General features: G+C 42.3%; 4 protein-coding genes across 12 annotated transcripts; 1 reads left to right on the top strand and 3 right to left on the bottom strand.

Moving 5' to 3' along the window:
* Positions 1-1953: 1953 nt before the first annotated feature.
* LOC125302502 (angiotensin II receptor-associated protein) lies at positions 1954-12907 on the bottom strand. 2 transcript variants are annotated; one of them, XM_048255718.1, is made up of 5 exons: positions 12670-12896; positions 12167-12201; positions 11757-11865; positions 11224-11434; positions 1954-4252 (listed from the first exon to the last, which is right to left on the bottom strand). In XM_048255718.1, the coding sequence occupies exons 1-5, from the start codon at positions 12694-12696 to the stop codon at positions 4128-4130; spliced, it is 507 nt and encodes a 168-aa protein (XP_048111675.1). In that variant the 5' UTR covers positions 12697-12896; the 3' UTR covers positions 1954-4127. The 2 variants fall into 2 exon arrangements, with proteins under 2 accessions (XP_048111675.1, XP_048111676.1); XM_048255719.1 differs by lacking the exon at positions 1954-4252 and adding an exon at positions 8237-8334 and having other exon boundaries at positions 12670-12907.
* Positions 12908-19258: 6351 nt separating this feature from the next.
* On the bottom strand, positions 19259-34618 carry draxina (dorsal inhibitory axon guidance protein a). Of its 4 annotated transcripts, none has more exons than XM_048253856.1 (7): positions 34485-34618; positions 26215-26820; positions 25024-25199; positions 21705-21825; positions 21163-21255; positions 20953-21042; positions 19259-20280 (listed from the first exon to the last, which is right to left on the bottom strand). In XM_048253856.1, the coding sequence occupies exons 2-7, from the start codon at positions 26789-26791 to the stop codon at positions 20168-20170; spliced, it is 1170 nt and encodes a 389-aa protein (XP_048109813.1). In that variant the 5' UTR covers positions 26792-26820; positions 34485-34618; the 3' UTR covers positions 19259-20167. The 4 variants fall into 4 exon arrangements, with proteins under 4 accessions (XP_048109813.1, XP_048109816.1, XP_048109815.1 ...); XM_048253859.1 differs by having other exon boundaries at positions 26236-26820; XM_048253858.1 differs by having other exon boundaries at positions 26215-26817; positions 34485-34584.
* A 5247-nt stretch (positions 34619-39865) lies between these two features.
* pank4 (pantothenate kinase 4 (inactive)) lies at positions 39866-55300 on the bottom strand. Of its 5 annotated transcripts, none has more exons than XM_048254615.1 (20): positions 55156-55299; positions 54296-54378; positions 53450-53658; positions 52856-53039; positions 52641-52733; positions 51014-51167; positions 49164-49345; positions 48839-48944; positions 48422-48522; positions 48053-48058; positions 46793-46948; positions 46371-46483; positions 45812-45899; positions 44941-45092; positions 44595-44650; positions 44441-44490; positions 41113-41217; positions 40839-40939; positions 40661-40729; positions 39866-40234 (listed from the first exon to the last, which is right to left on the bottom strand). In XM_048254615.1, exons 1-20 carry the CDS (start codon positions 55274-55276, stop codon positions 40006-40008), a joined length of 2358 nt encoding a protein of 785 aa, XP_048110572.1. In that variant the 5' UTR covers positions 55277-55299; the 3' UTR covers positions 39866-40005. The 5 variants fall into 5 exon arrangements, 4 of the variants coding, with proteins under 4 accessions (XP_048110572.1, XP_048110574.1, XP_048110573.1 ...); XM_048254617.1 differs by having other exon boundaries at positions 48863-48944; XM_048254616.1 differs by lacking the exon at positions 48053-48058.
* Positions 55301-62637: 7337 nt separating this feature from the next.
* On the top strand, positions 62638-64126 carry LOC125302273 (transcription factor HES-5-like). Its single transcript, XM_048255384.1, has 2 exons — positions 62638-62718; positions 62830-64126. Exons 1-2 carry the CDS (start codon positions 62656-62658, stop codon positions 63232-63234), a joined length of 468 nt encoding a protein of 155 aa, XP_048111341.1. The 5' UTR covers positions 62638-62655; the 3' UTR covers positions 63235-64126.
* The last annotated feature ends 7551 nt before the right edge of the window (positions 64127-71677 follow it).

Raw genomic sequence — 71677 nt, 5'->3', positions numbered from 1 at the left:
GGCTACCTTTAAAATGTTAATATTAGCATGTTTAAGGTGGTTCAACAGTCTTTGGAGAGGCACATTGCTTTGCTGTGGTTATGGCTGCGGCCTCGGGATCATAATGAATCCGAGGTTTAATGCTGATTCATGGACCACATTGGCCTGAAGCTATAGTGAATTAGCAATAACTTTAGGCCCCAGGGGGAATTAACTAGTACAGGGTGTGTGACTGTACAATGACTGAATAATTGAGCACAGCAGATACCATGCTTTAGACTACCTCATTGGGTTGTTAACCATGTGAAAACTTAAGCTATATGTTACAGGCAGGAGAATATTCTTGTTCAAAGTTCATTTCATAATTTGTGAATCAGAAATTTGACTACAGTACTTCTCCCTTAAAACTGCACTGTCCCAATAGCAGTCTAAAAAGGCAGAATCAGACAGTTTAAATGCCACAAATCTAAGGAACCAATATTGTCAGTGAGTGTTGTTGGAAGGTAATAAACTCTGTAAGGACTGGAGGCCTTCTTCAGTGAGGTACACAGGTGTATTACAGCCATTTCATTGTTTTTCATGATCATAGGCTGGGATTTCTATCAATCTTTAGATTTAAGACTGACAAGAGGATCTAACTGTTGTAATATAATTGCACTTTATAAAAAGTAATGCAGCTTCGGCCAGCTTCATGCAAACAACAAAAAACATTGTTGGAAGTGAACTGGAAGTTAGTTCGAAAAATATCACACGTATGGGCTCCCACCGGACATTGATTTGATGCAGCGAGAAGCCTGACAAATTGAGTTGCTGTTTCTATGCGGGGAAACAAAGGCAACGCTGATGTCCTTGACACACGGAAAGTCACAGGTGCGCCCCCGAAAACCTGTCAGCCTGGTGTGACGGAGAGGGAGCCCCGCAGCCGAGAATTAATCAACAGCTCGTTCGGCTGCCAGCCTCCTCCAACTCCCCCCTCCCCAGACCTCCACGTGCCGTGCTGGTTAAGGGCTCTGCGGGAACGAATCATTAACAGATTGGTTACTCGTTAATTAAGACCTCTTCTCGGTGCTCTCTCGCTGGGAGAAGAGGAAGATGAGGGCTGAATAAAAATGGAGTGGATACACCTCTGGTAGGGTAGGTCTACAAAGCTGAACCTGTCGTTCTGTTGTGCATCTGAGAGTCCAGTAGCCTATTGTAAATAATAACTGTTTGTTTGGAAGTTCAGATCTTTCTTAAATATCTTTATGAAACATGTGCTCACCTCTGGCTTCATTTTCACAAACAAGCCAATTAGGTGCTTCATTTCCGATGACCACAAATCATTTGTGTGGTGACCAGTCCGCATCTGAGATAGCCTACTAAAATGTGACACCTAATTGGCTTATTGTAGATGATGCCAGAAATGAAATAGTGAAAGACATTTTGGAAAATATGGTTGTGGTGTGTTTCAAACTATTTTGGCTTAAGTTGCTCAAACACAGTCTAACATTTGCCCCATAGCATAGCTTTGTAACTGCCTGGCTGGCTGCACTAGCTAAGCAGGATAACTGGAGTTATGTAACCTCAATTGTTTTCCAACCAACAGTACTCAGTGACCTCAAACAACAGGGCCATATATTGAAAAAAGCCTTAGTTTTCCTCTAACCATACAAATAAAAAGTTACTAAAACACATTTTAGGAACTTAGATTGGCTCAATTCTCAAGTCTTCATGAAACAGCCCTCCTCTCTGGTTGACTTTGCATGGCTGAGGCTTGAGAAGCATGAGGTATTCATTCAACCATACACCCAAGTACAATAAGGCCATTGTCCTGAGGTTTCCCCTCAGCCATGTATACCACAGTAAGGCCACAGTCTGAGACGTCTAGAGAAAATCGCATCACCCTGTTTGTACATTGGGAAACTGTGCCTCAACTGTCTAGTCTTTTCAGAGAACTGAGTGCTCAGAGAAATCAAAGTAACCAATACAGCATAATACCATGTTATCAGTCTGTTTATTCAGAGTGACTGGCCGACGCTTGTGGATGGAGCATGATAGATAAAAAGCAATCAAGCCTTTTCAGTTTGAGTTGCAGACTCTAGGTGCTTTTACATCACTCAATGCAAGCAGTAAAAAGGCAAGTTAGGATTGAAATTACATAAAAAAAACTACCCTACATCCATAATAAACCTTCAAGTGCTTCATTCACTCATTCAACCTTTGCACAAAGTCTGCTATCCGGTTGTCAAGTGGTTATGGGATCTACCCAATCCAAGGTAGCACAACAAATATGAAATAACACTCATAATAATCACTTCAGGAATGACTAAAGAAAAAAAAAAACTAAATCAGAAACTAAAAATCAGCTTAGGCATAATACATAAGGCTTGGTGTGTTTTGGTATTTGCCGCTTTCTCACAGGTTTACACAAACAATCAGCAATACAAGGCATTGAGGTGACAGCTCAATCATGGGTGGTGGTACTGACATTTGGCTACATCACAGGTCTTGCATCAAGATGATGTTGCATCATGCTGTTCATGTTCTGACTTGTACCTGATTCATCACTGTTGATGAAGAGGAGTGCAAGCGTTCTTCATAGAGTGACGACAGCTCGCATCACAACGCTGACATGAAAGGCAGTGTGAAAAACCAACACAGACTCTAAATTCAGACGTGCTTTCTCTGAAGCCCAAATAAAGCTTGTTCGTCTTCACCTTTACAAAACAACAAACAAATATGACCTTTCTCGGAAATGATGCTGCAACCTATCTTAAAGCGGAAGAAGGGAAAACACACAGGGGAGTGGGTACTTGGTAAGTCTAAAGCAATATATATGCTGGTGAAGAAAGAACAAATGAAGAGTTCAGATATTTGTCTGCTCACCCTCTTATATGTTCCTATGGTAACATGTTACATGGCACGTAAAACAGACATAACAGCAGGGAGATCTACATTTAACAGTGGACTGTATCTGAGGTAGACCCATGCATCACTACACCCAAATGCTAATTAAGCTTAAGTAGGCCTACGAAATAAAACGAGTGATAGTGGCAGCGACAGAAGTAACAGTCCATTAAAAGAAATTGAGAATAGACGTGTCACACTGCTGGTAACCTGCATTACTGTAGCTGCTCGTATGATTTCAATGGACATAGTGCCTGGTCACACACACTGTGCCCTTCTTCACTGGCACAAATGCAATACAGTATTCAGGTACCCTTGTAAGCTCAGGTCCTAATATAAAACATATTTTGATTTTGATTGTTCTCTTTCTTACATGCTTAATCCAAATTGACAAAAATGAAGTTGAAAATGTAGCTGAATATTTCTAGAGTACTGATACAGATGTGCTGGCTACAAGGTCCAGGCATATTATATTGACCAATGTAAACAAACTCATCAAATAATATACATTTTGTTCAATCTGAACTTTGAAAAGCCTTTTGCCATTTCAGAACATTAGGTTGCAAAGAACTGTCCAGAGAGCTGAAAATACCAAACAGACGAACACATCTAATGATCGACATTAGGAGGCAGGAAATGTCTTTCATGATGACACACACGCCATGGATATTATAAATTAATGGCCACTATAAAAGTAAATGTATCTTGCTGAACTGAAAAGCCCTTTGAATGTGACCAGACTTGTTTTTTTAGAAGACAATTTCAATTTTGTGACTTTTTATGTTATCGGCTCTAACATACTGTATAAAGCCCACCACAGCAAATTACACATTTAACATGTACCACAGACATTCTTACCACATGCTCCTTTATATATCAAGAGGGACATATAGAAAAGAGCTAGAGTAATGACACTAAGCCTTAAAACTGTCTAGCTATGGTGCTAGAGGTATACACTTTTCTGTGTGGACATACAAATGCTTATCTGACCATTCATGAGCAAGATCGGAAATACAAAAATACAGTGTTTGACCTACATGCTGACATTGAATCACATTTTCTCTGCATAATACCACACAGAGTTTGAAGGCACTAAAGCTATTTGCCCATATTATCATTGTAACAAAACACTTTCCTTTAAGTGCTGATAGTAACGCGTGTACCACATATCACATATTATGAACAATTCACAAGTTGCTCATCAGAGTAAAAAAAAAACAGCATCATGGTTCTGGGTTTGGCTCGTTGGCCTTGTCAGGGTGTCAGTAGGACCGTGCTGGCTTGCTGCCCTCAGCCTGGTTGAAGGGGTTTGCTGGAGCACTGGACGACTGGTCTTGCTGGTCGATGGACTGGTAGGCGTCTCGGTTGCGCGTGACTGTGGGGAACCCTGAGTGATTGGAAACAAAGATTGTGTGAGGGAAGCATTTCCAGAAATGACCTCATCATTATCACTTCAAATCAAGATGCACATTCATTGACACCTGGAAAAACCACAGCCAAGGGGGCAGTGGGAACACTTACACTATTCATTTCTAAACCAATACAAGCACATCCTCAATGTAGAACTAGAAGTGCAGAAATAAACACCTTGTTAGTGTTAGTAGTAGGTGTGAAACTACTGCTGACAGGCTAGAAGCTAGCTCTGGGAAGCATACCACAGAAGCATACCACATACCACCTTTATGGAATATAACAATAACACAGGCAGAATTATATGCCCCCCCCCCTTCTTTCTGTATCTGTCTTGCTCTCTCCTTCCCTCCCTCTGTCTGCCTCCTCATTGCACATTATCATAACCAGCGCACACAAAAAAAGACCTTCAGAATCAATCAGAACCCCCCCCCCCCCGACACACACACACACACACACACACACACACACACACAGGAACACGCACGCATGCACGCAAACACTGAAGACAACTGTGTCTTGGAACAATGGTGTAACAATTAGCAATAACTTTCAGTCTCATCAAGAAAGAGCTGTACAGTTAGGAAAAATGTACTACTATAAATAGTTTATTCGGTTTACTCTCACCTGTACCCTTGGCACATTTTTGATTTTTTATAACCTTTTGACATTAAAAGTTGTGAAATCCTAAAGGATACTAGAAGCTATTTTTACTTGCAGTTGTATTGGGGTTATTTATGTTAAAATCTGTGGTGCAATCCCATCTCAAATCGATCAGTGTACATTTTGTTTACAAGATGAGCCACCTAGTAAGACTTCCATGGCAGTAAACTGCAGTCCACAGCTCTCAAATCAGCAACTCGGCAACAAAGTTAGAGGCCATGGATAATTAATTTACCTGCTCAGAGGACTCCCAACTCCGAACCATGGTACTGTTAGGGTCCCGCAATAGCGGAGCAGAAACTTCCTCACCCATTCAATCTGCCAATATATTTATAATCTTCTTCCCCTGACTTCACCATGTGTCAGTCCCCCTGGGCCACAATGGGAGATGTGCCACCAAATAGGATTTACACACCTCTTCCTTCCGCAATATACAGTTATAATCTTATTTAGACAGCCTGGAGAGGTGTCGCTAAGACCAAGCTTATTGGACACATATCCTTTCAGGAAGAATGTCGGAATACAAATTATTCACCTAGGCTCTACCGCAGGTGGTGATTCTCTTTGTCTCTGAAAGGACGTGAGCTGAATGGATTACACAATTTCTTTTACTGACCTTCAACTATATGATGTTCAATCATTCAAGGAAGTGTCATTTTTTTTATTTAAGTTAGAAACAGAAAATGCAATCATGATGACAGAAGCAAACTGGAGTGCTAATTGCATAATTTTCTTGGTCACAATTTATTTAAAAATATTATTTATAAAACCTACTTAAGAATAAATTACTACTGGGTAAACACAGAAGAAAATGGTCACACTCTTTTGAGAATAGGTGAAGGCAATTACAGAAACTTCCCCAAATATATAAATAAACTAATGCACTGTTTGAAACAAACACATAAGCCACCTTGCATAGTATCTGCTTCTTTCCTCAGAAAATAAGAATATTTCTTATTTGCATGTGTTGCCTGCAAAAATGCATGTCCAGAGTCTATGCTAAATGAAAAAAATTCCAAATAAGACATTATAAATAAATAAATACATAATTTAACAATAAGACATTACACTGTTTTGGAGTGGCGAAATGAAATACTACAGTAATCACGTGTGTGACTGTATTGGAGATGACTATGCAAACATGCCGGTTCTACAAGCTACTCCCATCTCCTTTTAACCTATATACAGCGGGGAAAATAAGTATTGAACACGTCAACATTTTTTTCAGTAAGTATACTTCCAATGAGGCTATTTGCATGAAATTTTCACCAGACATTAGTATTAACTCAGATAATCCACCTATATAAAAAAATCCAAACATTAAAGTCCATAGGTAGAGTTATGTGCAATAAAGTGGAATGACACAGGAAAAAAGTATTGAACACGCCTGCTGAAATTTCTTAAATACTTTGTGGAAAAGCCTTTATTCGTAATGATGGCTTCAAGGCATTTCCTGTATGATGAAACTAATCAGTCACAGTATTCTGGTGTAAGTTCGGCCCATTCTTTTAAACAGATAGTCCTTTAATATTGAAGATTTCAGGGGTCCCTGTTGTGAATCCTGATCTTTAGCTAACTTCCAAAACTGCCTCCTCATTGCACATTGTCTTCAATTGAATTGAAGTCAGGGCCTTGACTTTCTTTCTCTGAAACCAGTTGAGAGTTTAATTTTCTGAATGCTTTGGATCATTGTCCTGCTGGAAAGTCTAGCCATGTCTCATCCTCATCATCCTGGTGGATGTAAAGATTCTCCCAGAACAAAATGACTCCATTCATCATTCCTTCAATTGTATGAAGTCTGCTAGTACCATGAGATGAAAAACAGCCCACACTATGATGCCACCACCTCCAAACCTCACTGTTGGTAAGGTATTTTTAGGGTGATGCACAGTGCCATTTCTCCTCCAAATATGGTGTGTAGTATGACATCCGAAAAGTTACATTTTAACCAGAATACATTCTCTCAGTATTTCATAGGATTGTTCAAATGTCGTGTAGCAAACTTTCAATGAGCTTTGACATGATTTTCTTCAGCAATAGAGTCATGCGGGATGAGCGTGCATAGAGGCCATGGCGGTGGAGTGCATTACCTCTGATTTTCTCTGTAACAATTGTACCTGCTGCCTCCAAATCTTTCTGGAGCTTTCTCAGAGTGGTCCTTGGCTCTTGGGCTACTCTTCTGACTTCCTGGTCAGAAATCTTGCAAGGAGATCCTGTGCATGGCCAGTTGATGATGTAGTGATGTTCCTTCCACTTGCAAATAATGGCTCCAATACTGCTTGCTGGATGATTCTGAAGTTTTGAAGTGCATCTGTAACCAGTTCCATTAATATGTTTTGCAACAATAAGGTTGCAAAGATCTTGGGAGGGCTCTTTGCTTTTACCCATTATGAAATGTTTCTTGTGTGACACCTTGCTAACAAAAAACCTTTTTATAGCCCACCAGTATGTACTAACCCAGCTTATATCAATTTGTACAGATAGGAGGGATAATTTCTCTAACTACTTATAGATTCCAGTTTGTTCCTTGCCATTCTTTGCGTTTGTGTACTGCTTTTTCTTAGCGTGTTCAATACTTTTTCCCTGTGCCATTCCATTTTTTTACTCATAACACTACTTTTAGACATTAATGTTTGGATTTTTTATATATGTGTGGATTACCTAAGTTAATACTAATGTCCGGTGAAAATTTAACTGGAAGAATACTTACGTATTGACGTGACGTGTTCAATACTTATTTTCCCCGCTGTAAGTCTTTATAACTTTATAAACCCTTAAAGGACCTTTAGTTTAGCTGTTAAGGACTTGTTGGAATGCAATGGCAACTGGATGAACAAATTTGATTTTACATCATCTAAATGATACGACAATGCCAAAATGTATACACATGTTTGATCATTTGGCTACTTTATCTGATTATGTTACTCAAACGGCTAAAAAAGAAGAAACACACAACTAGAATGTAACGCACAAAACAACATCAGCTACCACCTATGTGTGACAAATCACAGACCAGAATCACTTGAAAATTGGAACATGTATACACATGTTTAGATTTGGACTGAAGCAGGGCTATAGACATAGTCACATACAACACAGGGGCACAGAGAATACATTTTCAGACAGCCAAAGGAGGACAAAAGGATACCCACAGCCATAACTGCTCCCTTCTGTCATTGCATTTCCACATAGACAATGGCATGAGAGACAGACAGAGTGCAAGCAAGAGGGGGAGACAGAGAGAGAGAGGGGGGCAGAGCAGAAGAGCAAAATAAGAAAAAGGGGGGTTGGGAGAGGGGGGAGTGGAAAGAGAGAGAGCAAATGGCATCTAATAGCGACGAAAATTACTGTCTGCACTGTCCGTGGTGCAGTGACTGTCCACGGAGGTCTCCAGATCTGAGGACCAAGGGACATGGATGAGGAGGACGGGAACAGAGGAGACAGCAGTGTGAAGACAAGCACGGGGCAGAAACAGAAACAACAGTCATATAAGTACAGAACAGCGAGGATGGGAAGGCACAATGACAAACAGACAGTGAGGATGGGAGCACATGATAAGAAATAAAGGGTAGTATCCCAAACACACAAAAATGGCCAAATATCTGCGCTCGCTCACTCACTCACTCAAACACACTCACACTCTCACATGCACACACACACACATACACACACACACAGCTATCTTAGTTTGAAGAACATGTACAGTTGCCCCCAGAATTATTGGCACCTCTGTTAAAGCTGACTAAAAAGAGGAATATAAAATCATCATGCTCAATGCAAATCAAACCAGCTAATAGGCTGGAATAACTGAAATAAAACCATGCCAATCTCTAGGTATGGTGAAGGGTATGGGATGATGTGGGGTTATTTTAATTCCAAAGGCCAAGGGAACTTTATCAGGATGCATAGTATCTTGGATCCATGAAATAACTGGCCTTTAAAAATAAAAATCCACCTGCCTTTATTGGAATTTAACATAGGGGTGCCAATACTTACGACCCCTGTATTTTAAAGGAACCGTATGTAAGAAATGTATTTCAATTAATCATAAAATGGCCCTGATATGTAACTAGACATTAAGAAATCATGTTAATTTTAAATACTTATATCACTGACAACAGTAGTACGGCCAGGATATTGTCATTTAAAAAGTGAAGTTGCATCCCTCAACTGATGTTGATGTTGTGTTTTGTCATGTTGTGTTTTGGCCTGATGCGCCACCCTCCACCTATCTACTAATCATGAAGTCAGTAGTGTTTCGGCATCCGGGTTGGCAACCTTGAGTCGGGGAGGGGATACACCGTTCTAGTAATTTGAAAGTGATTGCAGTACCACTTCCAATCTTACATATGGTTCCTTTAAGGAAGAACATTTATTTATTTATGATACATTATTCATTCACAAAGAAAACTGGTGTCCTTAAAGGTTGGATATTTCCTCATTTTGTACTTAAGGCATTAAGATCAATTTCAAAAAGATGATTTTATATTCCTCTTTTTACTCAACTTTAGCAGAGGTGCCAATAATTCTGGGGGTAACTGTACCTGTTACTTGCAAATGCGTGTGCAAGTAACTTCCTCGTGTATGTCTAATGTAGCCTACAGCAGGACTTGCCTTATTGATTGGATCATTTCTGACTGTCCACAAGAATAAATAGTGACTTAGGGCTACACACACATTGGAGTCCATAATGAAAAGGACATTTGGGGATTTGTAAGAGTGACCCATTTTACACTTAGCCTCTAAATCATCCCAGCATGATGATTAAATACACAACAGGTTGATGCATGGCTGCCATCTGTGAGCTCTTGCAGAAGCAATCAAATAAAAAAACAGATCCACAAGTGCGAACACACGCACGCACGCACGCACGCACGCACGCACGCACGCACGCACACACACACACACACACACACACACAAACTTGCAATAGAAGTTTGAAAAAAACAGGAGGGTGTCTTGAGTAATGCCTGACAGAAATACCCACAGTTGCTAAATCTTGTGATTTTGTAACAGCTAGTCTTTTACAGTCAGACGCTTGCCGTTGATTCACTCAGACTGTGAGATACTCGTCATGAATGTGAGATCCCAAAGATTCACCATGCCATAATCCCACACCGTACCATCACAGTGCATAATTTACCATCTTTTATCAACACAGCATCCATTGAGCCTGCTTTATGACAGCCGATGCTTCGGCTAAAGCTAAAGGGAATGGCTACAGAGGTGAGAAGTTCACCACAGAAATACAGTCTTCAAATTAATCATGACGCGCTCCATGTTTCATCAATTCTAACACTAGCAGGTACTCCATTACGTGCTTACTGCCGCCCAGACGGGGGCCTGAAGGGTTTAGGCCTTTTTTCCCTTTTTCTATTTCTACACCTTCAGTTTCCATCACTCACAGTCTTCTCTCTCTCTCTCTCTCTCTCTCTCAAGTACCTTGTTTTTTGACTCACAGTGCTCACAAAAACATAAGGATTGTCGACTCTGGGAAGTCTCAGTCTCCAACACCGATGTGTGTAATACAAAAAATATATTTATATGATCACTTATAATTGGTCATTAGCCTGTTCTATTTTTACCCATAGATTTGTTTGGCTTGCGCTGTGTCCTGAATTGTCAGACAAATACAGCTATGTGAGCTGATATCAACAGAAATCAGGAGTCTTTCTGCAGCTACATGGTTCATTGGCTACTTAGGTCAATTTAAGACATTTCTTTCATTTCCTTTGTTTTTTTTTGCAAACTCACATAACAGTATAATAAGACACAACATGCAGGCCTCATACACAGCTAATGGATTCTATAATTATAGCTCCATCACACCCATACACACTGGCACTCAAGTTTGTTTAGAGTGCATTGGCATTGGAGGCACATCAATTAACTTACCCGCTGAGTGCAGCTCTTATGTGGTCCGTGCTTTACATTAGAGAAGCCGGGTATATCAGGCGTATTCGTCTTGTGACCGACCGTTCCGCTAACTTAATTAGCCTGAGCCTCTAGTTCTCTCTGCCCCCACTCTCCTCTCTGGAGAGCTTCAAACACAGCACTTTTATCAGTATTACATAGAGGAAAAGCAAGGCATTGGTTTACACAGGAAAATATTTTATAAAATATTTTTCCTGTTTATCCTAGAGGCATAGAAAGGTGAGATGTTTACAAAGAAATCCTAGGGCACATGCATCACACACTTGTGTAGAAACCAAATCTGGACCACCAAACCTATGAATCCCTCTGTATCCAATCAGCCAAGCCCCTCTCTATGTGTAGTCCACTTACCGAAGTTGACGTTGTAGTCACCTCCCCTCTCCCGGTACATTTGGTAGACAAAGAAGCAGGAGACAGGCTTGAGGAGCAGGCTGAGGATGGACATGCCCACGCTGAAGCGAAACGTGTCCCTGTTCCTCTCCGTCAGGCCCTCGAACACCGGGTAATAGATTCCAAAGTGGATAATGTCTGTCAGAATGGTCAAAACCATCCCCAGAAGGAACTGTTGGGAAAATGGGTAGGTGGAGTGGTGGAACAAATGCAGAATCAAATAAGTTTGGTGATTCACAATTTAGATGAACATAACAACCTTCGAGATGCTAAGTGAAAAGAATTCAATTTGCTTTCCATTTGTGAGTACAGAGAAACATTATTATGGTCAGATATTATTCGGGGTGCAGAGCTGCCTTCTCAGTTCTGCGCTGAACAAATATTTCTGGGTCAAACAGTGTGTTATATCTGTTATAATCTAGTTTTCAAGAGTTTTCTCTCTGGGTTTTCAGAGAGAGTGTGGGTGAATGAGGAAGCATACTTGGGGGACCCACCATTAGCACAGCATCAATGGAGTCTCTGTGAGCAACCGCCCATACACCAATAGCCAGCATGGTAAAGTTTCCCCAAGCATAGGATGGTGGAAGCCAGGCCATGCAGCCCCTGTTGACCAATATACACTCATTAAACATAAGACATACATCACTGCTATGACTGAGGAGATGGAAATTAACATCAGAGGTTTTTTTTCCCCCACACATATTCCATATGATTCATTACAACAAAGTTGGATACAGTTTGTATAAGGAGTTGCAGGTTCATGATTGGTGCTTCAGTAAGCAGCCATCCATCTGACCAGTAAACCTGAACAGCATCTTCAGCTGGTGCTAGCCTGGCAAGGCCTACTAGAGAAATTCCTCAGGCGAGTGGAAAAAAGCTCCGTGGAGCCTTGAGATGCACTTACCAGACTGTCAGCAACCAGTGAACCAGTACGATGGCCTGTAGGGATAAACAGTGCAGTGTCACCGCAAGCAAGTATAGTCGTGCTTACTAAGTAATCCCCTAAAGTTTCACGCCTAAATGTGGAACGTGAGTCGCACATTTCAATGGATTGCGTAGTCTTCACATATACTTTTAAGTAAAAGGCCTTATTCCACACATAACGGCCAATTGAGACTCACTTTCTGCCCAACACATTTTTACAGTAACACTTTTAGCTCACTCGCAGCTGGAAACAATGTTACACGACGTAAACAAATTAGGCAACTTGTAGCAGGTTAAATTAACACTAATGTGATTCTGAAAAAGGCTACCATTTGGGCCCTAATCGTAACTTACACCCAAGGCATCTGTCATTCATAAATTCAGCGCTATCGACAACTTCTGAGAAAGTAGCCTTCTGATTATGGAACGCAGGCAAGAAAATTCAGCATTTTCTCTCTGACAACTGAAATACTTAAAAATTACCTTGAGATTAATGGCTGGGATTTCCATAGTTAATGACCAATGCAGACTCTGGTCAAACTCCTGCGTTTTCAAGTTTTACCCACAATATCAACTTCTGTAGCATACTGACTAACTCTCCTCCGCTGAAGTTTACCAACCCCTCCCTTCGGTGAGTCGGCAAACACAAACCATGTGACAAGAGCCTGACTGCTTCCACGTGACTCAAAGCTGCTCCGTTAAGTTCCGCTGTGTTCACATTCAATTTGTCACCTTCCTTAGCTGAACTGAGACCACTATGTGTAGTGTTTCATGTTGTGTTTTAGAATAACATGATATTGCTTTCCAATGTCCTTTTGTGACTGTGTTGTCAGAGTGTGTTTTGCCCATAATGTGAGATTGCAGCTCCCTCCCCATAATCCCACCAATATCTTTCTTGTCTTTCCATAAATCTTAATCCATCAAGTGACCCTGGTGCCGTCTAGGACTCCGCAGTAAAAAGCATCACCGTCTCAGTATACCCAATTAAAATAGGCAAGAATAGTATTATTTGGGGTTGATCACAGTATACCCACTACAGCTAACTGCTACATCACATTATACTCACTACAGCTAACTACACCACTGACCCTGATCCTAAATTGCTCCCCTTGAAAGGTTGTTGGCCAGAAGCATGTTGGTATGTTGAGTGCTGGTATAGTGGTCTAGCAGGTAACATTAGGCAAGGTAAAGTTGGATGATTCCAAGGGCCCTGTCAGAGGATCTATACCATCATTATTAGGGGCCCCACTATCGTATTCTCAGGGCTTAAAGGTGCAGTGATTGTGCATGAAGTCCTGTTTGTTTATGTTTATGTTTATATTTAAATGTATTTGCGGACACTTTTGTCCAAAAGAAAGTGCATTATATTTTAACCAAGGACCAAACGAAACACACCAGTAGCTCACACCTACCCCAGGGACGTTGAAAGGGATATTAGCGGGGGTCCGGTCCAAAGTTTTGAAATTCTGACTGCTAAACACACCATTTTAATGCAGGAACAGAAATACCAACAGAGAAAGCTGTGCTCGAGGTCTATCTGACTAACCTGCCGTGAACATTGCCTACCTATCACTTCACTGCTTGACACTACTCCACGTGAAACAGCACAGTTCTATGTCCAGTGTAGCCATACAGTAGGTCTGTCTACATGGAAAAGGACAAGTGCCAGTAGCCCCTCCTTTTCACTAATCCACCTGAACCTTCCCGCAACATTTAAACTGACTATAGACTTCTGAAGTTCGCCTACAAAAAGAGACCAAAGCTGCCATCTTTGCCCATATAAGGAGATCCGGGTGTTAACTGAAGCAGCAAAGTAGCAAAGATCAAAAGTGTGCCGTCTTCACATACCAAAGACCCGCGAGAGTTTAACAGGTGCGATATGTTATTTTCCCCATGAAAAAAATCTCAAGATATCGGATCTCCTTATTTGGGCAAAGATGGCAGCTTATTTGTAGGCAAACTTCAGAGGTCTATTCTCCGACACACACAAACACTTAAACCAAAGTCCTTTTAGGCAAGTCCCTCCACTCGGCGGCCATATTGCATCGCTTTTTGGGCACTTATCGGGCATCCTATTCTGCAGAAATGCGCGTGCGCAAGGCTTCACGACACCAACCTTGCTCCAGCGGCAAGTTCACAACACATGATTGGCACGATGTCTTCACAACACACCATATGATTGGTTCAATGTATTCACATGTCAACGTTTTGCCGAGGAAGAGGTGGGATACAGTATGTGTAGACAACGGCCATATTGGCGTTACAAACTAGCAAATAGTTATTGTGTGCACATCCCACCTTCTGGCAGGTGCAGGACAAAAGAAAAATTACTCAATTGAAAAAATATATAATGTCCGCAACACTGCTTTTGACTCCCATATATTTAATGCACAAAAGGCAACGTTTCGACCTGAAAGGACTCTTGAAGCATGACTCTTGAAAGTTGTGACTCACAGGATAGGATTTGTGTACCTGTAACAAGGATTTGTGAACCCGTAGCCCCTATTTTGTGTTAACAAGATATAAAAAAATATGTACAACTTCACATTTGGGTTTACAAATGCACGAATGTTGTGTATGTTCTCAGATTATGAAACACGGATGTGCAAATGTGTTTTGCACCAACTGCGCTGCAACGATTGGAGCAAAAGTGTCGAGTGCATGACTCTTAAAAGTTAGGATTTGTGTACCTGTAACAAGGATTTGTGAACCCGTAGCCCCTATTTTGTGTTATAAAAATAAATAAAATGATATAAAAAAAATATGTACAACTTCAACTTTACTGTTACACATTTATGACTTTAGTGTGCACATGCAAAATCTGCAGTTAAATGTGCTCGCCACTTTTTTTCAATATACCTTCAAAATTATCTGACAGTTATTTATGCCAACCTCAGATTTGAGTACAGTACACATTATTCAAATGTGGGTCATGTGAAAGATCCATAATTCTGATGAAAGGTTTTTGATATTAAAGCTTAACAGCCAATGAAATTACACACCTGCTACTGAAGAAATGTGTTGATTGGCTGGAACTGATTATGGCTTTGTCCAATCTATTATGTTCCCTATTTACAGAGCCAAGACAGGAAGGTAATTTAATTGATATCACTGACTTGTATGTACAGTATACACTTCAGTTTTAGATTATTCTGTCATTATACCCCAGATATGGTGATCCACTGTGGTGACACCTGACCTTAGCCTACTCATAAATAAGGGAGTCATCCCTATGTTCCCCTGGTCCTATGTTCCCCGCTCGGGGTTAGGGTTAGGGTTTTAAAAAAGGGTCCTATGTTCCCCAGTCCCATACAAAGCGGGGAACATAGGACCCGGGGAGCATAGGTACGCTCCCTAAATATGATACTTCAGGTTGCCAACTAAATTGCAGTTAATACAGCATACAGTAACAGCAATTGGCTCTGGAGAGGATTTGGCACAGATCTGTTCAGGGTCAGTGTCAAAGTGAGTGAAGTGCATAGAGGAGCATAGTGCATCTGTTAAAAGAGAACTGAATTAAATGTGAAGCTCTGAGCTCAGCCTCGCAATTTGCTCCATCTGTTTGGGCAGTAGTGCAGTTCCACAGCAGCCTGCTTGGGTGTGGTATGTAAGTGGCCACATTATATTAGCACCCATGGGATAAACACACTGATTGGGTTTGAGCTGGTGGTGTTGCACTGGTCCGACACGTGCGGAGGGAGGCAGTGATCGCTGGGGCATCTTCACACTTCTGGTGTGGGGCCGAGATCTTTTGTTTTGAGCAACATGCACCAGGCAGATGGCCCTCTGGTGTGTAGCACAGTATTCTGGGGAGCAGGTGTGACCTCTGACCTATCCTGGTGTCCATCACAAATGCTGTGACCTTTGATCGACAGGGCTGACAGAGATTGGATTTGACAGTCGCTGGTAATATTACATTACCATGTCGAAGATGGAACATTTTCTGCTGTTGGATACATAAACGTAAAATATGGCATTATTTGGTTTGTTTTGCCTGTTTGAAAGGATAGGGATTACATCATCTTATGCCCAGCCTGTGCATGTTCTGGCTTTCATCCCACATTCAAGGGAAGGGTTGCTCCACATCCAGATGAAAAGAAAGAACTAATTCTGTGAGCAGAGTGTTCGGCAACTTGCGCTGACAAGGTCCAAATGAGGCTCGACAATCTAATGACCTCTTCAGTCTTCCGAATCGTCGCCCGGCACATGTTCTGCGCACAGCGAGTGATAACGGGCATACTCTGACGCTGTTAATATGGCTGGAAACAATTCTATCTCTCCGCTTCCCTCTTCATTTCTCTCGCTAAAAAGATGGATGGCCTTGGCAGCCTGCCGTTCGGACGCTGCAGAGGAAGTTTTACAGTCCGGGCAGGTCCTGAGGAGCTGGGCCTGTGTTGTGCATGGATCCAACAGGGATGAGTGGAGCCATCTATCATTCGGCTGGCCTCCTTCCAAGCCAAGCTGATGGCGGAGGAGAGGAGGGATTGGTGGGGGGGGGGGCATGCTGAGAAGTTATTATTAAAAATACATCAGAAGTGCTTTTCAAGTCCAAAGTGAGAAACAGCATTACGGTTTCTGATTGCCCTGCTGTGGTTAGGGAAAAAAAGTGCATTTCCTGCCAAAGCTGCACGAATATTGATGCAGCGGCATGGTTGTTGAGACTAATGTTTCACAGGGCAAACATTTACTGGTATTGTTTGAAACTCTCTTTGTGCTCAGCGGAGCAATGCATGTGTCCACTCTTCATTTATTCGGGGTTGTAGTAAAGGAAGAAAGGAAGGAAAGCTCTTTGTGTGTGTGTCCATACTGTAAGTAACAAAGATGAAACAGCTTTTGTTGTACCTGCACATGGCTTAAATGTCTCTCTTATTTGCACTCTCTAGTTCCCTCTGTGTTTGTGTGTGTGTGTGTGTGTGGGGGGCGGTGAGTGTGTGTTATGATAACTATGAATCAGTGGATATCTGGCACTGTGTGATACAAGTTTGATTTTTATTTTCTCCCTCTGATGTGTGAGGTACACAGACTGAGAAATCACAGCTTGTCCATTTGTGTTGTCTGTACTTGCATGTGTTAGTGTGTCTGTAAAAGTGAAAGTGAGAGCCTGAGAGTGAGAGAGAGAAAGACAGGTGAGAGAAAGAGAAAAAAGAAACAGCTCGAAAAAGCTGAAAGCATAAGTGAGAAATAGACATCCTTTCTGGTGACGAGGTAAAAACGGTCAACAGGGCAAGGTCGAAACAGGCTGCTGCAACTGAAGCGTGCGCCAGCCCAACCCCCGTCCACCCCTCCCCCCGTATAGACCGGACGCCACCCAGCGTCTCATCCTGGGGCCCGCTGAGATAGGCAGCTGGCATCTCTGTGGACTGCCCGGGGTCCTCGTCGCCTAATGGCTCGTGCATCTGGTGGCTCTGACGAGCATTTCTCAAGGACCCTCACAATAGAATTGACTTACATGGTACTTGAAAAAGTTTTTACCATGTTGACTTTGTGTCATGTGACCTGTGGTTTGTGAGAGTTTATTCAATGTTGATGTCTGCATGTGAAGTAATAGAAGCCTGCTGCAAAAAGCTACAAATGTCTCCAGCCAAACAAATAGCCCACATTGTCATATCAAATGATTTGCTGATCTTGATGTAATTAGGTATTATAAAGGGGTGTCATACACCGAAAGTCCAAGGTCCTTGTGTAACATCTTGGTTGTAATCCCATGGATGCATATCTGGCATCACAACTAAATATCTAGACTCATAACTGACTCTCTGTGTTGTATAGAAACATAAAAGCAAAGCAGTTAGAATAGAAGTTAGAAAACAGCATGTTTGATGGGAGAAAGGGAGAAAGAACAGAGCACTTTACATCCCCTCTGTAAAAGACATAGTGGATGCTCTCACGAGCAGCCCTGCCTCTCTCTGAGCTGAACTCAGCAGGTCGATCATGGGTCTGGCTGTGGCCGCTGTACCACTGCGCTCGTTCGAGTGTTTTATAGAGTGGAGCGGTGAAGTGTGAAGTGGACTGCGGAGTCCTCGCGGCTTCTGCGTCAGAGCAGTGCTGTGGAAAATGCTTTGTGCCTCTGCCATCAGCTTACAAGGCTGCTGCACAGTGCCTCCATCGCAAATCGACCTGTTTTCTGTGTGTTTTCATGGACTTGTGTGACTGTGTGTGAGCGTGCATCTCTCTCTGTGTGTGTTTGTGCATGCTTTTATTAGTTTGTTTGTGTGTGTGTTTGTTTGTGTGCCCAGACCAGTGCAGTTCACATTCCTTGGTGAAGATCTGTACCGCCTGAAAGTAAGGAACCTCTTCAGTGTTCTTATGTTGGAGCCCCCATTCAAGTAGTGCTGACTATCTGGGCAGCCTCAACTCAAGTTTAGTGTATTTCTTGTTCATTGTATGAAATAAAAAAAATGCTATAAATGGAAGCACAAATACTTTATTTTGATGGTCCATTAAAGATAGTTGACAGAGACCATGAGTTGCTACAGATGGAATATTGGAATAGCTAGGCTGAATTCCCAACTGCCAAGTAATATCCAGGACACTGCCCTCTACTTTTAAATCTCTTCTTCTTTACCAAGAAAGTGCAGAATATTTTTATGAATACGGTCTAGATTCTTCATTCAAAATGCGAGGCCAATTTTATGAATAATCCTTATTCTGAGAAACCCCTTTCTGTATGTAACTTTTCTCATCTGTTTTTCCTCGTTGGTGGAACACACTGCCAGTTCCTACAAGGGCAGGGACATCCGTCTCCATTTTCAAAAAACTCCTGAAGACCCAGCTCTTTAGAGAACATCTTCTCTCATAGCACTACTTACAACAAGTCTTGCTGATCCTAGCACTTACCACCTGTCTTGAACTGACACTCAACTGTTTAAAAACCGTCTACCGTTTTTAAATTGTCCTACAATTGTTGAGAATTGCTTTAAAACATAAACTGTTTACCATGTTGTTAGTCGCTTTGGTTAAAAATGCATGTACACAATTTACTTCTGTGACAATACTGTCTAGACAACTGTAGTTTTCTGAAATTCTTTTGAACCCTCTGTATTTCTTCATAAAAGAGAGCGGTACAAAAGAGTACCATTTCAGGTGTTTAATTATGACAGTTTGAGCTGGAAAAAACATCATAAACAAAGGAGACATACAATAAGTCTAAGAGGTGTACAGAGTAGATTTTCCATTCAAAGATAAGAAAGAGCTTAGAGAAAGGAGGTGGCCATCTTTCTCTGTGACAATAGCATCAGGCCATTGGCAGTGCAAGTCTTCACGGACGCCTCCTCACTGTCAAAAGACCAGACAATCCATCCATCTCCTCATCTCTCCCTATTGGCCATTCATCTCTGCCATTATCTACACACATCCATCACTGTCTCTCACCCTCTTCCCTATTAACAGACAGATTTGACACTCCTCTCTCCCGAGAAGACGAGTCCTTCAGTCACCTCAAAATCATAGACAAAAAAGAGAAAAGAAACAAGTGTCCTGTTATGAGAGACTGGCATAAATAAAGCATATTAAAACGGAACAAACGGAACAGCCATCTGTCACTGTGACGTTAACAAGCACCACTGAAGCATGATGATGGGATGTTACATACATACAAGAAGAAAAAGACATGGTCGCTCAGCTTGTCTCATAGACAGAGACTACTATGTACAGTGCAGACTAGAAGAGCAAGCACAATCACCTTTGACACACAGTACATACACTCACAGTAGGATGGGGGTGAGAAGGCAGGGGGTGTGGAGGAATGATGGCCAGGCTAGCTGGCACTGTTGGCATTTGGCATGATCCACCCCCTCTCCCTCCACCATCCCCTGCTGTGAGGATTGGACTGTGTGCCTGACAAACAGGTGGGTATGTAGGCCATTTGTTAGCATCTTCATCCAGTTCTCTCTCTCTCACACACATTCACTCTTTTTCTCTCTTCCCCACTCCCTTACACACACACAAACACACACACACACACACACACTCTGTCTTTCCCTCAGCCGGTGATGAAAGCTCCCTGGTCACTGTTGGCGGACTCCGGCTCCACGCAGCGGCCTTTTCGCCGAGTCACACGGCGCTTCCGGTGGAACTTAGCGTAGCAACGGAGCCCTGCAGCAACACAATTTACTGTGATTTTAGAAAAGGTACAAAAAGTTCAAGGCTAAGCTCTATACCATTATGTAGTTTCTTCTTAGTAATTTCAATGTTCGATCTCACTGTTCCTAAAATTGCTTTCTGCTAGAAGAAATTTGATAGTATTATAAAAGTGGCTGATCATTTGTCTGCCATAGTCCATTTAACCCCTATGTAACCCCATTGGGTAGTCTAGCACTATTTTCCTGGGTCTTCAGCTGTCTTCATCAGGCTGTCAGTTAGGGGGAAGCCAAGCATGAATTCCATAAATTGTCTGCAGCTAGTAGAAAGTGTTCAACTGAGACACATTTCGAGTTTTAAAAAGTTCAAAATAGTTTTTTTTGGCCAAAAATGGCTTGTGCCTGAGATTGAATCCATTGGCCAATTCCATTTCACACCCTGGCACTGCTTCAATATTATTTCATTTCAAGGCAATGAGCTGACCCTGGTGCCAGCGCTCGGTGTATATTTGTGTATTCTGTCTAGTGCGCATTTGTTTGATGTATTCCATGCATTTTTTGATGCATGGTTTGATATGATAATAAAATGCCGGTCATCTTTGAGGGTAGATGACAATTGTTTTTGTGAATTTCCTTGGCTTACTGTGCAGTATGTCTTTGCATGAGGCAAGCGGCATTCAACACTCACCTTCCTCGCACATGCAGTCATCATAGCACTTATTGTTGAGCCCTCGGCTTTGCAGCTTGCATTCATGTTGCCTCAGGTCACAGCAAGAACCTAGAGGTTATGGGCCGAATTTTGAAATATACCAAAAAGGACTGGTCAGTTAAGCTGTTAGTTATATTATTCTTTCTCTTCATTGGGTTTTGTAAGTGGAAGAAGGTGGGGGCTACTGACCAGGCAGACAGTCCAGGTGGTGGTCACATGGCTCAATGACATCTGCATCGACAGTCACGTTCATGTTGCTCAGGTTCTTACTGCGTCGCTTATCTGCATTACACACACCCAGTGGCACACATTAGTTTATTCATTTATAAAGGGCACAGTCATGCACAGGCACACACACACACACACACATATACATACACACACACACACACACACTCACACAGACACACACACACACACACACACACACACACACACACACACACACACACACACACACACACACACACACACACACACACACACACACACACATATACATACAGGATGAGCTCTACTTAAGATGCAGAGAAATGGTGCTATTTGTAAACCCTGGTGTGGAAAATGAGAAAAACTACGAGTGCAATATTTGCATTTTTTGATTAATCTCTTCCTCCCACCAAATAAAAAAGAAACACTTGTAGATTCACTGCACCACTTTAATGCAAATATGATACCTGCAGCCACAGTGCCAACAACTCTCACCCTGGGAACTGTTTTTAGGGGCTGACCTTTTTTCTTGGACGAGGGCCAGGAGTCCACGGGCTTCATGTCCTCGTAGTCAGTCCAGTCAAACAGGGTCATGTCCAGAGTGGGCATCACCTCGCCCTGGGCCTTCCCTCGGCCAGACTTCTGCAGACACATCACACAGCACAGCTCAGCAACTAGTGATTAACCACTGATTAAAAGTATCAGCATGTATAAACCTGCAGAATAGTCTTTGAATAATATTTTTGGCAATAAACATTTAAAGGGGTAAGCACACACATTTGAAGCCTTTAGAAGAGTAAAATTAATTTGAATGTCAAAACACTGACACAGAAAAATGTTTTACTCAAAAGATGCACTGTTGACTTTATGAGGAATGCTCAAACCTTGCTGGGCCCATTGTTAAAACATTTATGGGCGTTCTGATCACAGAAACCCACTCAACACCCAAACCGCACCCCAACCAATCTAAAGAGTATTGATGTTTGAGCTTCAACAGAGAAATTGTTTACCTTGCCAAACCCCCACCCCCCACCAACCCCATATCCGAACATAAACAGACCCCTTAAAATTCCCCATGCTGCCACCTGCTCTGCGCAGGGCCGTAAAGCTGACAGCATTCCAGCAGAACCCACTCGCCAGTGATTTACAGGCACTACAAGAGCTGCTGCGCACAACGTAATTGCCTTTGCCTGGGTACCGACAGAGACTGTTCAAAGACATTAAGCAGGAGATAGAGAGTAGAGAGAAGAGAAGAGTAGAGAAGAAGGGAGCGGAGAGGATGAGAAGAGCAGAGGAGTGGAGGAAAGAAAAGAAGAGAAGAAAAAAGAAGAGAAAGAAAAAAGAAATGAATATGTGTAAGAAAGAGGGTGATATGGGGGGTGAGGAGGTGTGGAGATGTGAGAAGAGAGAAAGAAAGAAATAATACATTACAGTAAATAGTGAAAAAAGAAGAGAAAGGGATGAGAAAAACATGATATTCAGTTGAAAGAGACAGGAAAGAGGTAAAATACAGAAAGGAAAGTCCAAGTCCAAGTCTCTCTCTCTCTCTCTCTCTCTCTCTCTCTCTCTCTCTCTCTCTCAGGAGACAGCAGAGACCCAGGGGGTTGAGGCACAACATAACGTACCTGACTATGACCAATGTCACCTACACTTTTATAGTCAAAATTCAGGCGTAGTTTCACAGAGCTTGTCTCTGTGTGTTTATGTGTGTGTCTTTGTTTGACTGTGTACAACTATGTTCTATCAATATGTGATCCAGGCATTGATATTCACAATTAATGGTAATAATCAAATCACGCTGCCTAATAAATGCACTGACCAAAGAATATGAATCGATCTTGCAAAACAAATCATTAACGTCGCATGGACTTGTGTAATACCAGAACCCACTGCGACACATGAGCGTGAGCCAGGCAAGCCGATCGAACCCTCCCCAATGCGTCTGACCCTCCAAAAAAAAACACCATCAATTAGATGCACAGATCGAAGCTTAATTAAGAGTGCTCGCGGCGACAACGCGCCACCGAGGAGCTGATTCCAGACAGCGTCGCCGTCGCCATCGTTCGCAGTGCCACTGACAGCACAGAAACCGATCCATGCCGTGGGTGACAGCCACTCACAGTTGGAGCTGTAAACAGTGAAGAAAACAGTCTCTGATTTTCTCTCTACATGAACCCGAGATCCCCCCACACTCCCACAGAAACCACATGAACACAACAGTGCAAGACAGCGCTACGCACAAGAACAAGTGAGGCCATGTTGTGTGCACGGAGTAAGACATTCTGCTTTGTAATTTTGTCCTCACTGTGATGCAATATAGGACTTGAATATTGGACAACCACAGATTTCATTCTGAGGAGAGGATGTGGCGTATTTTTGAAAAGGCATTCCATTCCAGACCAATGCAAGAATGGATGCTGGAAAAAAACAAGCTGAATAGGCAATAGAGGCAATAGAGGCATTAGATGCAATAGAGCTCACCGTGTTAATACTGACATGCTTGTCCCATCCACCCTCCATTTGAAAGCACTGTTGCCTCACATACAGTATATCACATTTTCATCATTGCGTAAGTTCTCTAGCCAACTGATGATGCCATTATGGTAGCATTCAGCTATTCGCTAAATGGGCCACACAGCAAAAAATATACTAATATGGTCACCTTACTGTAAGTCATAAGGAATTCATCATGTTTGAGTTTTGCTTTTCTTGAGGAAGCACTATTCGTCTGTGGATGAGGTTGTGAGAGCATGAAGATGGATGATCTGTGTGGTTATTGGTGCAAAGAAGGAACAAGAGGGATACTTTTCTCCTCCCAGTAGCAGAAGGGCTGGTGGGTAGCGGAGGTGATTTGTGTGTGTGTGTGTGTGTGTGTGTGTATGTTTGATTGGAGACGGGAGAGATACTGTAGCTCCGGCTCCAGGGCTGCACAAACATCAACACTGTATCAGCCCACTTGATGGGGCTCTCACCACCCAATCAGCCAGAGCTCCACTCCAGTCTCACCACACCACACTGCTGCCCCCTCCCCCGGAACAAGCACACACACACAGACACACACACACTTGTGTGCAGGCAAGGATGTACAGGCACACACACACACACACACTTGTGTGCAGACAAGCATGTACAGGCACACACACACACACACACACACACACACACACACTTGTGTGCAGACAAGCATATACAGGCACACACACACACACACACACACACACACTTGTGTGCAAACAAGCACACATACACAAGTTAACACACACACATTCACACCTACAGGATCACACTCGGGGGGCACAAAAGCTTAAGTCATGATGAGGTGGGATCAGAACCAGTTAAAGAGCTGGCGCTGGACCAGGCCACAGTCCAGTCCTTGCCAAGCTGACCCTTTCAATAAAACGTGTTGATTAGCTATTCTAAATGATGAGAATGGATAATGAGCCCGGGAGCAGAGATGACTACTAGGGGAAAATAAGCAATTATTTTTCACTCGTCCTTCCCAACACCCAGGCTGAACAGATAGGCCCCTGTTGGCTTGCATTTGTGTGCTTTTATTTTTCTTTGCTTTTTTTTTCTACGGGCGTCCAGAAAAGACCTCATTCTGCCTTCCTCTCGCTCAGAAAATGGGCATTGAGCGGTGTACGTCATGCGTAAACTCACATCACACCGGGGGAGTCGGCAGAAAAGGATTAGCCCTTCTCTCTGCTTGGCATCGTCACCAGGGAAAGGACATTGTGGCAAATAACAAGCCCCAAGTCCCAAGTATTCATGGATCCCTCAGTGTGTGTGTGTGTGTGTGAGTGTGTGTGTGTGTGTTAGTGTGTGAAAGCATATAGATACCTGGGGTTTGGTGGAGGCCGGGGGTAACGTGGGGAAATGCTCGCTGGTCACCATGGCAACGGGGATGCGGGAGGCGGGGGAGGGGTCGCGAGAGGGGAGAGCAGGGCTTTGGTTGGGGGTAGAGAGGCGTTCCACGAGCATGTCCCTGTCTTTCAACTCAAGCTCAGGAGGAAAACCTGCATGAAGGGAGGGAGGGAGGAAGAGTGAAGGAGAAAGAGAAGCATAGGGAAGGAAAGAGAGAGAGAGATTCAAAATGTTGGAATGATAAGAGGGATGGTAATAGAACACAAAGGACAGGAGATACACAGAGATAGGAGAGAGAGAAAGAGAGGGAGAGAGAGAGAGTGAGAGAGCGAGAGAGAGGGAGAGAGAGAGAGGGTGAGAGGAGCAAAATGATGGACACAGGAGAGGAGAGCAGTGGGCGGCATGAACATGCAGACAGGACAATAAATATTCCCTCTCTCATGACATTGTGAGGGTGATCTGTTCTTTAAAGATAAGAGAGCATCTATCAATCAGGCCTGAGAGTCATTGCAGAAATGTCCAGCTGACAGCTGATGAGAGACTTGAAGGTTCCAACGACCCAGTTTCAAATATATCCAGAATGAAACATGACAATTTATGATTGTCAAACAATTTTGACATTGAAATACATCATGGATCCATATGTTTTTAGAACCAATCTTGTAAAAGGATGTTTAGACTTTACAATATAAAAATACTCTATATGAAGACTACATATTTTCCAGGCATCATTAAAGAAATGCTAGATGGTATGGGACAGTTACAATGTAATATCTTGAATATCAAACAGACACATTAAGCAAATTCCAGACACCATTTAAGCTCACTTAGCGTTGTGCTTAACACTTCATTAATTGATCATAGGCTAGCTACAATTTGACAAAGCAACATGACATTGGAGATTAGGTGAGGTTAGCTTAATGGTTAGTAACATAATATGCACTCATATTAAAGTACATAGTATGTTTAAAGAATATCATGAAATGAGACCAAATACTTAAACAATGAATCTGGTTAGAAACGAAATTCAAATGAACTGGTAAAACACAACGAGAAGTTTTAGTGGTTTATGTCCTCTCATTGAGTACAGACACACCAGTGGAGCACCAGAATTCACACATCTACTACACAACTAGACTGCTGAATGTAAAAGCCTGAAGTACAGACCTGACCCCTCCCGGACCTCACCATGTCTGGCCTTCTCCTTCCGTCCACCATGCCGCTTGTGTTCGGCCTGATGCCCATGTCCGTGCAGGTGCCCATGCAGGTGCCCTTGCTGGTGTCCATGTGCGTGCCCGTTTCCCTGCCCATGCCTCCTGCCCTTCCTCCCCAGCTCTCCGCCAGGTGGATGGTTGTCTCGGGCATGGGAAGGGGCACCTCTGAACCCCCGGTGGGGTCTCTCCCTCTCCCTGTCCCCCGGCCCCATCTCCAGCCGCACGGGACTCAGGCCCTCCAGGCCCGGGCCGTCATCTTCGGGCCGGGCAGGGTGGTGCACTGTGGGCCTCTGGGACAGCAGTCCAGCGCTGGCCTTCCCATTTCTGCCACCGCCACCGCCGCCGTGCTTCCTGCGGTGGGGTCCGCCCCCCGCCCCCATTTCAGGGTCCAGGAGCAGGGTGTTGTCGCCCCCTCCTCTTGCGACGGAGCCCCTCTTGGGGTGCGTGGGACCCAAGTTTGTGGACAGAGCAGAACAGGCCAGAGAGGCGAGGAGCAGGGCCCAGGGCAGCCAGCAGCCGGGAGCGGCCATCTTTTTTTTTTAAAAAACAGCGCGACCTGCTGGAAAGACCACAACGAGAGCGTTCATGTCAGAGAGTTGTCCATCAGTGCCAAACAAAACAGAGTTGCAGCTTAAGGATCACAGATGAAACACAAACACATGCAGGGCAGTCAGCCAGGAATACAACTATTTCTGAGAGCAAACAACCTTGGCCCAAGCATCAGTGGAAATCAAATTAGTCAAAGCAAACATGGCCGAGACACAACTGCACAGAGGCAATCTGACAGCAAAGTTATCGGCTATGAACGCAAACGCTTTGGTGAAAAACATCACAAACAGCCCACAGACGAGCTAAAAGTGTCTATAATCTCAAAGGCACACATGTCAAGGGAGACATTTAGCAAAAAATATGGAGACCAGACATCATGCTGGGGGAGATGGGCTAAAGCAAGAATAAGCCTGTGGCACATTGCTCCTCTGGAGGAAAATCAAAGAGGATGAGACTGCGGAGTCTGGCTGTGGAAATCAGTTGACACGCACATGTTCTTCAAGCATGCATCTCAGATCCTCCACCTCCCCTTTCTTGTTATTGGAGGGACCTGAAGGTCATGCTGCCTCCCAAATCAACATCCTCTTCATATCCTTTGTTCTCGTAGACAATGCGAAGCCTTGGCCACACACAAGCATACCCACGAGCACATACATGCACACTCATGCTCTCTCCAAGTCTCTCTCTCTCTCTCTCTCACACACACACACACACACACACACACACACACACACACACACACACACACACACACACACACACACACACACACACACACCAATCAGGGGAGTCCAAGTCTCCTATGGGGCTGTGCACAAGGACACCAGAGGATAGGACAGACACACACAGATGGGGGAGAGAGAGAGAGGAGGAGGAGAATGGAAGGAAGAGGAGGAGGGGAGCTGGGTCCTAGCCTAAGGCAGTCCCCATGATAATCATCACAGAGCCCCTATTTGGAGCTCTGCTCCCCTGTGCTCTCTACCAGGGGTTGCTGTGTTCAGCATCCGTCGCTGTTGGTTCTGCACGCAGCCGCCTTGCTCCACAGCCCACGGTAAGATCTATGGTAACTGGGGCATGTTCACAGCAGGCCGCCGCTACGGAGCAGTTTTTCCCGCGCGCACCCCCCCGAAGGTTTCGATTTGAGCTCCAGTTACTAATCACCGATTTACCTGCATGTTTCATCGGCACGGAGCGCACAGAGCAGGGAGTGGAAACAAACCATCCGGCAGACTAATCATAGCTGTCGTTGCACAGGCCGAGTCCATTGACTTACTGAAGTCATTGATGGGTGGCGTTGAGGGATTTTTTGGGGGGTTCACTGTCGGTACACAGGAAGGGGGCGGGAGAGTGCTCCCCCTGCCCAAAGGATTTGGAGGCTGTTCATCATGGGGGCAACCTGCTGGCTGGGCAGAAGGAGGCCAGTCTTTTGTGGCGAAGAGAGATGGCCACTCGCACAGAAAATCAATGCCAATGGTGTATTGAGCCGCTGCTGGGGCTGTGAGCGGAGATCGATTTGTTGAGACTGGCCTACTTCTGACACGCGCACGCGCACACACACATACACACAAATGTGCAGACAACATACATATGCATGCTTGTAATGTACGCAAATACACACATTCTCCCCATTATACATATGTACACACACACACACACACACACACACACACACACACAAATAAGTCTGACTTTTACTCTGTGTCTATACCTCACACACACACAAGTCAACACGCACACACACACAGAGACACACACACACACACACACACACATACTGTACATGTATCTGAGATGAAGGAGGTGTGTTTTGGGGCTTTAAAGGATTAACTCTTGGGCATTCACAACAGAGCTATTTGGGAGCGTCTTGACAAAGGCAAAATGGAAGAAGGTGCATTCTGGGAGAGGAGAACATGATGGCTGCCAAGGGAAAACTGCCCCTGCCATTGTGGACCCTCTGCTCGGGAGTCGCTACTGTGCCACTGTGGTTTGCAACAGCAGGCTGCAATACCAGCTATGCAGTTTACCAGCCCACAGAGAGAGGGGGGCTTAGCTGCCGAATTGTACGCCTCTGTGAATGCTCAGCCTCATGTGGGAGAAAGTGAGCTATTGAGAGAGTCTGACAGGGATATGAAAGAGAGGGTGAGAGAAGAGAAGAGAAGAGAAGAGAAGAGAAGAGAAGAGAAGAGAAGAGAAGAGAAGAGAAGAGAAGAGAAGAATCAGCAAGAGAAGAGAAGAGAAGAGAGAAGAGAAGAGAAGATAAAAAATGGTAAGATCTGGAGGGGGTAAACATGCACTGCTTTGTTCTCCTTTCTCACTTCAAATACCAGGCTGAATAAAGGCAAGCTAATATTGAAATCCCTCAATTGTTTGAAATGAAGCCGCTTCTTTACAGGTCTTCACATTATAGCAGAGCCGAGGAGGAATGTGGCACACCAACCAAGGTATGAAAACACTGAATAAAACAGCAGCACATCTCACATGGATGAGAGACACAGATTGCTGCCTCGCTCCGACACAAATAATACCAGCAGAAAAAATGGCAGTCCAATCGAAGAAACCACCACAAGAACAACAACAACTAACAAACTAAATAAATAAAAACAGAGCCGAGGAGTCTTCAGTGAAGAGCCTCTACAAATAGCTGACTGACCCAGAATCTGAATAAATGTGGTGATAGTTATTTCCCTCACTTTTACTCCTCTCCGCCAACTCTCTCTCTCTTACACTCTTCCTGTCTCCCTCTTTATAGCTCCCCCCTTCCTCAGAAGGGTTGCACTCCCCACTTTGTAATTCCCTTTCTATCTGTCTTTCTCTTTATTCCTCTCTCTCTCCCTCTCTCTCCCTGTCTCTCCGTTTGTCAGCGCCCCCCACTTGAAAACCACCTCCGGCCGCAGCAGAGGCCCCCTCTGTGCTGTGCGCTCTGTGCTGTGTGCTGCGTGTCTCATGTCTGTCTAACAGGTGGGGCTTTGAGGAGGCCGCCTGATGAGGACCCTAATCAAAGCCCCTCATGCGGAGGAGCTGCTGGCCCCTGCCTCTGATGAGCGGCCCTCACGCTGGGCACCGTGGGCAAACGCTGTGCACGCACGCACACACACGCACACACACACACCCATACAAAACACTGATACACACACACTCACACATACACTCATACACACACACACACACACACCCATAGAAACACGCACACAGACCCACAAGCACTCATATACACACACATACACACACACAGAGGCATACACAGACATGCAAAAGTTCACAGTGACCGACATGAAACGGAGGAGCTCGGCGGGTGACAGCGCTCAGCTCAGTCGGTATTGCATGGAGGATAAGTGCCATGCACAGGAGGAGGGAGAGAGGGGTGGAGGGAGAGAAGCATATAGGGAGAAATAGAGAGAGGGAGAGGTGGGGTGGCTCATGTTCCTTTGGATGTGTAAAGTGGAAAAGTGATGAGAGCAAGAGGACGACAAAGAGTAAAGGAAAGGTGAAGAGTTTCCTGAGAATAAAGAGACTTTTAGAGAGACGAAGGCCAATCAGGACTGGAGTTACAGAAACAGCCCTCTATGGTATTCTGTGGAGTGCACACATTTCTATAAGTTATCAAAAATGACTCTTTAGCCTCCTGGGTAGACAAGCTGTATGTGCTATTAGCAGTGCTTTAGTACTTCCAACGTGATATAGGTACAGTATATCTGCTAGGTTAATGGTTTCATGGCTTAAGACACTTGATATTAATGATAAACCACAGACTAGTTACTAATTAATTGGTCAAAAATGCTCACTGTCAGTTTCTGTAAATGGGATTAAACTGCACCGAGTGAGTTCAGGGGGAGCGGAGAGGTAACTAAGCAGCAGGAGGACCTGAAAAAGCAAAGCTGATCCACACCATTATGGTTGTGTTTGGGACAGCCATTCAACGCATGCTGGGACAGGGACTGGTGCTGGCTTTGGATGGCCTGGGCAGTGATGACAGCTTTAATGCGCTTTGCTAACTTCGCCTTTCTCCTCCTGCTGAGCGGCAAACCTTCAGGAGCCATCTGGCGCTCCCGCTCCAGCATAAGTAGCATCCGAGCATTGGGGCCTCAGGGCATCTGAGCCAGCCCCTGGACAAAAGGCTCTCCTAATGGTGGGAATTAAGACGGAGCCCTCCTCCGCGATGAGGAGCCTGCTAGTGATCAAACAAGAACATGGCAGGAGGTTCTCCTTGGGTTCCCATAAACAGATTATGGGCATCATGCTGTAGAGGGCTGATGGAGAGGCTTTTTTTTTTTGTTTTCTCTGCCCAGCTAGAAGCCTGCGTGGTGGAGCTTGTTTCTCTGTGGCTGAACAGGAAACAGCCTGTCCATTCAGCTGGAGTCAGGTGGACTTTGCCCTCTCTCATTCTCTCTCTCTCTCTCTTTCTCCAGATTGTGTTTGCACATGTGCATCTCTCTCCCCATGTGCCCTCATAAGCCATCACCCACTCTGCTTATTTTTGTCTCTCGTCACGTCTCCTCATCTCATTTTCGCCTCTCATCTCCCTCATTTCTATCTCTTCATTTTTTGTGTTTGTTAGTCTCCTCACCTTTCTCTCTTTCTCTCCCTCTCTCTATCAACAGGCCAAGGCATTGCGTTGAGCGGAGGGTTGACGCATCGTTGGCGTCTTAAGGACCCACTCCAGAGGGAGGTAGACAGCCATGACTAATGCACTCGCTCAGGGCCGACAGAGGTGCGACTTAAATCTCAGCATGGAATCAAGCACAAGGCTGGGCCATGAATCCAAACACAAGGCCGACTGAAAGCAGGGGGGTTGATGGGAGAAAGATTAGTCGCCGGGGAAGACGACCACAAGCCACGTCTCCCCCATTTTAAATACACACCGATAATGAAGATGTACAGGGCAGACAATAGAGGAAACAGGCAATAGAGACACATTCATGGGAGTAAAATAGAACTTCTGCCACCCGAATGTGAAAAACTGTGTGTAGAATAGAACAGAAGAGAATAGAGGGGTTAGAGTTTAGAAAGCCAAATGGTCCTAGAGCCAGTGGTTCAGATGAGCGCAATATTATTCTGCAGATCAGCATCAGTGTGCTAAAACAATGCTGTAGTTACTGCACCAGACTGTTTTGGCACCTTCACACCGTGAGCTGCTGGAGTTTTGCCGGTTCTAAATGCACCACAGCCCTCAGCCCTCAGAATAGCCTAGGTGCTAAAATTGCCATAAGCAAGGTCCATCTGCTGGGGAGAGAGAAAGAGGGAAAGGGGGGAGAGACAAGGGGGTGGAAGAACAAGGGAGAACAGGAAAGAGAGATATAGAAAGAAGATAAAACAAACAAACGGATGAAGGTAGAGGCATGAAAGAAAAATAGGTGGAATGAATTTTAAAAAAGAAAGACAGAAAGGAGTGAATGAATAAAGTTGAGTGCCAACAAAAAAAAAAAGAGAGGGGGGCTCGGAATCTGATTGAACGGTTGCCTGATTGCTGCAGGTGCAACAGATGTGCCGGGGTGATGACAACACCGCAGCGGTATCTCACGGCGACACCAGTGGCTCCCCGCCATGCTGCCTTTATCATGTGAGTGAGCGCGCTGGCACCGTGTTTGACGCTCGCACAGTGGGGGCCTCCTCACCAAGACGCCCACAACCAACCAACCACACTTCCAGCTGCGCCGCTCTCACAACCCTCTGTCTCTCTCTGTCTCTCTCTCTCTCACACACACACACACAGATGCAAACACACCCATACAACGCCACCTTTGCATTATTAATGTACATAAAGTTAGGCGTCTGACACAATAACATCAGTAACTTATATTTCTACATAATATAGGTATGAAGTATAAAAATCCTCATTCAGGGATGAGCAGATGTAGACTCTTCATTCCACTTTACTCAGAGCCACTGTCAAGTGTCTCATTTTGAGCAGAGATTGTGTTCTCTGATCGACCCGGCCTGTAAATATTACCAGTGCACAAGACAAGAGCACGTCAGTGACACCTGCTTCAGAAGAGGAGCCCTCTGCTCTACCCCCAGGGACCTCTGAGCTTGTCGTTATTGAGCTGTGCTTATTAGGAGCGAGCGGGGTAGCACTGCGACCAATCTGGACTGCGCAGGGGCACCAGCTGCCACCTGCGTCCATCAAACACGCCCAAACCACCGCGCTGACGGCCGGCGTTACAAATCATACGAAGGGGCTGTATTGATCTGCACCGTGCCCCCCTCTGTCTCTCTGTGGACTGGTCTTCTGTGAGCAGGAGGACCCAGGAAATAGCCTCTGGGGTCAAAGATGCATCACTATATTTCATTAAGGAGACCAAAGGCAGTCTGGCTTGTTGGGTGTCACAAAGGTCCAATGTGCCTGCTCCTGCTCTATACTTGTTGTTGTTAGTATCAGTAGCCCAGAGAACAGGAAAAGTCCAGAGAAAATGTACAGACAAATAGGAGTGTGATTGTTGCTGATCGCCTTATTGGGTTTTTGGTGTTAGTGTGAGGAGCAAGGTCTGTTCTGTGGTCAGTGGGGTATAGGCTGTAGGGGCAGCAGCAGGAGTGGGAGGAGACAGAGGAGGGAAGGCCGTGATCGGGGGAGCAAGCCTTCTGCCTGGAGGGTGAGAACGCCACAGCCTACCAGGTGTGAACAACGTCACTCCCAGTTGGACGGCAATCTGTGCATGTGACAATGCTCTGCGTGTGCCATGGCTTGACAAGCAGTGCCACTGAACAGCAAACGGCACAAAGCTGGTGGCACAATAAGTGACTCATAACTGTGATCCGCTAAGACAAAAATAATCATTTCCACAGTGGAGCCAATCTGAAGTGGCTATGCTGACTTTAAGGAGATGCGGATATGAAATATCACATAGTGCACAGCATTTTATCCTCTGAAGCCGTATGGTGGATTTGGTATGGTGCATTTTAAGAGCCATTTCAAAGTTTGCTCATTTCCCCCTCAAATCACCTGAATAACCCTCTTCATCTTGGCGCTGTGTCTGAAACCAGACTCGATTTAATGCTGATCATCCAGATTTTATTTTAATTAACTCGCGAGGCTGGCTTGCTCGCGATAGTGGAACAAATATGTCTGGGGTCTGCTTTATATTCACTTTTAATTGCATGGCCTCATGAAGAACACCCGCTCACCCCAGTAACCTACACACTAGCCACACTGAATTAATGGAAATTTACACCCTGTCAATGTAATGAGCATCCCAGCTCCCTTTAAATCCTTTGGTCAGCAAACTGAATAAATAATTTACACAAACAGTAGCCTATACATCAAAAGTGCATATACTCTTGCTTAAACCAATAAGCTTGTGATATTGCAGCATAAGGCTGCTTCCTCTGACAGCAATAAAACATTTTATTACTAGTGAATGAATTACTGTCACAAAAGGGACCACCAAAGCAGTCATTCAACCATTGGGAAACCATGGTCATTTTGTAACATAGAGGTCTTTTTTTTTTTTTTTTTTTAAACTTTAGAAAATGTTATTTACAATTGTAAAAAATTTTTTTTTCCTAATTTGTAAGACCCATTGACGAGGAGTAGCGGTCCTTAGTGTTGAAATTCAAAACGCGGACACTGTTTGGGCTACTATCAGAGTCGTATTTAGCCTATACAAGTACACGTTTTGACAAACTAACATTAAAAACAAATAGAAGTAGTAGGCTACTATTTAAAACAATTTTACTCACCCGTGCGAATAAATTCGTTGAGATTGTGAGAAGCGCTACGGCAGACGGGTCATAGGAGATGCGCGGATTGGGGGATGTAGCCCGCAGACTCAGGAGTGTAGAATGTGGATGCCTGGATGCAGGCTGGGCTAAAAAGAGGATCCGAGCTCAAGGCGCGTCACCGGATGCGCGTCCTTGTTAGAGCTGATGTCAGCGGTGGTCCCGTTGGAACAAGATGGGGAGGCGTTATTACCTGAGGGTACAGGACGGGGTCGCGATACTAGGACAACATTGAATGTAGGCTATGTGAGATGACAGTTATAACATATAGTGCCCTAATGTCTCCATTCCGGGGCTTGTTTTCAAAGAAGTTGTGACGCTGTGTAAAATGTAAATACAAGTCAAATGTAATCATCTGCAAATCTCGTAAACCCAAATTAGTTGCGTAAAGGACGTTGATTTGTTGTCTAACGTTGAAACTGACTAATTTGACTCTTTCATGGAAATGGTACACTCATTAAATTTGACGCCAGCATGTCTCAAAAAACGTGGTAAGGGGGAAACAAAAGGCTGTAAATGCTAAAGAAAACACATTTCACAACTAAAATAAATTGCTCCACTTTGGCATCTCAAGGCAGCAGCATCTCTATAATAAAGATAAGGTATTCATGTGGATACCTGTGGACAAATAATGCAACTATGTAAGAATAATGCTCCTAAATTTGAATTTGCAAACAATTTAAATAGTGTATAATCTGCAACAGCCTACAGTAGCCTACATAGTATTAACATATTCAGAGAATCTAGAGAAACCTTTGTAAACAATGGACAGACAGGGCTAAAAACAATACTGGATTTAAGGCCAGTATCTGTAAAGAAAATCATTGTATGGGTTCAGGAAAACATCCGATAACTATTGTATCTATATGAACACAGTTTGATGCTACAGCCACAAATGTTGGTTAAAACTCTACCATGCAAAACCATATTTGAACGTGATTCAGAAATGCCACTGTCTGATCATGGGTCCGAGCTCATTTAAGACGGACTGAGGCAAAGTGGAAAACTGTGGTTAGACCAATGAAAGTGACATAATTGAAATCATGGACTCCGCATCTTCCGGGCTAATGAGGGACCATTCAACTTGTTATTTGTGCACATGTTCAACAGCTAGTTATGGTGGTATTGGGGTGCATTAGTGCATAGTGGCAACTAATGCTGAATGATATAGGTCATGAGCAACATATTCTGAAATCAAGACATGTTGGGAAAACCTTGAATATTTCAATAAGACAACAGCAAACTGCATTCTGTGCATATTACAAGTATGGCTCCATAGTAGAAGAATGCAGGTGCTGTCCAGACCTGTCACATTTGTTGCGTCAAGGAACTTTCAGTTAAGAATGGGAGAAAATTTGATTCTCAAAACTCCAGCAGCTGTTCTCCTCTGTCAGTTCCCCAACGTTTACAGACTAGTTAAATGCAGAAGTGAAGCAACACAGTGTTTGGAGTTGCTGGCATCAAGTTCAAAATGAACATATTATTTCCAAAAAACAATTGCATTTCTCGGTTTTAACAATTTACATGATTTGTATTCATCATATCATAGTATTGATGTTATTTACATTTGAACCAGTATTCCAACTTTTTTGGAAACAGGGTTGTCAGAAAGTAGGCTAATAGTGTATAGTGTTGAATAAACATGTGAAATGCATCAGAACTCAAGATGCAAAATGACAGAGGTACTATGTGGGGACAGGTACCCGATTAATCATTTACTCACTCTAAACCTGCTTCACTGCTTTTGTCATCTAACCTTCCACTAACAATCCACTAAAACCTATGGGCCTACTTTATTTTTACATTTCATGTAACAATACAGCGTTGCTTGAATTTTCCCTTGGAGATCAATAAAGTATGTGTGTGTGTGTGTGTGTGTGTGTGTGTGTGTGTGTGTGTATCTATCTATCTATCCATCTGTCGTCTTTTCATTTTAGCATCTTACCTGAAAAAGCTATACAATAAAGTACTGTAGCTTAGACCTCAGAAGTCTGGATGATATGGCAGCCTTCTTTAGAGTGTATTATTAGGATACACCAGACTAATTCCATCAGCATTCTCAAAGTCATGTGAATCCACAGGCTGCACAATAAAATGTGCCTATCAAATATTTTCTTAAATAATTTATAGTCAGCATGACTAGAGAACAACGACATAAACGACCGCTGGTGGAACCCTGTGGGAAGCTGTCTAAAATAGACCAGATTTCTCAACCACGTGGACAACCTATTAAACATGATTTCGTTTGGCAAGGAAACGTGACAACTGCCTCGAAACACAAAATCTCAGCAGTCATTTAACACCCACTTGGTGACCCAGCACACTACGTTGACGTGGAGGTAGAAAGAGATGAGCAGAGAGAAAGAGACGGAGGCAGAAGATCAACCAGAGGGAGAGAGAGAGAGGGAGAGAGAGAGAGAGAGAGAGAGAGAGAGAGAGAGAGAGAGAGAGAGAGACGGTGAACTATCGTGCTGTGGTGTGTGTGCTGGCCGTGGGTGTGAAAGTGGAAGCACAGCAGGATTGAGAGGGACCCCCTGCCTGGCTCCGTGCATTATCGCCACCCACCCCAGGCGCGCCATGCACAGGCAGCGCTCTCCATGCCAACACCAAGGGCGCTCACTCGCTGCGCTTTGATGGGCACATGGTGCCAAGCTCCTCGTTCCCGGAGCTAGCTCCTCTGGGGGTCCCAACAACCCCAATCCCATCCCTTCAGCCGTACGCACTCGATGGCACAGGCATTCCCCGCCATCTCGTAAATACAACACACTGGCAACGAAACAGTGGTAATTTCTGCTGATCTCAAGTCAAGGCGTTGACAACAAATGCTATGCATCACACAATGCACCATGCTTTCAGGAATCACATGTGAATTCATACAGATTTTACTGAATAGAGTACCTTCAGGGGTCCTCTTAATTTACAGTTGTGTTATAACATTGCAACTCACACATTCCCATCAGATCCATGAGTATTTGTTCCACAGTCTTTGAGTTTATTCAGGATAAGGTGAGAATAAAAAAGAAAAACAGAACAGCCAACACTAGTGAACACTTCTGAAAATATATTTAAGAATGTAATTACATGTGATTGTCAAGATAACAATTTTGCTAAAATGCTGTGCACCTCGACGAAAGGCCAAGATATGCAGACGGGACTGCTTATATTTACACACTTACAGTGTATTTACATATAATCATACAAAAGAATTTCACAAGAGTCTTATGGACAGCGCAGATAAAGCTTTGGACACACAACAGACAAGGACATAAAACCAGCAGCTTTGGTCTGACACAGTTTTCAGACTGAACACAATCAGAGCAGGAAAACAGTCTTCCCCAAAAAAACCTAAAACAAAAATGAAACACGGTTGGTTGAGCCCATGTTCCTTTTAGACACACATTTGCCAGCATCACTAGTACCTTTAAGGGACTTGGCAGAAGGTACTCAGTGCCGGGTTGATTATGCAGAAAAAAAAAAACACACAGACACAACATCCGAAAATGGTGTATTGGAACACTTTGCTTTCTCTCACAAATGTGTCGACACGCATGCAGATGCAGACGCTCATGCACGCTCACTCTCTACCAAACACATGAGCGCTTAAAGGTGCTCTCTAGCCCTGAAGATGGTGTGGACCAACCAAATCCACAGAGAGAGAGAGAGAGAGATTCGGTCTCTCAGAGGACAGTGATAATACAGGTACAGTATAGTATGAATATTGACTGCCCAACCCTGAAATCAATTAATGAGGATGATAACCACATACAATTTCACACAACAAAAGCTCTGGTGATCACCATCCACTGGCTGAGATGACTTCCTCAAATGCGAGACTCCTAACAAGTCAAAGTTCCATGTTGTGTGTGATCTACTTACTACATTAGTAGACTGCCACCTAGTGGTAACTTTGACAAGTGACAACACCACACAAAAACAAAGCTCTCCATCCAGAGCCCACACTCAATTGCTTTTGATAAGGAAAACAAGACTGCCATCAGTCTGGAATATTTTCCCCCCTTAAGACAACTGAGTGATCATGTCTGTCAGAAGGAGGCGAGTTCGTGGAAAAACACTACTTCTGATTTTGCAATAGTAAGGAGATTTCAACTACTGATTCATGGTCATTTTTTTTTTATCCCCCAGTGGGGCCAAAACTAAACTTCAAGGCACAGATACTTACAAACACACCAGATAACCAGTTTACCACCAGAAACTATGATTAATGTGTTGCCATAAGGTCTAGGATGTTTTTTTTTGTTTAAAAATCCAGATCATCATCTTTTCTCCCAGGGAGATAACAAGGTCTGTGAACATATACTGCTATATAACAACAGAGGCAGTTGTACAGAGATGCAAATCTCCAGTGAGTAAAATGTCCTACAGTGACTTAGAGTTGTTTGCAGGGCTTTGTTTGTCAGTCTTTCTAGACTACACTCAGTTGCACGTCTATTAAGTATACCTTGCAAAAGTCAATATAGTCCAAAAAAACAATCATGCAATAAATCCCTGTCCATGATTGTCATACTGTTTAGTTTATGTTGTAAGTCCTTTCTGGATCCCACCCCAACTCTCTCTCCTATTTGCTTCCTGTCACTCTCCACTGTCCTATTATTAAAGGCATAAAAAGCCCAAAAAATATATTTAAAAAAAAAAAAAAAAAAAAAGAAGAAAAATAGTAGAATCATGTACAATTCAAGTCTTACCACCTTCAGCCTCTGAAATAAACGTACAGTTGAATCTACAGCTCTCTAAATGAGTTTAAGCTTTGATGTATTGCAGGTGTATTAGATTGCATTGTTTTTAGTTAAGTGTTCCTAACAAAGTGGCAACTGAGTGTCTGTGCTGCAAAATGGTGATCTTCCAAAATGACTTGAGACATTACGACATCCCACACACAAAATCATAATACCTATTTTTACTCTAATCCCCAGAAATGATGTTCCAGGAATAGGAGAAATACTGATATAAACAGAAGTGCATCTGTGGGGTGATTTGTTGCCTGGGGATTCAGGTGGCACAAAGCATATTCAACACTTCCTATCCTCTTATCGCCCTACAGTACACCTCCAGTCTTTCACCCACTCTCATGGGCACGTCATTATCACTATGGGGAAAAAAAAGCTCAAATTAAATGTGATCACTTCTGTTGCTATAGTTGGCTGATTAACTTCTATATTCATTATGTACTTCGGTTTTCTTTGCTTTGTTTTGTTTCAACAACACATTCAATTTCAAGGTCAGTTAGTCTGTCGCTAAGCAACACTGTGTCAGGGCGGATTCATTTCTTTGACTGACAAGGCAAGTGTAACTCCTCGATCCCCAACCCCCCCCCCCCCCCCCTTTTTCCTCCACACAATAACAAACACTGATACACACTGCCTGACTTCAGCCTCCACAACACTGGAGTCTCCATCTCTCCTCCAGCCCTCCAGTGATGGAGCTTTTTCAGTGGCCTGTGGTGCAGCTATGGACTTGGCCCTGGCTAGTGCTGCACCTGCATCTGGGGCGGCACCTCGTACTTGAAGACCACACTGAAGATCTTGCCGCCCAGGCGCTCCGCCAGCCAGGAGTTCTTGATTACGGCCAGCTTGAGGCTCTCACAGCTCAGTGCCGCGTAGTAATTGGTGTGGATGGCACGGCCCATGCCCTCGATGATGACCAGGTCCGTCCGCCGCTCTCGCACCACCGTGGCCAGGACTTTATCTAGCCGACTGCAGGAGGAGAGAGGGATTGTTATAAAAAGGAGAGAGAGAGAGAGAGAGAGAGAGAGAGAGAGAGAGAGAGAGAGAGAGAGAGAGAGAGAGAGAGAGAGAGAGAGAGAGAGAGAGAGAGAGAGAGAGAGAGAGAGAGCAAACAAATACGAACAACTAATTCCAGCCAGTAGCAAAAAAGGTCTGTAACTTGCACTTGTGCATTTTTCTTTCCTTTACAGTCCTAAGGTGGAAAATACACAGAGAGCAATACTGCCAAAAGAACCACTGCATTAGGCCATAAGTGCTGAGATATAAAAACAAAAGGAAACAATAGTGGCCTTTTAATATTGATTCATTGCTGCCGGACACAACAATATGCACCTCGAAGCAATATTTTTTAAATCATGCCCTTCTCTACTATAGCGAGTAACTTCTAGCTTTTACCTCAAGTCGAGGCAAGGGGAGCTGGAACCACTTTGAACCAGAGTCAGCCTGTCGTCCTTGACAGCAGACCTGCAAAAACCAGGGCAGAGAAACATGAGCACTGCAGGGGTCTGACCAACCCAAAACAAACCCATAACACCAGCCCTCGCTGGGTCTGGTAAACAGACTCCACACTCACTGGATAACAGGATCCATGCCAGCGATTCGCTCCGTCAAAATCTGCAGCTCGTTGTTAGTCACGTCATTCAGAGCTGGACCAGAATTACTGGCGAGCACAACCTAAGAGAGAACACAGATGAGAAATCGAGACAGAAAACAGGTACAGGTGTGCTGGTCAGCGCTCGTTTAGGGTACATTGCTTTCCTGCCACAGAACAAAAACATGAGCAAGACAAACAATGGCAAGACACTTCCAATGAGAAACACTTGAAAAAGAGGTTTCCGGAATCTTACCTGTGTGCCACGGAGGAGGAGTTCTCTAACAAATGGGAAAACTCCCAATATGATGTCTATCCCACTATTATCTACGAAAAACAATGCACATTTATGAGGCTCGCCCTGCAAAACAAAGCCAGCATGCATGGAACTCAATCACAGGTCGTCAAGAGCAGAAATCACAGTCATAAAACACTCAAGGCATTATGGGGCGAGTTCTCACATTTGCGTGTATTCCCTTTTTTACGTGCCTTAGTTACGCACTCTCCCATTCCCGCTTCGGTCACACCCACAGCCTCTAAGTTCAAAATCAAGGCGGCCTTATGAAAGAGGCATGATTTATTTAAAATAGAACCAGTCTGATCCACTACCTCGTTAATATAGGGTCATTCCATGTCAATTCAACTAGGGCCCACACACTTGGGTCTCAAAAAATTCTGAAAAAATTACCAGGTGTAACTATGTTACCCAGGAGACACACTGTAAAATGACTTTTATCAATACTTATCAATACTTTCCAAGATACAGCCAGTTTTACAGGGGGAGGGGGGTGTCGATTTTGTTTGGCCTTTTTTTTGGTCAAAGTTCATAAGCCCATAGCGCAAGAACTAAACCATGTAGGAGGCTCAAATTTTGCATGCTGGTACATAAATAGGAATAGTATGTAGCAAAATAGTCACGTTTGGTCTGCATGGTCATAGCTGTCCCTCAAAGTTGATCAAAATCTTTTTGGCTAGGCTCTGTTTAGGCCTTCAGAAGACATATTTGTACTCAACATAGGCTCTTGATTTATTTTCTTTACTGAGATAAGTAGAAATACTCTCACAAAAAGCAATAAACAGAAAATAAATTCCTTCAGGGTCTGAACAGCAGACCTCAAGTCTGAAAAATCATTTTGGTTCTCATTGTCAGAGCACCCAAACACATTGTGGGAATATACAAAGATTTTTTTTTTATATTTTTTTCTTTATTCTCCATGATCCCTTCTTTTTAAAAACACCAATTTGACTTGCCTTATGCAAATCTTTCTTTTTTACTTTCCACCCTGAACATGGACAAAATGCACCATTGAGATCAATATGTTTTGTATGTGGACGTGGACTTTCTCATTGACCTTCTGAATGCCATTTAAATCCAGAAAGAACACAAACCAGTCTTTGATTTTGAAAACGCATGGTGAACTGAATAGCAAACGGCCTACAGTAAAATGGTGTGTCATCACATAGCCTAACAAAGAATTCACTATCAATTTATCTATGCTAACGGAGCTGTAGACTGACACCTGCAGTTTCGATATAACAATACCAGTCTCCATTACAAACGAATCAAGAGACAGGAAAATATAAACTTTGCTGCTCGACAATAGTGCAGACGTCTGTGCAATTGTATGGATGACTTCGGTCAAGTGGGAAAGAAATGGACAGATTGGAACGAAGTAGGCTATGGGATTATGACTTCACGTCAAGTTAAAACTGAAGATGCACAGTCGGTAAGCTCCAATATCCAAAGTGGGTCATTATAACAGGGTTTTCCCTATATAACAATGTAGCCTCATGGATAAGGTAATGTCGGGAAACATCTGCTTGATACCTGACGAAGACCTCCGGTGGACCTTTACTCAGAGTGTGGAGTAACACGCTCTGGAAATTCACAATTTCGTCGACGTTTTTAAAAAAAAAATAGTCCAGTATTTCTTTCGAAATTGAAATGAAGTTGTATGCAACAGCAAACCCTAGCTTACTAACAGGTTGGAATTTTAAAATGTCACGTGACGTGGGCGTGTTACTCCACACTCGGCAATCGACTCCTACGGACTTTCCCCTAAAGATGGCAGCTGCAGCAGCAACATTTCCGGAAAGGTACTGGCTTGATGAAATTCATTCTGGACTCTCTATCCGACCACATAAAGACCTCGGGATACTTCGGTTTGGCTTTAGGGACCCTCTTCTCACTACCACATAAGTGTAATGTTGTTTGGAACTGTAGAAGAGGTATAAAAATAGCGTTTTGAAGCAGCGAAATGACATGACCGGGTCACTTCCAGGCTAACGAGTTTGGACTAAAAACGGTAAAAATCGAACTTTCTCAAAACACATCCGAATGACATGATTTTGATGTCAACTCAACGTATGTACTCCCAATCATCCGTAAATTGATCTAAAGTGCATTTTACTCCGGATAATTCCTTTAATACAGCCCTTGGGAGAGCGTAGCTGGAAAGGTGCTTAAGTCAGTGGCAGAATGCACGCAAGAGTTGTATACATAAGAAACGCCCAGATTTAGGGGTTGCTCCTCCCAAAACCCGCAACTCCCTACATTGTACGTAAATGACCGATTTAAGTGAAGGGGAGAATTTGTGCAGGCTGAAGAGTGCGTAGTTACGCGCTTTACGCATCCCTTACCCACATGGGAGAATTCGCCCCTATATTCACAATTCATCTCTTTAAAAGGTGCCATGTGTAAGAATTGAGGTAAAAATATCCAAAAAATGAGCTACACACGTCAAAAGAATGAGAAGAAATAAGGGCGATGATGTCATTAAAAAATGACAAGGTATAGTGCTGCAGAGATATCAATCTGAATTAGCATGCTAAAATACTAGCCACAGCCCGACAGGTGTCATAATACCAGTTTCGGCCATGGGAGGCGGTATGCGGGCAACATAACCGCCAGCCAAACTGCAATACACGTTTCTCGGTTGTTACTCTAGGGTAGACCAACTCACTTTCTGGAGGTATACTGCCCCCATTTTTTATGGAATGTGGAGTATGAATTGATTTTTTGGCGGACATTACACATGGCACCTTTAAAACAAACGCTACTGAGAGTGCACAAAGCACATTTACCAGTGTCTGCACATAAGACAATATCAGTAGGATAAGAAATCAAAAATGAGACACTCACAGAGAACAGTTCTTGTGTATATGTGCATGCTATTGGGGCAGCCGTGGCCTACTGGTTAGGGCTTCGGACTTGTAACCGGAGGGTTGCTAAGAGAAGTGCCCATGCGCAAGGCACCTAACCCCTCACTGCTCCCCGAGCACCGCTGTAGCAGGCAGCTCACTGCGTCAGGATTAGTGTGTGCTTCACCTCACTGTGTTCTGAGTGTGTTTCACTAATTCACGGATTGGGATAAATGCAGAGACCAAATTTCCCTCACGGGATCAAGAGAGTATATATACACTTATACTGCTATGCAGTTCTATGCCTTTATTGTATGTACTGTTTTTGAAACATCATCATAGCAAATATATACTATAAGATGGATATAGGATATATGGGATGTGCTGATGCATTCTTCTATTTCATATAATAGCTACTACAAGTGGGGTGTCTTTGCAAATACCTTCAACCTCTCAATCCACTGGTTATAGGCATCCACAAGCCATGGTCTTTCTGTTTAAAAAAAAAAAACACACATTACTATTTTTACCATTGCTGAATTTGATTAGATACATTATTCTCAGAAGAGCAATACAGAAGAGTGTGAATTTCATTACCTTGCAACTGCTGCTTTGCCTGTTCAAAGCCAAACCCTGGGTCTGTCTCTAGAACGCTGAGGAAAATTCAGAAATTCCATTTTCATTAGTTATGAAAGCTGCCAGTCACTGACAATTTAGTTAGATGATTACATTATTACAAACAAACACTCAAACAAATCTGCAGACATCATCAGTTTGCACAGGACACTTTATATTCCCGTCCTGCTCCATCTTTCTCTCCAACACAATTTTCTCTTCCTTTGAGCTTCCATCTCCCTCTCTCTCCCTCTCTCTCTCTCTCTCTCAGTCTCTCTCTATCCCATGATGTCAGACATGTCCAGCCCTCGCTGTGCCCCTCACTCACTCAGAGACGGCTTTGGCTCCCCAGTCGAACACGTTGCCCGCCAGCAGGCCGCGGACCAAGGCAAACTGCCTCTGCTCCCAGCTTAGGTCCTCCAGGGCCCGCACCACCTTCTGGTAGTACTTCAGCGCCATGTCGTTCTCCTGCTGCTTTATCTGGGAGTCAGAGAGAGAGAGAGAGAGAGAGAGAGAGAGAGAGAGAGAGAGAGAGAGAGAGAGAGAGAGAGAGAGAGAGAGAGAGAGAGAGAGAGAGAGAGAGAGAGAGAGAGAGAGAGAGAGAGAGAGAGAGAGCGCGCAAGACAAGAGACAGTGAGAGAGAGAGAGAGATCAACACTCATACCACTTATATGTTTGATGCAGAAGGCTAATAGATCTGTTTCATGTTTGTCAGGGTCAGAGGTCAAAAGCCAGCAGCTGACACTGGGCCAAGCCTGGCCCTGATGTGTTCCAAATTTTTGTGGGTCAGTGCTGGTTCAAGGCCACATCCACTAGAGGGACAGGAATTTGGACATGCTACAGGATCAAATGACATGACTGCAATAAAATACCAAAACCACACACCATTTGTACACACTTACTAAAGATGTGTCCTCATGCTATTACAAAAAAAAATGTTTATCAGAATAGCGTAGATAAGATAAGAATATCATAGTTAATGCATCAGTGTTGAAATTAGATCAACCATAAAAACCATCCAACCTCCAAATTTCATTATGATTTCAACTAAAGACAAGAATACCTCATTACAGTGGACAAAAACTTTAACCCAAACCATTAAAGAAATAAGAACACTTCTGTGTAAACAACACAAGCTACACTTCTGTGTGTGTGAATGAGACAGTGAGTGAGTGAGTGAGTGAGTGAGTCAGTCCAACCTTTGAGTAGGGGTCAGGAAAGTTGAACTCATTTAAGCAGTGCTCCCGTGTGTCTAGCAGACTTCGGACGGTGAGGGATCCATAAGCACTAGCGATAACAAGCAGAGGAACGCTACATTAGCACTTCAGACAGGACCAGACAGACACTAACATATGCACACCCTAGTTTGGACACGCATATCAAATGAAGAGCTCCTACAGGTAACCTGGGCACACAAACAGTAATGACACATAGGTGGATATGCATAGCATAAGAAGCAGTTACACTAGCGTGCACTATATAACAGGAAAACCCCAAGTACGTCACTAAGTACAAGTCAGTATAGGGATATCAGATTAAGCTTTTCATATAATTATTGTCATCTGGTGCACCACATTTGATTCTTAATATGTGTATAGATTTGAGATACGGTTATATTGCACTCTTACTTCTCACTATATTAAAACAGAGTGAGACTGGAGGACTGACTGTCTGATTTTGAGCAACATCCTTTCCCAATGCCCATTGGCAATATTATTTGTTTGTGTGATAAATCTGAAGCCCCCGGAGGGCTCTTACAAAGGCTGTTGGCGAAGCGTCTGCAGCTTGTGCCGGTATTTCTGCCGGAACTTCTCGGCTTGCTCTGTCGCCTCCGGGAGGTCTGGCCGGCTCGCCACAGCACGCTTCACCACCTGAGCCACACAGAGAGCGAACCAATTAGCACGCAAACTCACATGGAGACCGGGCCAATGAAATGACAGCGGAGCATTTTTTGTAAATGTTTGAAGAGGATAGGACAAAGCCAGATGAGGTTTGAACAAAACAAACAAGGATAGCAAATTACAGATAAGGGGGAAACAGACAACAAAAAAACAGAATGAGGAAGAGAAAAATAGGAAAATATGAAGAGACAGAAAGAATACCCCATCCAGGAGGGAGAAGGGAGGAAAGGAGAGGGGGAGAAGGAAGGAGAGGATGAGAAAAAGAGAGAAATTAAGTACCCCATCCAATGCCTCCTCGAAGCAGTAGAGCCAGTACTCCCTGGCGTGGGAGTCCTCGGTGAGATCCATAGTGTCAGGGATGTAGGACGACGGGTCCTGCAGCAGTGGCAGGTTGACCAGCTGCCTGTCCAGCCGGTCCATCTCCAACATGTCAAACTGAGAATGGGGACAGGGCAAAGACCAGGGTTAAAAAACGGCCTTCCGCACTCGCAGTAACTCACATCACCAACACCAGCAGGGGAACTACTTTGATTCACAAGATAGTATCAGCCAGATTTAGTCTCTGTGTGAAAAAGTTGTGTGAGAAATCTTATCAGCATACCCGATCACTAAACATCAAGTTTACAAACTATGTTGAAGTGTGGCAATTGCAGAGGTTTATCACAAGACACTGATTGCTTCTACCTTGTGAAACAGAAAAGTCTGTATTTCCTCAAGGACACAAGAGTGACAGGCAACGATGGTAATAAAACTGGTGGTGCAATACAACATGACTGTTTGCATTGTGTTTTCACTCTGTGATGTACACACTCAAACATGACAAACATGCATCAGGAGTGTAAGAGCGAGTGAGCGAGCGAGCACGCACACATACACACGGATGTTGCAGATAAATTCTTCATATTAACCTCATCCTCATCACATGGTCTTTGTACATTATGTCTTGTACAAGTGAAGGAGGGGCTGGTGGTTTGCCACTTTTGCAACATGCTAGATCACAGAACCTGCGTCTGTCTTTGCACTGTATGGCCCCCTTACACAAAACAACTTTGACAAGATTTGAGAAAGATTCTTGAAAGATTGGAGTCTTTTGAGTAAAGCTGGAATGGGGGCATTGGTTAAAAGACTACAATCTTTCAAGAGTCTTTCCCGAATCTTGCCAAAGTTGTTTAGTGTAAGGTGGCCATTAAGCAGATGCGCACAGATAAAATCTTACAATCTCAGAAATACAGACATTGACTGCTTTCCAGGGGCCACAAAGACAGACAGACAGACACAAAACCAAAAGCCAACTTCTAGGCATATTATATAGCCCATAGCACACTGTTTCACAAACTCTTAAAAGCACAGTGACACAGCAAAGTTCACTTGGCTGTCCGATAACTGAAAGCACATCATTAATGAAGCCAAATACTACAAACACACACATCGGAGTAGGCCTATTGCTGCAAAAGCAGGTTAGGAAGCAAATGACACAAACAACAAAACAGCTCTGAACTGGCACAGCAGACAGACACAGCACAGTGGACGTGTACTTACAGTGAACTGAATGTGAAAACAGAGAGGGAGACAGAGAGGAACAGAGGGACACAGCATGGCAAATATAAAAAAGGAAGTGAAAATGGAGAACGTTAAAGAGGAAAGAAAATAACTCAGGAAAAGAACCGTTTGGAGAAAAGAACTTCAGCACTGGTATGGATACATGTTCACAATGACACTACGGGCCACTACGCTTGTGGACGCACGGTAAAGTAACGCAGTGTAATGACAAACAGCGAACCACATCGAACACAGTAGAAATCATTATCATAACAGTATGCATGCAGGTGGCCATTAGAATGCAACAGAGTGCTTGGACTCGGCTGGCCTTCTAAAGGTTCTAGACGTAGAGTAAGCGTGGGGACATACGGTTCCACTGCGGGCACGCTGCATGGGGTTGATGTCTGGAGACACACTCATGAGTCCGGAACTCCCAGCATAGTTCTCTCCCCAGCTGTACTGGTTAGGGTCTGAGCACAGAGCACACAACACACACACACACACACACACACACACACACACACACGAGGTGTCCACATTCATTATAAGTATTGGACAACTGAGGGCAATCTTAAAGGTAAGTTTTGTTTATGGGCTGGTTTTCCAAGCAGGTGCATGCAACACAATGTTGTAAGCAATTTCTTGTATGCTTCTATTGCACCACTGAACACAGTTATCTGTGATATTATTTGACTAAAAGTAATGTAAGTATATATTAATATGTCACTAAAGTTTAAAAAGGTAATAAGAATGCCAGTACATGGAACACAAGAAAGAGGGGTTCACCACTGTTTGTCACTGAACACTCACTATCCTCCTCTGCTCCTTTGAGGAAAGCTCCAATGGTTCCCAGATACCCCTCATGTCTGAGGAAGAGCGCCTGGACCTCCCCCTGCCAAAATAACACACACATACACACACACACACTTGACATGCTTTTATATGGATCCAAAGGCAAAAGCAAAACAAGATCCAGATACTTTGTGAACTACTTGTTTTAAGTCATTAACAAGGTGACAGGTTTAAAAGACAAACTTGTACAACTCCATACTACACACACACACACACACACACACACACACACCACAGGGCACAGCAGAAGGACGCTCACCTTGGTGAAGAAGTTGATGCTGTAGGTGATGGTGTGCATGGTGACAGGGTGGCCGCGAATGAAAAAGCCCCCGAAGTAGACCCTGCTGAGGTTGTGCAGCCGCGCGTACAGGCAGGCCAGCTGGCCGATGTCATTGCTGATCATGTGCAGCAGGCTCTTGGCCATGTCTTCTTTGGAGAACTCTGGAAAGGGGGATCCAGGTCATAAAGCACACAACCATTCAGACAAGGATCTACACAAAAATCACATGACAATTCTTCAGTCAGATGCATTCAGCCAAAATAACGATCAATATGACATTTATAGAGAGAGCTACAACAAACACAAACAAGTGATTGTGTGACTACAGTTCCCCTTTGGCAGGCTTTGGTATCACACTGCATTTGTCAACAGTAACTGCACACCAGAGTGGACAAGACTGTCAAACTAGGGGAAAGGTCGCTCCACAATTCAGAGAGCCTTGCCCTCTATATTGCCATCTCCAGGCGTGATTTTATGGCTGCAAGAGTGGAAGTGATAAGTACTCTCACTCTAGTTGAAGAATAAAATCAATCAATTTGCTATGCTGCCCTACAGAGTAGCTTTCCCAACTCAGGGCACACGATTCTTTCAGTTGAATACATGGTAGAACTAAGACTAAAAGACTAAAAGCTAAACTAATTAAACCCTTGCCCCTTGACAAGAAGGGTAATAAACTAGATGTACCGCAGGGCGGTACAAAATATGACCGCCGCCCAGTCCAGCACATTTTTTCCACAAAAATAAATCACGCTGAAAGGCCTATATGATTCTAACTGTCTCACTAAATTGCATTATCCACACTCAATTCTCACTGGTATCTGCTAGACAACAAGTACCAAAACATGATTAGTTCATAGATTTCACATGTAAAATTGATTTTATACAACCCCACCCCCATCTTGCCTGTTCATAATTCTGAGAAATTCTTGAATTGTGTGCATGTGTGCGTGTACATGTTTATGTTTATGTTTATGTGTGTGGGTGTGGGTGTGTGTGTGTGTGCGTGCTTGTGTGTTTGCCTGCGTATTTGTGTTTGTGCATGTGCATGCATGCGTACATATGTCTACTGTGTGAGTAGGTGTCATACGTATGATTACTGTGAATGTATGTGTGTGCGTGTGTATCTGTTTATGCACATGTGTGCACATGGAATGGGTTAACATGACCCCTGGAGGCAAACATACGGAAAAAATTGGTCATCCTAGGCCCTACGGTTCTCAAGATATTCACAGAAAACTGTGTCTGCCCTACCCTCCTTTCGGGGGGGTTCAGTACAGCAGGGGGGCTACAGATCAAAACAAAAAACGACGGTTCCATGCTATCCATGTGGGGTTACATGCCCACCAAGTTTCGTGTACCCCGGTCTTTCAGTGTCCCGGTCAATCCTTGACGGAAATTTGGACATGCGAAAAAGAAAAAAATACATAAATAAAAATAAAAAAACTAAACCTATATGACTGCTGCTTCGCTGCGCGGCGGTCATAATAAACTTTACATGACCAGCAACCAGTTTGGCAACTGATTTATGGAGTTTTATGGAGTGGACAACTGCTTTGGTGCAGTTTGGTGCTGTGAGTCTGTGCTCTGCTGACTCCATCATAGCCCTACAAGTTGATTTTGATGGGTACTTTCTACTTGAGTATTTACTATTATACATTAATTACTATATATATATATATATATATTATTACATATTACATTACTATATACATATTCACAATATAGTAATATATAGTCATTTTCTATATTCTTACAAAGTAAGTCTACCTTTACTTGAGTGCAGCTTTTGCTTACTCTACCCATTATGAGATTTAAGAATCCAGACTCACGTTTGTCTGTAGTGGCTGATTTCCCAAAGCTGCTGGCGATGAGGTCACCAGTTAAGCCCAAGGACTCGTAGGCCCCCCCATAGATATCCTTGACCAGCATGTCCACATTGGAGTGCTGCCCTTTGGATGCCAGCTGAAGCAGCTCGTCAAACCTCTGGAGGAGGGGGGGGGGCAAGATAGAGAGAAAGAGAAATTGTGTCATGGTTGAATGTCGGCCTGGACAGGCTTGGGGGAAATGCATAGTTAAGCCAGTTTGTATGCCAGAGGGGGTTCACAGAGTACCGGTACAGTCAGAAAAACAAACTCCCACCCACTTCATTGTTTCTAATACAATGTAGACCATATGACAAAGAGATTACATAAAAGACACAGGATATCACACAACTAGGCCGTGCAATACTACATTGATATAATTTCATTTAGCAGATGCCTTTATTGAATCGATTTACAAAATATGGACTAACATTCAAGCTACACTGCAAGGATACCTCAGGGTAACAATATATAGTAGTAGAAAAAGATGAGGTAGTGCATGGTAAGTGCATTTTAGATGTGTTGGGTTATTAGATGTGTTGGATACGTGTTATCAAGAGGAAGAACTCCAGGAACAGTTGAGTCTTCAAGACCTTCTTGAAGATAGAGAGGGACAGCTGGTAGCACCTTCCACCTAGCCTGACGAGCCAGACCCACATTAAAATGTAGGGTCTGGGCACTCACCGTTGGCAGTGCTCAGTCCGAGGGGCGGGATAATCGGTTGTCTTTAAAATTCCCTCTGCACGCAATAGTACAGCGCTATGAGTCCCATGCGTTTTCCCACCAGCGGAGCTAGTTGGCTAGTTCAAACTTTTGCTAACTTAAAAAAAGCTTAACTCGTGTCATGCTGTTCGCCAACAGCAACATCCATCTTCTTTGTTTTGAAGTAGCAGGGAATTCAAGCCAAACCGTTGCAATTCTGCCATCAATCATTATGTTAAGCACGCCTAACGTCTCTATACACGATTTGATTGGCCTGATAGAAGTTTAATTTTTCCAGCTCACAAGCCAACGGAGAATTGCTAGACTAGCCCAAATGTAATTTGCTGCCACTAGGGTGCGTCTAGATTTCTAGGCTACCTTCCACCACTGGGGAACTACAGATGAAAATAATCTGGATTGTCGTGTGTGTAGGGGCAGCAGAGCCAGACAATGCTCCATGAAGGAACGCAACGGTCAAGGGTAACATAAACCTTTGAGAGATCGTTAAATAAGGGGGAGCAGACCCAGCACTTTGTAGGCAAGAATTTGATGCAGGCAGGTAATAGTAGCCAATGGAGTTCAATGAACAGCGGGGTAACATGTGCCCTTTTGGGATGGTTGAAAAACAGTTAGTCAAACTGAAAACCTGATAGCTGCCACTTTCTCAGGGAAGACTGTGTGTCAGTGGAAACTTACAGAACTGCAATGCATCATATTAAAAAAAAATGAAACACTGGTCAAGGTCAGAGCAAAAGGCAATAAAACCCATAATGACATAGCTTCCTTAGAGTTAAGTTTCAGATGACCATGAGCCAAAAACAAGAAATAATTTTAACCCAAGTCATATTAAGATGAAACCACAGCAAATAGATGTAAGTGTCAAGTCAGTTACCTTTGTTTTGGTGAGCAAGGCCCCAAGTCCCCAGAAAGTCCCCCCACCAATGGAACTTCCTCCTATGCGCTCAAATTTGTCTTCCGATTCCACCTAAAGCCAGTCACAAACACACACCAAGATAAATAGTAGTAAACTGGACACCAAGATATATGCACAGGCAGTAGCCTAGTACTTACCTAGGTATCTTTCAGTATATAAAGAAAGCTGGTTACCTTAACGATGGACACCCCTGAGCCGATGTTGATAAGCAGGTAAGGGAAGATGTCGGGGTGTGTGTTCTGAAAGCGGAACTCTGGGTCCGCATGTTTGGCGTAAACAAAGGCCTCATGGGGGATGTTCTTCAGGACAAAGTTACAGCCTTTGATCAGGCATGTCATTTCATCCTCTTTGTCAACTCTGATACAAAAAAACACAAAAGATTAGCCTACACCTACAAAAACAAGACACTTGTTTATCCATTTTTTTAGATGCCACTACCATTCAGGTTGCTAAACATTCATGTTGCTAAACATTGCTAAACAAGAGCCTCTGAGAAAAGAAAAAAAATATTGGGTTTTGCAATCAGCAAGTAAACATTGCATCAGAGTCAGACAGACTGTTGTAATAAGTCTGGTGAATTCCTGAGAAACAGGCATCTTTGAATTTCTGGGCAATGCTCAAAGGCCAACCCTGGCAGGACTTACGGTAGAAGGAACTGTAGACTTTCAGCAACTTAACCTCATCTAACTGAAGAATGTTTCAGTTAAAATAAAACAGGGAAACACAACTGCAGGGGGTGGGCTACGTGTTGCATTGCATGCTCTCACTTGAGTTTGAGCTTCTTCTCGATCAGATCCTTGAACTTGTACGCTCCTCCACCTGTGGCTTTGATGACTTTGGTTTCCGTGTTAACCAGGTGGTCTTTAATGAAGTCCAGGCAGGTTTCGATGTACGCATTCTCAAACTTGATGAAGTGGAGTCGAGCGGTGATCTCTTCTTGTACAGAAATTTCATACAGAGGATCCCCCTCTGCTTCCTACATATGCAGAAGATGGTGATTAAATAGCCTATAGCAAACAACCACCGCAACTGCCTCCAGGGCTCCAGAATATCAGCCACACTGTATTCTTGAGTTGAAATCCACACCGACCCATGTATGTCCAGCCTCAGTTTGCAGCAGCAGCAGCCTACACACCGTCACAAGGACTAGCATTACCAACAAACTGGCACTGTTCGTATGAAGCTATTTATCACTGCGCATTGGGCCACTAGCCACAGTGACTTTTGCAGCTGCCTGAGTAGGCTCATTCCTCCTGAAAGAAAACATACATCTCCGCTTCAAGATAATCTGACACGGCTCAGTCCTGCCAAAACCAGGCATAGAGGAGCAATTGGGCAGCTAATGCCTTTATTTTCACAACACTGCAGTCTCATTCTGTGTGAGATGAATCTAGTGAGGTGGGTAAAATAGCCAGGATTGTTCAGCACAAGTCATTCAAACCTTATGGTTGAGATGCCACAAATTGTGCAGTGTCAGTTCAACTGTTTACCACTAAGGTTACTGCCTGTGAAGGTGTGAAGGGCCCTGGCTTTACACTCTGTTGACATCTTAATAGTTCGTAAATAATATTGCATTGAATAAAATAATAGCTGAGATTGAAAAGAAATCTCACCTTGACTGAATGATCAAATGACCTCACTTTGGCCACTTTGTGCTGCACCGTAGAATAATAAGCGAGCTTTGTCAATGAACCACCTGTCAGGTGAAAATAAAACACATAACGTTCAGCTGGAATTGGTCGCATTTAATTTGTAGGTCACTCAGAAGTGGTTCTGACTATGATGTCGACAGGTGATGGAATGATTTAGCTGTGTTTACATTGTCCATTTCACAAATGTGTCAAATTACATTGTACCAGTGCTCACACAAGGTGCGAGATAATGCACACAGGTTACATACCGAGGCGTTGTGATATTGCAATCAGATCTGTGACGCTAATATATTTGGACACCTAATCAACTGCAGATGGTCAGTGTCGCAATCGAGCTTTGACAGTCTGAAATGACTCGATTTATAAACGGTGAAATAACGATGGGCGAGTTGAAACATGGATATGTCGATGCTTTCCTAATCGTAATACCCATCGGGATCAAAGGAGCAAAGTTGATTTCCAACAGTCTCTCCCCACATAAATCCAGCATCTATCTTTCAGCTAAATAACTTCCAAACCGATATCGCTAGCTACCGAATGGGTTCCACAGGTATGTACATTCATTGGAGCTGTTGACAAAGGTCACTTATGTCGTTACACGACGGCAAATCAAATGCATTTCAGCGTGTTGGCCAAGGACAGGACAGTTCATGAACTCATAAAAAACAATATCATATGACGGCTAACTTTTTGATGTTTGCTTTAACGTTAACATTACACCTTGCAGCCAATAACGTGAGTTAACATTAGTCATTTGAGCCCCGCATGTGCTCGTAACGACTAAAGCCATCACTGGAAAATGCAGTCCTGGAAATGCTTACCTATGTCAATAGCGAATCTCTTTGCATTTTCTAAATTCCGAAAGATTTCGTCCGGTGGGAGAGTAATGCTTTTATCCATGCTATTACTTCCCCCTTCACTCCCACCAACGTGGCCCGCCATATTGGAAAACTTGTTTGCCAACAGCACGCAGCATGCGTAAAGAACTTACGTATTGACGCACAGTAATACAGACTTTACCAGGTCTGTCACTGAAAACGTTGAATGGGTACTAGCATTACTGAATGAACGTACAACCAATTACTCTCATGTCATGCACAGCTTTCTTTGTTACATTCTAAAAACGTGCATGATGAAAAGACCACTCAAATATCATTTATCGTTTACATGTTAGATTATCTTCTGAATGGCATCAACAAGACATGGATGTAGCCATCCAAGGAAGAGAGAGAGAGGCGTTAGTTAGGCCTGAAGAACCTCTGTTTACTGGAGTGGCATTCAGTCAGTTGTGGAGAAGCCTCTCAGTAGGCTATTTATTAATTCAAGACAGATGTAATTACAAGCCAGACAATATCCAATGATAAAAGCACACATTAAGCAAAACACTGAACATGCAGATGGCATTGACAGTAAAAGGCAGATGGCTAAGACTAGCCTTTTTCTTGGAAGGTTCAACTAAATTATTGTAAATTCATCTTTCAATTGAAACAACCTCCAGGGGGCGACATTGCTTTGACTCTTCTATTGTTGCCCTCAGTAGAGGGCAGGCTTGTCTCTGTTCTATCCCATGGGTTATTGCACAATGATACTCACGGTGCTATTCTCGTTAGCGGGCCAGCAGAGGGAGGCATGCTTTGGCACGTACGCTTTGGCTTTTGTTGTTGTCTCGCCCCTTTGCTCCCACCTTGTAAAACGCAATCATTTCCTTTAGTGACTCATAAGCAGTCCAGTGGTGAAGTTACAGTGTTGTTAGTGCTGATAAGATTCTAGAAGAATAGAATAGAATAGATTTTTTATTGTCATTGTCACAGGTACAACAAAATTTAAAGTGCTCTCCAGTCAGTGCATCATTCATAAAAAAGGAAATATAAATAAATGTAAAAATGTGTTACACCCAGTCATTATCTGCAGGCATGCCTTCTGTCATTGTATTGATTCATTTAATATCTGAGTCCATATTGCACATTATTTTTTTGCAGCATTGAGGGTGGTTATTGCAGTTGGATAAAAATCTATTTGTCCTTGCTTTAATTGATCTGTACCGCCTGCCTGAAGGCAACAGTTCAAACAGGGAGTGACCAAGATGGTGGTTGTCCTTTATAATGTTCTGGGCTTTTTTGAGGCAACCGGAACTGTGTAGTTCTTCCAGTGTGCGGAGAGGGCAGCCGACAATCTTTTGAGCGGTGTTGATGGAGCACATTCCTCTGAGCCACTGTGCAGTTGGTGTACCATACGCATATGCAGTATGTTAGTATGCTCTCAATGGAGGCACGGTAAAAGGACACCAGCAGTCTTTGTGTGACTGTAATCTCAGGAAGTACAGTCTCTGCTGGGCCTTTTTCAACAGCTCAGAGGTGTTCACACTCCAGGATAGGTCCTCCTCGATGTGGACTCCAGCAGAAGTCTGCCACCCTCAGTCCCCGCTATATTATTAATAGTGGGATCTCTGTTTTCTTTCTCTTGTAGTCTATGATGAGTTATTTAGTCTTTAAGGTGTTGAGGAGCAGGTTGTTGTCCCTGCACCATGTTGACAGCCGCTCCACCTCATCACTGTAGGCAGACTCGCCCTCCCCCCTGGAGATGAGCCTCACCACTGTGGTGTCATCTGCAAACTTCACCATGGTGTTGCTGTGATGGACAGGTGTAGAGGGAGTAGAGCAAGGGACTCAGCACACAGCCCTGGGAAGAGCCCGTACTGAGGCGTAGGGCCGTGGCCCACTCTGACCCTCTGTCTGTGGTCAGAGAGGAAGCTATTTATCCACATGCAGGTGTGTGTGGAAGCCCCAGGTCCCCCAGTTTGACTACTAGCCTGTGAGGGAGGAATGCAGAGCTATAATCCTTTCATAGCCCCTGCCAGACCTGGCAATCAACTGCTTCTATATTCATAGAACTGCTTTAATAATTTGATAACTCTAGCTTGATGACCTGTAGCAAGGTAAAGAAGGGCTACTAGGCTCTGCTGGCTTATCAAACAACAGTTGCAATTTGGTGGTGCAAGTGCAGTTCATAAAAATCACCAAATCCCGGTGAATCTAGAAATCTAGCTTGATGAATTTGTTTTGTTCTTTAACAACAGCTTTAACAGCTGCAATGAACATACATTTGTGAATAGTTGTTCATGAATAATATGATATGTAAACTTTTGTCTTCTCTAGCTTTTTGCCTTGTGTGTAGAGGAATATGGGTTGGACATCAACAAGGTCTCCCTGCACATGTGCAGATTCAGAGTCTGAGAAGCGCTTAAACTGTCTACCCTGTGTTCCGCCACATCTCCATACGAATGTGTGAGTCCTGGCTAGGTTGGAGTTTCACACACTTTATGGCCTATGACCAAACCTCAGGGGACACTGCACAATATGGGCCTGCCACATGCTCAACTGGGGGGGTCACTGGCCATGCATTAGGGGACAAGGTGCTGGGATAGGGTTGATAGAGAGGGACCCACAGAGCTAAAGGATGAATGTGGGAAAGGCATGACCCTACAGTGAGAATTAATATGCTGCCTAATGTTTAGATCATGTCAGAAGGTGACCACATTCCTTATCATGAATTTGTATTTGAGAAGAATGCATTTTTAAAATATATTCATGTTCTGGGAATTTTACTATTTATGAAAATGACAATTTTTTTCTCATGTTGAAATATTAATGAATTGTAGACACAAAATTTGAGATACTATCTGTCATGAAATACAAGTCATACTTTCCATCGCTCCTGGCAAAACATTGGTTCTCCCCTATACTCAAATTAGCCCCCGTGCTCCATGACAGCACCCCCTCCTTTTTCCCCTGAAGCTGGGAAACATCGAGGCACAAGGCTTCCCACACGTCTGCGTTCACCCCCATTCAGCCCCCAGGGACAAAAGAAGTGTGTCGGTTCTCTCAGCCCTTTGGCCCAGGCTGACCCAAGGGAATCACGAGGTTCAGGTGTAGCTTCAGTGTGAGAACATCAGTGCAGTCTTTTTTGTGTTTTGTGCAAATAAAAATAGAAAAATGTATTTTAAATGTATACATTTAACTCTCATCAAATTCAGTATATCATTCTTTAGGTTTAACTTTACATTTCATAGGAACTGATCAATTTACATCCTGATAAGCATTTTGCCTATTCTCATATAGCTGACAATTTATCAAGATTTGCAAACAAATAGTACAAATACTGAATTAGAAAGTCAACCAACACAGATTACAATAACAAATTTTAAGCAAAATAAGCAAATTTTTATATACAAAATGTATTACCAATGGCATTTTCAGGCACATTTTCATACAGTATAATTAAATAATCACACTAAAATATTTTGTATAAATAATTTTGTAAATAATTTTGCATTTTATGTGCGTCGTGTCAAATGAGAATGCTTTGTTTGTATTTACAAGACTGGTTGTCCTTATTATGTAAATCATTGGAGATTATTTCACGCTGTACATAATTAATCCAGGGGTCGTGGGTAGCTTGTCTACAGGCTTTTTCCCACAGAAAACATGACTGTCCCTTCCGACAGATGGCACAGAGGACCACCTCCCCTCCCATCCAGCTTGGGCAAAACCTTTCATGCTCTAACTGACAGGAGAGAATCATGTGTCGACCATTGTCCCACGATCCAGCAGCTCTGATTGGTTCTCAAATGCCCCGAGCATCAAGAAGGAGTATAAATAGATCCCTATCTGCCTTCAGAAAATCAATCTCGCTGAGGACCATCCTTCTAACAGCTACTTCCACCTGCTCAACTGAGACCAAGACTTCAGGAAACATGCCGGAATACACAAACATCCTTCTCCAGGACAGCATCAAGGCCCAGACACCAAGGTGAGATAGAAGCAAAAACAGAAAGATAATACTTAAATAAACTGAACTAACCTATGCTAAGTTTGAATTGATGCAAGTGGCTAACCAATATTTCTATTGTCTTGGTTGCAGGTGTAAACTCCAGAGACTGGAGAGCAAGTGTCTGAGGACTGTTGAAAAACTGAGGGCCGCTCTTGAGGAGCACCTGCAGAATGGCGTCCCCACTGCCGAGATGCTGGAAAAGACAGTCTCCCTATTGACCCTGAAGAAGGCCCTGCTCTTCCCAAACGGCTACTCCAGGTGTTCCCGAGACATCCTGCGGCTCTTCCCCTCGCCCGATGACGACATCACGCCCTTGCTCTGCCAGAACTGACTGTCACATGTCTTCTGGAGGAGGAGCCAGGAGTGGAGGCCAAAGTGATTTAAAAACATCCTATGGATTTTTCAGACCCCATCAGAGAATTTCTCACTCTGTCGTTGCACTGCTGTGATATACAACTGAAAAAATACTCACTAGTGAAAAAAAACTCACTAGTTATGAACAGAATGCTGAATAACATGCTGCTTACTTACTAGTTATTCAAAGCAAAGTTGCCATATGTTTGCAATGAAATGTGATGCTAGCATTTATTTCTTTGCGTTATTAATGATATATTCTCTCACAGAGAAAATTATTTTTATGTAGATATTCTTTTTGTTAAGAAAACTGGCATTCTCCTAAAAACAAGCCATGGTGCTATGGCTTAATTCTATGCCTTTGTGTAAAGGTACTTTGGATGGTTATCGTTCTGCTGAGAGATGTATAATGCTTGTGATTTATAATGTTTAATGTTTAATGACGAAATGTATGTGCTGTCAAAAATAATGATATTATCATTAAAAATTCTTATTATTGAACTTATGTTGCCGCAATCTCTTCTTGTTTTTATTCCCCTTCTTGATTTTAGTTCCCAAGAATGAAAGATATTCTATACATATCTTTGACCTAGATGGAAAATCAAAGTAATTTCTTGAAAGCAATATCAGAGGTATATCCTGCCTATACACTTATGTAATATGTTGCTCCAAACTGACTCAGTCGATAAGGAAATATCAGTGCATTGATTGCACTGTGATCATTTTCATTAGCACCTTGTGTATACTGCTGATTAAATCCTGGACAAATGATAAAATCATTTCACTGCATATTGTCCAGAACATTACAATATCTCTTTAGATTTAAAGAAAGAAAAAGAAAAGATCAACTTCTTTTGAGACATAACAGAATTATTGTAGGCAGAGAGGTGAAGCCGTTTCTGAAATAATTAGTATTTCTGAATCAAATAGTTAAAGATAAGGAGGGTGGCAGACTTCTGATGTCATTTATATGTAATTTATTTACTATTGGAAATCATTTACAATTTCAGATGTTCATATGTGAATATTTTTTTTTCTCCTGGAGATTGAAAGTGTGCAATTATTGCATAGTACTCTCATTTTATATTTATTGTTACATTACTACTTTAATATATCACAGTATGCAATTTGTTTGATAATATGAAGTTGTTAATTTGGCTCTAAATTATTGTAGCAGAAGTTAACCATTACATCTTTCTCAATCTCATGGTTGTGAACACCATTTCTTGAGATATATTGTCATTGTCATTAACAAGGCACGCTTCAATTATTCACATGGGAATTCCTGTCAATGGGCAGAGTGTGGGAAAGCTCTGAAGAGGAGAATCTCAGAAGCTAGGTCATTAGCATACACATCCCCAATGCCCCAAGTAGGCCTATGGCAGGTTGCGAGTGACATTTATTAGAGATGTTAAATAAACAATGCTTGTTTGCTCAGCAAAATCATTTAATGAGTACTAAAACAATAAGCAGAAAACACAATAATGATGCATTTAAGCATACTGACTGTAGACACATCACCTCTCCCAGTGCTGTTTACATTTAAGTTTATGTTTACATTTGCATCGCATACATAAACTAAGCATCACAATTATGACCTTTGTAATCCTATTTCTAGATTTGAATAAAACAAATCATATTCAATTCTAATTCATAATTCAATCATCGCAGCATCCATAATTCTAATCCACGCAAATTACGCTGGAGCATGTCGAGCATATTTATGTAAAGATTTTATACAAATAATAGAGTCAAAATAAATCCAAATAACAAATATTTGGATTTAATGAGTGAATTAGCAAAGTAGTAGCAAAGTAGCAAATTAGCCTTTTATTTAATTTTAAATCCCCAGCATCTACATTCTGCATTAGTATAATCTACTGATCTCCGTGCCTATGGGACATCCACAATCCAGCATGTTATGTAATCAAGAACATACTGAGAGGAAAGATCAGACAGTGGTACTCTCTCCCTCCAGATGGAGGGTGCCGGGAGGTTCTGTCCATTAAATAACACCCAGCCATTAACTGTCACTAATGGTCCATTCAGTGGTCTTGAAAGCCTTTTTGTATGTACTTTTCAGTTCCAGTGACCACAGCATGCAAGGTTGAGGGCTCAGCGTGGGAACCCTGATGGAAGCTCTGCACACTAGTACTAGTAACATCTGGCCACCTTTTAGAGTCAGCCCTTTGACCAAGCAGACCTGATGTGGACAAGTCTAGGAAAGCTATAGGGTATACTGTACAACTAGGAAGGGCTAGAGCAAATATGTATTATGACTGGGCATGACAGAATGATAAATAAATATCTTGTAAAATCATAAGGTCTTACGAGAACATAGGCCTATAAATTACATACATTACATTAATTTTATCCCTGCTTTAAGGCATCAATATTCTTCCTTTAAATACTTTCACATACCATTTGTTTGATAATATATGTTTTCCCAGCTTTAAAGGGTTGTATGCTCAATATTGAAAATTTGACTCAGGTCAGTGACATGAAGGAAGAAGGTAGAAGGAATTTTATTGTCACATGCATATAGTTACTGGAAGTAAGAAATGCAGTGAAATTATGTCTGGTGTCAGCCTATTTGTGCATTAATGGGGGGGGGGGGGTAAAAAGTGCAGTAGAAGAGGGGTTTTGTAGATTAAGTAGCAAGGGCTGCATAAAAAAAGGTGGGGGAGGATTGGGATTGGGTGGGGGGCACCAACAAGGAGCACCCAAGAGAACTGTATGAGAACAGACCACCACACGTGTGTGTACAGTGGTGGACAACGTGTGCCCTGTCAGCATCATTGACCCCAACATCAGGCAGCAGATTAACTGTCCTCACAGAGTCAGTCCTTTCCCACATCCACACAGTGGGTCTGTGGGTCTCTCTCAATCACCCCCAACCCAGCACCTGTTCCCCTGAGGTTTGACCATTGTGCCCCAGCAATGGGAGAATTCAGCATTTGGCAGCTCCACACTCCTCATTGTCCTCTGCAGCTCAGCCATTGGCTGCTGACTGTGAGAAACTCCAACCAGCCCAAGACCCACACATTCATATGGAGATCTGGGAGTATAAATAGAGGACATGAAGCCGGTGCTGATCAGATTCACTCTACACAGAGAGATCTACAGCAGCTACAGCAATGGCACCTACAATCACTTCCTCAGCAGGCTACTCAAAGGAACATTTGAGTCTGAACCTTAAGGTAAATATTGTACCCAATCTCTTTCAGATTTTCCAAAAACGTTCATTGACTTCACACTCTGTGCATATTTAAAGACCAAATGTATTAATGACATCTACTTCCTATTTGCAGATAAGAAAACCCATTGTGGAGAAGATGCGCAGGGATCGCATTAACAAAAGTATTGAGGACCTCAAGGATCTCCTGGGTCCTCAGCTCCTCAACCAGCAGCCCGACTCCAAGCTGGAGAAAGCTGACATCCTGGAGATGACCGTTTGCCTCCTGAGACGACAGCTCCAGCATAAGACTCTGCCTTCATCTGATGATGTTCTTCAGGGATTCTCCACGTGTGCCAAAGAAGATGTTCACTTCTTGTCAAAAAGTCATGGAACTGTGCTGAGCCACTTCCAGACCCAGAAGCCGTCCTCTGATGAGGACATGCCAGATCAAGCCCTGCCTCAGATTAGTGTGCTGAATCAGCACACACTGAGCAAAGAGAAGAGTCCAGCCAAGAGCGCCCCCTGGAGGCCTTGGTAGAAAACTGAAGTATAGTTCAACATGAACTAAGACTGTCATTGGTTAAGCCTGCAAATGCAGGCGTTATGTTTTCTTTTTATCTGAAAAGAATGTAAGATCATTTCCAGGAGGAAATATGGAATACCATATCTGTGATATGGACTGCCAATTGTCTTCAGCGAAGACTTTCTTACACGTGGCAAGTTCTATAATTTGCAAAATAGCCATATTGGTGATATTTTCACAGCTGAAAATAACTCAAATGCTATGTTATTTAAATAATGACTACAACCTGTTTACTAAGTAAACTGTTGTCTCTTTGGAAACTGCACTGACTTCATTAATGGAGTTTTCTCAATGAGGGATTTTTTTTTTATCTCAACAATGAGAAATGTAAAACTTTCTTAACATTTAAGAAACATGAATGTTGTGCTTTCAATGAAATGCATCTCTTATGTGCTGTAATAACCACAAAAAGCATTGATGTAAAGCTTCCATTGTCTTTTATAAAGACCTATTATGTTTGTCTCATTAGAGAACAACTTGTTGATTAATGTCACATAGACAAGGATTTTGTTTTAAGATGTTAGAAACTGATTTAATTTACGGGAATTCTCAAGGAGGGAGGTTTTCTCACGTACCGTAACAATGGGATAAATTTTAAACTTTCTTAACATTTAAGAAACTTGAATGTTGTGTTTTCAATGAAATGCATCTCTTATGTGCTGTAATAACCACAAATAGCTTTGATATGAAGCTTCCATTGTCTTTTATAAAGACTTGTTATATTTGTCTCAGTAGAGATCAACCTGTTCAACAATGTCAATAGACAATAATTTTGTTCTAAGTTGTTAAACATTTTTATTGATTTCAAATGGGTTAATTATCAAGCCAGAAAAGTACAATAAATCAATCTCTGCATATTTTACTCATGCTTGTCTCTCTTTTATCAATAGTTACTATAAATAGTCATGTAGCTCTAGTTTAAGGAAAGTCAGACTTAAAAATAGTCAATAGACAGCTGTGTTAAGTAAACTCACTGTCAATTGCCAGCCTTTTTTAATCTGAACCACTCCTTGCTGCACATCATAAAGCCCAAACCTCACCCAAGCTTCCCCATAACTGTTTGCATTTTGTATCATAAAGAATGCATTGTTTACATATATTTTCTTAGCAGAAATCTAGCTAGACAGTGTGTGTAATAAATGTCAACAAATAGTTACCTCTGCAGTAAAGTAACTTCAGAAGGTACATTTCTTTATCCATATCATTAGTAAAAAAATAACAGTATGCTCAGATGGTCAGCATCTGTGGGCTGGAAAGTAGCTGTACCTGAATTTCAGTTCCACATCATTTCATTAACAACCTTGAGATTTGGAGATGTTTTTGCAACATTGTTAAGCCAACTATTGGATCCAGTGGCACCTGTTGAAACACACTGTGATTTGATGTTCACGGTGTCTATGAAGAACCAAGCAATTATGTCACTGGGTAAGTGATTGTGGCTTCCAGATGTTTAAATTAGACAGTTCATGCCAGAAGCGGTTAGAGCTGACATGATAGTATACACTAAATTATTTATCTAACTGCTCTGGCATGTTTTCGTCTGTATAATTAAAATCCCTTTTGACTGTACACATTCACAGAAATTAAGTACAAATGTAGTAAAATACAGGATTATTTTACAATATTCCAATTAAATGCAAAATGGTTCTATCTATTTGTTTCTGATGTGTGTTGAAACCAACACAATTTCATCAACAGTGATAGACTGCTTCTACTATTGCATGCATGTTCGATGTTTTGGCAATGAAACCAAAATGCAGGATTGGTTCACTGATCTTTTCATTCATGCTGATCATATTGAAACATTACAGCTTTCAAAACACTACACAAATGTAGAGATCAACCTGTTCAACAATGTCAATAGACAATAATTTTGTTCTAAGATGTTAGAAACTGATTTAATTAATGGAATTCTCAAGGAGGAGGTTTTCACTTACCTTAACAATGGGAGAATTTTACACTTTCTAACATTTAAGAAACATGAATGTTGTGCTTTCAATGAAATGCATCTCTTATGTGCTGTAATAACCACAAATAGCATTGATGTAAAGCTTCCATTGTCTTTTATAAAGACCTATTATGTTTGTCTCATTAGAGAACAACTTGTTGACTAATGTCACATAGACAAGGATTTTGTTTTTTTGTTCTAAGATGTTAGAAACTGATTTAATTAATGGGAATTCTCAAGGAGGGAGGTTTTCTCACTTACCTTAACAATGGGAGAAATGTTACACTTTCTTAACATTTAAGAAACATGAATGTTGTGCTTTCAATGAAATGCATCTCGTATGTGCTGTAATAACCACAAATAGCTTTGATATGAAGCTTCCATTGTCTTTTATAAAGACCTGTTATCTTTTTCTCATTAGAGAACAACTTGTTGACTAATGTCACATAGACAAGGATTTTGTTTTAAGATGTTAGAAACTGATTTAATTAATGGGAATTCTCAAGGAGGGAGGTTTTCTCACTTACCTTAACAATGGGAGAAATTTTACACTTTCTTAACATTTAAGAAACATGAATGTTGTGCTTTCAATGAAATGCATCTCTTATGTGCTGTAATAACCACAAATAGCATTGATGTAAAGCTTCCATTGTCTTTTATAAAGACCTGTTATATTTGTCTCAGTGGAGATCAACCTGTTCAACAATGTCAATAGACAATAATTTTGTTCTAAGATGTTAGAAACTGATTTAATTAATGGAATTCTCAAGGAGAGAGGTTTTCTCACTTACCTTAACAATGGGAGAATTTTACACTTTCTTAACATTTAGAAACATGAATGTTGTGCTTTCAATGAAATGCATCTCTTATGTGCTGTAATAACCACAAATAGCATTGATGTAAAGCTTCCATTGTCTTTTATAAAGACCTGTTATCTTTGTCTCATTAGAGAACAACTTGTTGACTAATGTCACATAGACAAGGATTTTGTTTTAAGATGTTAGAAACTGATTTAATTAATGGGAATTCTCAAGGAGGAGGTTTTCTCACTTACCTTAACAATGGGAGAAATTTTACACTTTCTAACATTTAAGAAACTTGAATGTTGTGTTTTCAATGAAATGCACTTTATGTGCTGTAATAACCACAAATAGCATTGATGTAAAGCTTCCATTGTCTTTTATAAAGACCTGTTATCTTTGTCTCATTAGAGAACAACTTGTTGACTAATGTCACATAGACAAGGATTTTGTTTTAAGATGTTAGAAACTGATTTAATTAATGGAATTCTCAAGGAGGAGGTTTTCTCACTTACCTTAACAATGGGAGAATTTTACACTTTCTAACATTTAAGAAACTTGAATGTTGTGTTTTCAATGAAATGCATCTCTTGTGTGCTGTAATAACCATAAAATAGTATTGATGTAAAGCTTCCATAGTCTTTATAAAGACCTATTATGTTTGTCTCATTAGAGAAACAACTTGTTGACTAATGTCACATAGACAAGGATTTTGTTTTGTTCTAAGATGTTAGAAACTATTTAATTCACACGGGAATTTCTCAAGGAGGGAGGTTTTCTAACTTATCTTAACAATGGGAGAAATGTAACACTTTCTTAACATTTAAGAAAATGAATGTTGTCTTTCAAATGTTTTGCATCTCTTATGTGCTGTAATAACCACAAATAGCATTGATGTAAAGCTTCCATTGTCTTTTAAAAAGACCTGTTATGCTTGTCTCATTAGAGAACAACTTTGTTGACTAATGTCACATAGACAAAGGATTTTGTTTTAAGATGTTAGAAACTGATTTAATTAATGGGAATTCTCAAGGAGTGGAGGTTTTCTCCTTACCTTAACAATGGGAGAAATTTACACTTTCTTAACATTTAAGAAACTTGAATGTTGTGCTTTTTCAATGAAATGCATCTCTTATGTGCTGTAATAAACTACAAATAGTTTTGATATGAAGCTTCCAGCTTTGTCTTTTATAAAGACCTATTATATTTGTCTCAGTGGAGATCAACCTGTTCAACAATTGCCAATAGACAATAATTTTGTTCTAAGTTGTTAACATTTTTTATTGATTTCAAAATGGCTTAATTTCTCAAGCCAGAAAAGTACAATAAATCAATCTCTGGTATTTGACTCTCCTTGTCTCTTTTATCAGCCGTTGCTATTAAAGTAAAGTAACTTCAGAAGGTACATTTCTTTATCATATCATTAGTAAAAAATAATGATATGCTCAGATGAGGTCAGCATCTGTGGGCTGGAAAGTAGCTGTACCCTGAATTTCAATTCACATCATTTCATTAACAACCTTGAGATTTGGAATGTTTTGCAACATTGTTAAGCCAATAATGTGGATCCAGTGGCACCTGTTGAAATTACACTGTGATTTGATGTTCACGGTGTCTATGAAGAACCAAGCAATTATGTCACTGGGTAAGATATTGTGGCTTCCGGATGTTTAAATCAGACAGTTCATGCCAGAAGCGGTTAGAGCTGACATGATAGTATACACTAAATGATTTATCTAACTGCTCGGCATGTTTTTGTCTGTATAATTAAAATCCCTTTTGACTGTACACATTCACAGAAATTACAATAAATCAATCTCTGCATATTTGACTCTCGCTTGTCTCTCTTTTATCAACAGTTACTATTAAAGAAGTAAAGTATCCCGTAGCTGCGGCATTTTTTATCCTACTTTATTAGTAAAGATACAGTATGCTCTAGATGGTCAAGCATCTGTACAGAAAGTAGCTGTACCTTGAATTTCAATTCCACATCATTTCATTAACAACTTATGATTTGGAGATGTTTTTTTGCAACATTGTTGTTTTAACCATTGATCCAGTGGCACCTGTTGGAAATATCAAATTTGAACCATAAAGAAAACAATTATGTCACTGGGTAAGTGATTGTGGCTTCGGATGTTTAAATTAGACAGTTCATGCCAGTAGCTGTTAGAGCTGACATGATAGTATACACTCAAATGATTTCCATCTAAACTGCTCAAGGTTTTTTTTTGTCTGTATAATTAAAATCCCTTGACTGCACACATTCTGGCAGAAATTAAGACACAAAAGTAGTAAAAAATACATTATTTTTTTACAATATTCCAATTAAATGCAAATGGTTCTATCTATTTTTTCTGATGTATTAATTTGAAACCAACACAATTTCAACAACAGTGATAGACTGGCGCCTACTATTGCATGCATGTTGATGTTTTGGCAATGAAACCAAAAATGCAGGATTGGTTCACTGATCTTTTTCATTCATGCTGATCATATTGAAACATTACAGCTTTCAAAAAACACTATACAAATGTGATAGTGAAGGAAAATGTTATATCAATTAGAAAAAGGCATCATCTTTGTTTCTTACAGTCGTCATACAGGCTCATAAAATATGCTTGAGTATGGCATTATGAATGTGGATAGTGTTTCTTGCCTTAAAGTATCATAATGAATTTGAAGAAATGTTATATCTCATATTATTCTATACTGATGTTTGTTAAATCAAAAAATTCATAAATGTAATCTAATCCAGTAGTTGCATAGAAAACTGAATTGACCCCACTGCTCACTGTTAGCTGGGCAGCAGGATGAAGCTCCTCTACTAATGTGGAGGGTAATGAGACACATGTTGTTCCCCATTGAAGAGCAGAGAATGGAGAGAGGGGAAAGTGTGGTGGACTCTCTCAGGACCCCCTGGGGACAATAGTGGAAACATCAGAATTTATTTTGTTGTTCTACAAAAACTGTGATGCTAATTAGAGCTCTTCTAGTAAATAAAGGGTCAAATCTCGATATTTACTAAACAACATACATTTACTGTCCATATACCTGTTTTTGTATACAATTCTGAGAACAATGAGAAAATGTTTCAGTTTGTTCAAACTGAAATGTATGTCTCTCAAAGTCAGGAAGCCTGTAAAATTTCTACCACTGGAAGAAAAGGACACTTAACCTGAAGATCCAGTCTTATGCCCCTATTGATAAGGCACACTTCTGATGATTCACAGGGGACTGTCAATGGTCAAAGTGTGGGAAAGTCTGGAAAGGAGAGAGTCTCAGTTCCGGTCATTGACATCCACAGTCCCACTGGTGATTCAACAACACACAAGGAATAGGTGTGCTATACTAAAAATCAGTAAAGTAGTGCTAAAGAGAGGTGGGGTAAACTATGAATTCTGTGATGTGGTAAGGTGGACTGCACCATGCGGTATCAGGATTTTTTTTAAAAGACATTCAGAACATGTTTGAAGATGGTAGAGGTTATTGTCCACATTTATAATAAATACCAGTGGTAATGGTTCTACAGTGTTGATGAGTGTACATATTGTGAATATGGATATATTTGATGTTTTGAATTACAAAAATTGCAATTTGGTACACTTTTAGTGGGTGAAAACTCTACAGTGTTGGAAAAACTATATTTAGCAAAATTCCAGAGGTGGATAAAATTGAGTTTATCAGTGTTTGCCCACCGCAGCTCTTGATAATAATGAAAATGATTTTCTTAAAAAATTGCATATCATCAAGACTTTACTTTATGACAACGCCAGACCATGCACTGCAGTGGGTTGTTCAAGCCAAAAAAAAGTTTGCATTCATGAATGGCATAATTAAACATTCAGTTTGAAACTTGATGTACTGAGAAAATGGAGATCTAGTCTGTCAGTATTAATGTATATATGCAGAAACTAAAAAGTCTTAAACCTTGCTTAATCCTTCTTCAAACCAACTCCAGTTTGGTCTTGAATTTTGACGAGAAAATCATGAATTTGGTGAATCACAAAGCTCAGCCAATAAGATTCTTTCCCCTCCAGATGGTTTGTGGAGGCTATTCTCTGAGCTGACATAGTTACCATTCCTCAACATGGGTGATTAGGGAGAAGCTTTTATTATGCATAGAGGCCTGAGTGTGGGAAACTCAAATGACCACTCTACCAGCAACATGACAGAGGAAGACATCTGGCACATCTGCAGAAATCCTCTGAAGGTAGAGGGAAGGGAATGTTCCAAGACAATTTCCCCCTCCATATTGTTATTTTCACAAAGATTTTATTACAAAATGCACCACAGCAGTGCAGCAACATGGAAACAATTACATTCTTGTGCATTTTTAAATTAATGAGTTCATAAAAAGCACTAGAGTTTGGACAAAAGCCGAAAGCTTGCATGAATGCATAAAAACTCCAAGAGTTTTCAGACTTCGTTATGGGTGAAATGTTCAAGAATTCTGTAGCAAAATACTTAAAGATCTCAGACATGTTTTCTCAGCCTATCATTAAAGGATATTACACAATATTTGAATTCTCAAACAGAAAGACACATGCATGAACACACCACCACACGCAGGTACAGTGGTGGGCTACATGTGGTCAGCTATGGACCCCAACCAGGCAGCAGATTAACTCTCCTCACAAATCCAACACAGTGGGGTCTGTGGGTCTCTCCATCACCCCAACCCAGCACCTGTTCCCTGAGGTTTGACCATTGTGCCCCAGCAATGGGGAGAATCTAGCATGTGGCAGCTCCACTCCCTCCTCTTGTCCTCTGCAGCTCAGCCATTGGCTGCTGACTGTGAGAAACTCCAACCAGCCCAAGACCCACACATTCATGGGAGATCTGGGGAGTATAAAACAGAGGACATGAAATGTTCTGATCAGATTCATCTAGACAGGATCTACCAGCGCTACAGCAATGGCACTCCCTACAATCATTTCAACAGCAGATTACCCAAAGGAACACTTGAATGAATTTGGAAATATTGCAACCAATCTTTCAGATTTTATTCATTGACTTCACACGGTATATTTAAAGACCAAATGTAAAAACATCTACTTCTATTTGCAGATAAGAAACCCATTAGGGAGAAGATGGAGGGCATTAACAAAAAAGTATTGAGGACCTCAAGATCTCTGGGTCCACTCCTCAACCAGCAGCCCGAGTCCAAGCTGGAGAAAGAACATCCTGGGAGATGACCGTTTGCCTGGAGGTACAGCTCCAGCATAAGACTCTGGCCTTCATCTGATGATGTTCTTCAGGGATTCTCCCGTGTGCCAAAGAAGATGTGGACTTCTGTCAAAAAGTCATGGAACTGTGCTGGAGCCACTTCGAGACAGAAGCGCCCTCTGAAACATCAGATCAAGAAGCCCTGTGTTCAGATTAGTGTGCTGAATCAGCACACACTCAGGGAAGAGTCCAGCCAAGAGAGCCCTTCTTGGTAGAAAAAACAAATAGTTTAGCATGAAATAAGACTGATTGTTAATCCTGCAAATGCAGCGTTATGTTTTTTTTTACGAAAATGATCATTTCCAGGATGAAATATGGAATACCATATCTGGGATATGGACTGGACAATTGAAGCTTTCAAATAATTTGCAAAATAGCCATATTGGCGATATTTTTCACAGCTGAAAATAACTCAAATGCT

The sequence above is a fragment of the Alosa alosa genome, chromosome 10 (assembly GCF_017589495.1).
Source record: "Alosa alosa isolate M-15738 ecotype Scorff River chromosome 10, AALO_Geno_1.1, whole genome shotgun sequence".
NCBI classification, from domain to species: domain Eukaryota; kingdom Metazoa; phylum Chordata; class Actinopteri; order Clupeiformes; family Clupeidae; genus Alosa; species Alosa alosa.
This window is presented reverse-complemented; position numbering and strand designations above follow the sequence as displayed.

Bases quoted from the DNA above. Each gene is read 5' to 3' on its own strand.
- LOC125302502 (XM_048255718.1), bottom strand. From the start codon at position 12,696: ATGGAAATCCCAGCCATTAATCTCAAG. The intron at 12,202-12,669 runs GTAATTTTTAAG...TTATCCCTACAG, and splicing joins TCCCAGCCATTAATCTCAAG to GCCATCGTACTGGTTCACTG. The intron at 4,253-11,223 runs GTAAGTGGACTA...CCAATCACTCAG, and splicing joins TGACTACAACGTCAACTTCG to GGTTCCCCACAGTCACGCGC.
- draxina (XM_048253856.1), bottom strand. From the start codon at position 26,791: ATGGCCGCTCCCGGCTGCTGGCTGCCCTGGGCCCTGCTCCTCGCCTCT. The intron at 25,200-26,214 runs GTCTGTACTTCA...CCCTTCATGCAG, and splicing joins TGAGGTCCGGGAGGGGTCAG to GTTTTCCTCCTGAGCTTGAG. The intron at 20,281-20,952 runs GTGAGTGTTGAA...GTGTTGCTGCAG, and splicing joins TGACTGCATGTGCGAGGAAG to GGCTCCGTTGCTACGCTAAG.
- pank4 (XM_048254615.1), bottom strand. From the start codon at position 55,276: ATGGCGGGCCACGTTGGTGGGAGTGAAGGGGGAAGTAATAGCATGGAT. The intron at 54,379-55,155 runs GTAAGCATTTCC...TTCACCTGACAG, and splicing joins GAGATTCGCTATTGACATAG to GTGGTTCATTGACAAAGCTC. The intron at 49,346-51,013 runs GTGAGTCTGGAT...CCCCCTTTCCAG, and splicing joins ATCAGCCACTACAGACAAAC to AGTTCTCCAAAGAAGACATG.
- LOC125302273 (XM_048255384.1), top strand. From the start codon at position 62,656: ATGGCACCTACAATCACTTCCTCAGCAGGCTACTCAAAGGAACATTTG. The intron at 62,719-62,829 runs GTAAATATTGTA...TCCTATTTGCAG, and splicing joins ATTTGAGTCTGAACCTTAAG to ATAAGAAAACCCATTGTGGA.